The sequence below is a fragment of the Pagrus pagrus genome (genome assembly GCF_965226575.1).
Source record: "Pagrus pagrus genome assembly, chromosome: 7".
Lineage (NCBI taxonomy): Eukaryota > Metazoa > Chordata > Actinopteri > Spariformes > Sparidae > Pagrus > Pagrus pagrus.
In genome coordinates this window covers 22,842,603-22,913,601 of record NC_140191.1, presented here as the reverse complement: position 1 = coordinate 22,913,601, position 70,999 = coordinate 22,842,603, and the positions used below count along the sequence as shown (strand labels likewise).

General features: G+C 42.2%; 5 protein-coding genes across 5 annotated transcripts; all 5 read right to left on the bottom strand.

Moving 5' to 3' along the window:
* Positions 1-51: 51 nt before the first annotated feature.
* On the bottom strand, positions 52-7,412 carry fbxo32 (F-box protein 32). Its single transcript, XM_084356351.1, has 9 exons — positions 7,163-7,412; positions 6,426-6,547; positions 6,020-6,069; positions 5,798-5,890; positions 3,266-3,359; positions 2,422-2,606; positions 2,152-2,334; positions 1,503-1,646; positions 52-1,362 (listed from the first exon to the last, which is right to left on the bottom strand). Exons 1-9 carry the CDS (start codon positions 7,273-7,275, stop codon positions 1,273-1,275), a joined length of 1,074 nt encoding a protein of 357 aa, XP_084212477.1. The 5' UTR covers positions 7,276-7,412; the 3' UTR covers positions 52-1,272.
* Positions 7,413-13,507: 6,095 nt separating this feature from the next.
* LOC311259586 (kelch-like protein 38) lies at positions 13,508-15,591 on the bottom strand (the record flags this gene model as incomplete). Its single annotated transcript, XM_084356820.1, has 4 exons — positions 13,508-13,797; positions 13,923-14,028; positions 14,149-14,290; positions 14,378-15,591. 4 exons carry the CDS (start codon positions 15,589-15,591, stop codon positions 13,508-13,510), a joined length of 1,752 nt encoding a protein of 583 aa, XP_084212946.1.
* Positions 15,592-46,085: 30,494 nt separating this feature from the next.
* Positions 46,086-48,477, bottom strand: lratd2b (LRAT domain containing 2b). Its single transcript, XM_084356958.1, has 2 exons — positions 48,244-48,477; positions 46,086-47,952 (listed from the first exon to the last, which is right to left on the bottom strand). The coding sequence occupies exon 2, from the start codon at positions 47,761-47,763 to the stop codon at positions 46,936-46,938; it is 828 nt and encodes a 275-aa protein (XP_084213084.1). The 5' UTR covers positions 47,764-47,952; positions 48,244-48,477; the 3' UTR covers positions 46,086-46,935.
* Positions 48,478-52,275: 3,798 nt separating this feature from the next.
* Positions 52,276-56,095, bottom strand: nsmce2 (NSE2 (MMS21) homolog, SMC5-SMC6 complex SUMO ligase). Its single transcript, XM_084357163.1, has 6 exons — positions 55,688-56,095; positions 54,884-54,996; positions 54,494-54,647; positions 53,428-53,519; positions 53,084-53,190; positions 52,276-52,643 (listed from the first exon to the last, which is right to left on the bottom strand). Exons 1-6 carry the CDS (start codon positions 55,800-55,802, stop codon positions 52,532-52,534), a joined length of 693 nt encoding a protein of 230 aa, XP_084213289.1. The 5' UTR covers positions 55,803-56,095; the 3' UTR covers positions 52,276-52,531.
* A 77-nt stretch (positions 56,096-56,172) lies between these two features.
* On the bottom strand, positions 56,173-69,647 carry washc5 (WASH complex subunit 5). The gene is made up of 29 exons (XM_084357936.1): positions 69,547-69,647; positions 68,616-68,893; positions 67,443-67,588; positions 67,141-67,225; positions 66,909-67,009; positions 66,178-66,370; positions 65,878-66,030; positions 65,597-65,710; positions 64,995-65,166; positions 64,399-64,526; positions 63,961-64,090; positions 63,505-63,617; positions 62,425-62,591; positions 62,105-62,180; positions 61,871-61,981; positions 61,264-61,404; positions 60,638-60,718; positions 60,352-60,453; positions 59,971-60,150; positions 59,677-59,801; positions 59,370-59,532; positions 59,091-59,193; positions 58,911-58,990; positions 58,584-58,687; positions 58,031-58,160; positions 57,841-57,937; positions 57,209-57,362; positions 56,945-57,032; positions 56,173-56,691 (listed from the first exon to the last, which is right to left on the bottom strand). Exons 2-29 carry the CDS (start codon positions 68,799-68,801, stop codon positions 56,635-56,637), a joined length of 3,480 nt encoding a protein of 1,159 aa, XP_084214062.1. The 5' UTR covers positions 68,802-68,893; positions 69,547-69,647; the 3' UTR covers positions 56,173-56,634.
* Between the last annotated feature and the right edge of the window lie 1,352 nt (positions 69,648-70,999).

Below are 70,999 nucleotides of genomic sequence, written 5' to 3'. Positions count from 1 at the left end.
GTACAACATTTAACAATTAGAGAACCCAGAGAAGTAAAAGGCAGACAAAAGTTATTCTCTTTCATTTATTCCACAGAACATAAACAGAACGCATCGCATAGCATGTACATCAATCCTCACTGTCTGAGCAGTGACAACAGAAAGTCAGGGTCAAATTGCACCTTCATACCATTATTTGCATTCCTTCAAACCCAATAGAGCAAGCTGAGCCACTTGCTAGGATCTTAATAAATAAATAAGTAAACTCAATTAGATGTGTGTTTTAAAAAAATCATGCAGGAGGCTACAGAAAAATAACATCTCAACTTTGGTATCAGAGCTTCAAATCTTAACATCTGCTGATAATGCTAAAAAAAACAAACAAAACAAAAAAACAAAAAAAACAGCATCGGGATCTGAAAAGATTGCAAACAAGGATTAAGCTGTACCGGTTTCAAGTTTTATGATAAAAGGCACACACCATTGTTATATTATTGACTTTGATATCTTTGGTAATACTGCACTCAGGTGCTATAGCTATAGCAGCCACAGCAGGAACATGAACACACAACTCATTAAAAAAGTCATATCAAATCTTTATAAAAGTGAAAAACAACGAAGAAAAATAGAAAACATACTGTGGTGTGACAACATAATGAACAATTACTGACCCCGTTGCTTACATTCATTATCCCTTAGGTACCGCAGCAACTCAAGATTTACTCCTCTCAGTGCCAAACACAATATTACTGCAACTTTGCATCCCATCCCCCCACCCCACCCCACCCCCACCATGTGAGCAGGCCTTCTAATATATTAAACAAATCGCAATTTCAAACGTCAAACAAACAAGTTTGAATAATCTTCCTATTTCCTGTGTTGGAAAAACAAACAAAACGAAAAAATTAAATAAAACCACATTCTTCATATCAGGAAACACAAGTGTGCACATCAAAGGTCAGGTTTACTTTGAAGGTGTCATTTCACACAGCACGTTAAACTAAGACTAAACTCTGACAAGTGTTCCCTTTATCCACCTACAGGCCGACTGCTCCGACATCTCTCCTCCTCTCGGTCACATTCACTCACTTTCAACAGCGAACTCTCCCAGGAGAGTCTGTCCTCTTTCAAAAGAAACATGATTGCATAATTGTCCCGCTGCCTGAGCCCCCTCCAGTCTTACCTCAACTAAAATACACATCCAGGAATTGATAGTGCCGTTAAACGAAAAAACAATATGGTACACGTATATGTACAGTATGTACAGTCAGTTCATCTGGATTTGTTTTGGTATCAGAAGTTAAAAAGGTTGATAAAGTCTTGAGGGGAGAGGGACATGGTGCAACTTTCTGGGTTGTTGGCTGTGCAGGGATGGTTTGTGTCCTGTGAAAAAGAAAAGAAAGACACACACAACAATCAATATTACATTTTGCTTCCGTTTCATCTTCAAAGTGCAGCTTTACGAGCAGGTCTCACGTCCACTTTGATCAAGTGCAGAGTGAAAAGCGAGAAAAACACACTACCTTCCAGAAGAGGATGTGGCAGTGTGTGCAGAAGTGCAGGGTGTCACTGTACTCCTCTCTGTGAGGGTAGCAGCGGCTCAGCTTGAAGTACATCTTCTTCCACTCCAGGTGACCTTTATCTGACACCATCAGGCGCTTTCGAATCTGAAGGAGAAGAAGAGGAACACAGACTTTTAGACACAATCCGGGGAGAGAAAAATACTTTGAAATATCTACTTTAATCTTAGCTCTCATGAGAATGTCTTTCACACCTCAGTTCACTACCTCACACAAAGGTGGAGGTTTTACTAGCATTAGTGGAGAGAGTATTTTCTCCCAAACAGAAACTCAATGTAAACCTGTTGGGAAGCTATACTGTAACCTAATTTAACATAAAGCCTGAGACCTCCTCACTTGTTATCAAGTGCATGCTTTGGAGCCCGCGGCTGCTAGGTTACCACTCTGCGGCCTCCGCTTTCCAGCAGCAACTTGTTTATCAGAGATGCTTGACCTCTTTATGGAGTGATTTTAATGTTTGTCAAGAAGACTGCTCCGTTATCTCATTTTACCTGAGTATGTAACCTGGAGGTCATGTGGAGCAGTGATACAGTTTACAATGAGGAAAACAACTAGAGCATATTAAAGGGATCATCCACTGATTTCTACGTGCCTGTCTGTCTGTGAAGTGGTACTGGCAGAGTTTCTTCCACAGCAGCCGGTCCTCAGTGAGCGCCCCCAGGTCAGGGCACACCTGACCCAAGCTCACCAGGTCCCTGCCGTCTGACAGACGCTGCATGATGTTCAGCTGCAGACTGACAGGCAGCTCGGTCAGGGTCATGCCTGTAGATGTGGGCTGAAGGGAACAGGAAGCAGAAAAAGTTGTAAATATAACAGGAACTTGCATTTCTTGCAAGTCCTCAAATTCTCGTTTGGTCCTTACCCTGTTGATCTGGATGCTGTCCAGCTGCTGCTGCCACTGCATGATGTTCTCCATGCGATGCACCCAGATGTTGATGTTCCCCACCAGGACCGACTTGCCCATGTCTTGAACGAGACCACACAGCGAGATGTAGAGCGACTGCAGCAGCTCCTTGATGGGCCGGACGTTCTGCTGGTCATCGAGAACTGAGGAGGGGATCAGGAGAGATTCACTGAACTCAATTTATCGCTGTGATAATAACCTAGAAAGTGTTGTTTAAAAGCCTGGGTGTCACAGAGTGATTAGTATCCACCGGGCAAACGGCCAAACGCTGATTTATCGTGAGTCATCGAAAAAACACATTATTAAACCAAATGTTTTGGAGTGGCTGTACTCTTCTCCTCTGACGCTCATAATATTTTGCCAACAGGTTTCATAACTCCACCTAAACAACCTGAATCTCTGTTTAGCAGAGGGAACATTGAGTTTACACTGTGGCTTGCAGAGGAGTCTGGTGACTGTCAGTGTTTTTCACCGTGCCATTAAAGCACTAAATTTACTCCCAGGCCTCCTTCAGATGTGGTCAGGGCTCATTTCCTCACCTATTGGTGCAAACAACCGCGCAGGAAGGCTTAATCATCACTCTACTTTAATTATGTGCGTTTACGTCTTTGAGGAAGATGAGGAGTCTACTCCGTCTTTCTAACAATAAAGAAAATGAAATAGACTGAATGGGTCTGCATAGAAGAGGTACATGCGTGTATGTCTGAGACCATAGCAGAAAGATAAGAACCCCTGGAGGCATAAAAGAGAGAAACCGAGAGGCACACTAGTTGAGTGTCTCTTGGAGAGCGACGGGGCTCACCTTTCTGTACCACTCTCTCCAGAATATTCATGTAGTTCTTCTGCGCCACACCGCTGAGCGAGGGGAGCTGGGACTTGGCGATAAGCTCGAGGAGCTAGAGCAGAGAAAAGAGACAGAAAGAGAGAAACACAACATAAATTTCAACCCGTCAGCCGCAGAGACTCTCTGTTCCGTCGCCTCATTACTTAATGTTTGCTATGCTGCATTCTTACAAAGGCACTTGCAAGCATAACAATAAATGCTGCCTAGAACAAAATCTGGAGACATTCCACTCGGTCATTACTCTCAACTGATGCTGGACTCAACCTCCATATAACAGCATTCTTGGCTCTCGGTCTCTTCAGGGGGAAGAAGCTACTGGAAAGGTGCTGGACAGCAGCCCGGGCTGTCGACAACATCAGCCTCCACAAACAAGCTTTTAATCATTTGACTCCTGATCCTCCTGTCATGTGAATTAGCCGAATCATTTGACAGAGAGTGCGTGCACTTGTGTGTTCATGCCTGCTTGTGTATGTCTGCGAGGGTTGTTGCTTTTGGCTGGCGGACAAACAGCGGCTTCCAGGGTGGCATGTCTGGCATCTAACAGATGCCGTGACATCATGGAGAAACTCGAGTTCTCCCCCTTGCTCCATTCTGACCGGAGCATGTGACCTGGTTATCAGATCATTATATTACGGGGGTACATTCTGGTGAACTGGAGGGGATACTGAGGGCGATTGAAAAATGCAAGTTCATCACTAAAGATAGCACCGATGTCTGAAGCATTCAGACAAATCCTAAATCTGGGAGTCTTAATAACGCCCAGCTTTAGACTAAATTACTTCCCTCCTACATCCTCATCCTCTCCCTCAGTTTTGACCAATTTTAAGCTTCTTCGCTCCCTCCTGGCTCCCTTTTTTCATTCTTTCCACCTCCATTCCTAAAACCTAATCCCATGCCCCTCTTCTTTTAGCAGCTCATCAAGCGTTCCTCTCTTTGTAGAGCAGCCGGGCAGAACAATGTGCGTTTCCGTATCTACTTTTAGCCCCCGCTGTTCGCTAAACTGCACTTCATACCTTGGCGTGCGGCTCTCACTTTTCCACAGACACAGAAACAGTATCAAAAGTGCTGTATCTTCTTGTTTTGATAAAACGGCGCTGCTGAAATGTGTTCATTTTAGGTTTCTGTCTCCTTGAAGTAACCTCCATGAGAAAAGAGAGGCCGCTCGCTGTCTCTTTGTGGACGAACCTGATCCGTGTAACTGAGAGGGAGTTAAATGAACCCGCAAATGCCATCAGACACAACCAGTGAAGAGCAGTGACCTAGGACACCGTGTCCAGATGAGACGCTAGTGTTACACAGCCGTATTGTTCTTTGGGCTTACCACACTACACTGCACTTGTTAGCTGGGGCCTGCACTAAAAGGTCAATCCAAAACTTCAACAGAGACAGACACATATGGCCAACTCTCTGTGGAAAGTTAAGTTTGAAAGAGATTCGAGATAAACTTCGATTACTTGTGGAATAACAGAATATTTTGTATTCTGATGTCTCAGGGATATTATTATGCAGATACGTTATGCTTTAGATAAAAAACAACAAAACAGCCTTAAAACATGATCCTCGGCTGAAACAGGGAATAGCTTTGTCTCCCCCTAATCAATCTTGAATTGGTACATTCCACCGCATTTATCAGGACGGCTGTTAAACAGGAAAGATTCAGAGAAATCCAAGTGAAAATAGTGGCATGGGATGAGACAGAAATGAGAGCAGGAGACACACAAAGGGCGGCCTGAGTCTGGCAGAGACAAGCTTGTGTATGTGTGCTTGTGTTTGGGGGTCTGAATCACCTGACAACCACCGGGTCTGGTTTCATAAACCCCTGTCGGGTGGTCGCACCTCACCGCACAGCTGTCACCCCCCCAGCCTCCCCCCTCCCACCAGCGCAAGGAGAACACGACCACATGCAGCCCTCGGCTCACATGGGAGCACATGTGGGAGAGCTGGTGTTTGGTTCAGTCCGGTGACACTTTAATGGAGAAGACAAGCTCCAGATTATCTATGGATATCTTCTATTGATAAAGTTATAATGAATGTTGGCGATGTCACACGATCCCCCCTTTCACAGAGCCATTTGGCATCCCTAGTGAAAATACTGTGATAGTTATTAGATGTTTTAAAAGGTCCAACATTTTCAGGTGCATCAGTTTTACACTTCTTATATAAAATGTGAAGTGAACAAATACGAATTAATTTTAAATACAGCTAAATTTAGGGATGCCAAATGGCTCTAGAAATCCAATTACACCAAAATGTCATGCTATGACACACTCCTACCCTTACACACACACACACACAGAGACACACACACACACTCCCTGGGTTGGTATCATTGCCATTGAGAGACCCCGGTCTGCAGAGCATTGATAAGAGCCTGGCAAAAGCCTACACACCCTCTTAACCTTAACCCCTTCTCTGCCAAAAACAAAACATCTCCTATTAACAAAAAAGGGACAGAGGAAACTGGAAGAAAATAAAGAGATGAAGACTCACTCGGACGACGTAATTAAATCTCCTCGTGTCCTTGATGGCGCTGCAGAAATCTAAGCGGTTGAAGGCCTCTCCCAGTGTACAATATCCGTGGCGCTGGGGGAATTTAATTATCAGGGTATTAGATTGCGATCCTCGGCAGGAATATAGAGTTTTCTCAGCATGTTTACATTAGCAATGATGATATGAAAAGTTGATGTGAAACTAAATGAGTTGGTTTGTTACCTCCTTGGTGCTTCCTTTATGAACATAAATCCACTTTTCCCTGTGGAAATCTGGGAGAAAGCAGAATGTTTATGTTAGTGGCCTGCCCTCATTAAGCAGCTCATAAGCACTGTGACAAATGCACACGCACACATCACAAATGAGATACAATTTTCAGCACAGTTATTGAAATAGAGTTTATAAAATGATGGAAAATTAATCATAAACAATATTATTAGGGAAGAGTTCCCCTCACGCACGTTACATAACATCCTCAAGAGCCCCTCTGGTTCATATTTTTTGTCCTGAACCGAAGGTTGGTGTATTATTACGTGATTTATAACCCCACACATAAAAATAACAAAATGTTATCCTTTGCATATTTATACAATAAGCCAGCCTGTGTGGTTCTTTCATTGTGACTCACAGGGGACCTTGGTGTTGTTGTTCATTAGGTCTTTTTTCCTCTTCTTGGCAGCCATGTCGTAGCTGAGAGAGAGCAGCAGGTTCTCCTTGTTGAAACACTCCTCCTCCTCGGCTTTGCAGAAGCTGGAAAAACACAAGCACCCATATTTCATTAAAGGCAACATTTCACCATTTTATCTCAGCACACGGTCCAGGCCTTACATGCAGCACTCTTTTCAACGTTGTCTGTACAGAGACCACAATCCAGCATCAAAACAAAAGGGTTGAAACTCATTTCTAACTTCCGCTGTTGTGCATGTGCTTTATCTGTAACCTCAGGCCAAGGTAAAGGCTTTAGAAGTCAGTGTGATCATTCTGGAAAGTGGACAGCCTCAACAGACGTTTGTTAATCCACTCACTTGTTGTGAGGTTATTAATAGCTTAGTGATTAGCCTGGAAAAGGAACATGGGCCCAGCAAAACAAAGACAGTCAGGTTAATGAAATGGAAACAACATGAAGGTGCAGGCCTACTGTCTGCCTGTCTCTCCTTCTGTCTGTCTGTCTGTCTGTCTGTCACCCTGCCTTTGTTCATAATGCTGTTTTGGACTTCCTCAAAACACCTCCTCCCCCTCTTCCTCCCTCCATCCTTCTCTAACTACAAACAAAACAAAGTGATGGCGCACTTTAAGACTTGCGCAACTCCAACACTGTTGTGATGGGGACAGCGACATTTCCCAGCACTTGTTTTGCACACCAACCTCTCCACGGAGACATTGTTGTTTTTTTCGTCTGCCGTTGTCTTTTTCCATCCCTCCTCGGTTTTAACCCAACTCTGACCCGGTGACCTCCAGTCCTGTCCGAGGAAAGGCATCCCGCTTCGATGGAGACGAGTTGAATACACGTAAAAAATAAAAAAAAATGTTGGAAACAGTCCCTGCTTGAGATGTTAAGAGGTATCCCTTCTTGAAAGCGTTTTGTTCTGGTCTACTGTTGACATTGCGCAGCTCTTCTTATATCCTCAACTCAGAACCCGGAAATACATGAGCCCCGCCCACTTTGGAAACTTCCCTGCAACACGTGGCTTTGTTTATCAACTTGAGCGTTGCAAAACGTCTTGGAGAGAAGAGCAGAGGTAGCAAAAGTGTTCATGTCATGGAAACACAGGGACAGATGATATCCAGTATCTTCATTTCGATGGATTATAACATGATGCATGTTTTAGAAAAGCATTTTGTAAATGTTAAACAGCTCAGGAGACAATTATGTAACTGTCTCTGCTGTGAGCAGTAGGCTTAACTTCACTCTAATAATGGACTTATTTTAAAGATAGTATATCAAAAATAATGCTGCTTTGTGTGTCAACTTCACAACACTTTCAGGGAGAAATACTGTACTTCTTCCTTTACTACATGTACTGAACAGCCATAGTGCTGTACAGATTATCAGACAATGCCCCTGGGCACTGACATGTGAAAGTCCTCCCCCACCCATATGCTTCCTGCCTAAGACCAGCAAAGAGACACAAATAAACTACCAATGACAAAATTATATTATTGCTGTTTTGTTTTGTGTTTGTTTAGCATCTCTGTTCTCATTTTTCATGTCTTTGTAGTTTTTATCAAGTCTCTTTGTTGTAGTATTGCATCTCTTTGTAGTTGTTTTGATTCTCTTTGTAATTGTTATTCTTTATTCTTCATCATTTTTGTTGTTTTGCATCTCTTTGTAGTTGTTTTGAGTTTCTTTGTAGTTGTTTTACCTCTCTTTGAAATTGTCTCATGTCTTTTTATTGTTGTTTTGCATCTTTTTTTTTTTTTTTTTTTACTTTTGTTGTAGTATTGCATCTCTTTGTGTTGTTCCAGTCTTTTGATAGTTGTTTTGTGTCTCTTTGTGTCCACTTTATACTATATGTAACTATATATCGCCCAATATAACAATAATTGTCACACAACAGTTTTTAATGGTTAATGCATTGTTGATGATAAAGGTAATTACTGTTCAGGAAGTGGTTTGCTCAGGCTTATCACTGCTCGCTTTATGTGACTGTAAATATAAAGTGGAGAAAAAAAACATTTCATCCTCGCAGTAACATGGCTGTAAAGTCCCCTGATTCTTAGTCACTCACACTATTATAAATAGATCAAGTTGTCCTTCAGAGTATTGGGTTGCATTGTGGACTGCGTGGGAGTGTGTGTGTCTGAGGGGGTGGGGGTTACCATTGTATTTAAATGTTCCCAAAACAGCACTAACTGATCCTTGAAGACTGGATGAGGGTATTTTGTTTATTTTGGACTGTACCATTCAAGATAATGTATAACTAGGTCTGTCTAGGCCACTGGGTCAACTCTTATCAGCTCAATTAAACACATGACATCTTTCTGAGGCATTTGGGAATAAAGTTCAGTGTTTATATCTGTTTGTTTATGGCTATAATAGTCTTTCTCATGAGGCAATTACCATGAAGTCGATTCAAAATGTAAATGTTTCCATTGTTTTGGTGAAAGAGGTGTGGTGTTGTGTATTGGATTTGTCATCAGCAGGCAGAAGAATGATAACAAAGGCATCAATAAGGAAATGCTGTCAGTGTCTCACCTAAAACTAACCCAGGCCTGATCACCGATGTCGTGTGACTGCAGATGTAAAGGGCTTAAGTTCACTTCCTAAAACCCTGCAGCATGAGAAACACTTTGTGTTTTCATTCTCAGTACAAAGCTGTGTGTGTTTGTGTGTGTGCGTACATGTGTATCTCCATGTGAGTAAATGAGTTTATGCCTACATGTCTGCACAGAGGCAGTGAGAGGGGGGATTTTCAAGGTTCTCATAATTCATGACACACTATGCAATCTGCCAAAACATGTCAACAGCAGCAGCACATGGTGCACAACGAGTATGCGAGTGTGCAGTTCTTCCAGGAACCAGCAGGCCAGTGTTTCAGCACATGAAGTGCTTGTGTTGGGACACATCCTGTGCATGTAGCATGATCGAACTCGCTTGGCTGCTGTGGTTTTTGCTCTGCAGGCTTATTACTGTTGATTATAAATCACCCCCTGGTGCTATGAAGTTATTTAACATTTTTTGTTGATTGCTTTTCTTCTCATCCTCTGTTCAATAAGTTACCTTTTTGTGACATTCACAATGAATGAAGTATGGAAAGTGTTTTTTCACTCAGTTTTATTGAAATCACCGAATACATTTAAACATTAGCGCATCGTTCATAACAGATCTTTGATTGTTTATAACAGGTGCATCTGTGGCCTCATGTCTGAGGTTTTGATGTGTAACACCCTGATGCATGCAAAAGGTCAAAGAGCTCCACACACTCCGCATGTTAAAATCTGTCAACAAGACGTCACATGAGAATTGACCAATGCACACTATCAGATAGAGTCTAATGAGGTGTATTTATCATGACTTACAATTGCAGCTACTGCAGAAGTGAGCCGCACTGAAATAGATCAACAGTTCCCCATGTGGTTAACCACACAGAGCCAGAGCGGTGTTTGTAAAAAGTGGAACTTAAAAGCTGAAAACGAACTGCTGTGTGAACTACAGGGGTATACAGTAACGTGCATGAGGTAGTGAGTCCCCAAAGTCTAATTAAGTCTATTTTCAGAATAGGCCAAACTACAGGATGACATGGAAAGTCCCAGCAACTGCTGGGTCAGTCTGTGACTCACTGACCGACTGAGAAGAAAACTATGACCTAAAGCTTTAAAGAGTTTATTCAGTGGATCACAAACAATGATGAATCAGACATGCTCGTGTTAGTCCAGCTAGTAGGAAGATAAATTAGTTTATGCAGCTCCTATGCTAACAAACAAAGATAAAAGTCCTAGTTTTGAGTTAAGGCCGAAGATATACTTGTTTTTAGCAATGTTTTCAGGTACACATGAGGGCTGGCTCGGGCATCCACCACGTTGTTCCAGACTGTAATATATCACCAACTGCTGAATAGATTGCCATGAGATTTTGCACCAATATTCATGGTCCTCAGAGGATGAATCCTACTGACATTGGTGATCCCCTGATGAGGTTTATATATGTGTTGCACTACTGAGGTTCGCTTGTCATATAACATTACTTTGTTATGGTCGGCCAAGATTTGGCTTCATGCACTTGGAATGCTCGGAGGTCGGAAGTTTAAAATTTCAACTAGGAACTTCCAACCTCTGACTTTGACTTGAATGAACATAGTAGCATTAAACCTGCTAAACATTAGCAAGTCACCCATTGATTTGCGGCCCAAAGTGACCCTATTTGCCAAAGAGAGCGAATCTGGGGAGTTTACACATTGCTACGCCTCTAACCTCATTACATCTGACTGAGAACCAGAGGAAATGCTGTGGTAGCGACTTGTCAATCACAAGGTCACCGTGCCCTAAAGCATACACTGCTTTATTGTCTATTTTACTAAGAATGGGACCATCATTATTAAAAGGAACATCATACTGTGTTGAGGAAGAATTGAAACTAGCGAACGAGACCAGAAACTCAATAGGCAAATGTTTACTGAGGTGACAAATCTACTGATAAGGATGGTCATTTTCTCATAAGCTTACATACAGTCTTTTTTTTGCTACCAGTGGAATCACCCCTCTGCTGGCCGTTAGAAAGAATGTAAGTTTAAGACACTTCTGCATTGACTTCACTATTTATATGCACTTAAAGCTTGCTGACATTACAGTAGCATTCAGGACAACCACTGACTACCATGGCCATTGACTCTTAGTCCTGCTGTAATTTACTGCAGCCTACATGGCCTACTGTGTGTCAACAGTGTGTATTGTGTTTATCTTCTGTCTTAAGCAGAAACGTTAATTTCAAGTTGAAAGGTTTCCAAAATATAAATCCCTGCCATATTTATATCAGTGTTTGTAAGGCTCATGGCTGCGTGAGGAAATCAAATTATCTCAAAGCCTATTAGTGAATCATCTCTCTCCCTCCCTCTCCTCTGTCCATCATCCCTGTTTTTGTTGTGATGTTTTGACCAGATGGGACAGCTGGTCAGTCCTGCTTGACCCTCTGAAAACCTTAATCACAAACACACAGTCACTCACATATACACCTGTTGCTGCTCCTCTGGTTGAGTTTCATCACTCGGTCAGATTCTCTGTTGTGAAATCTCCCTCCCTCTAGCCGTCTCTCACATCTGCCAGCTTGCATGGCAACCAACAGGACCACATCCCTCACGTGGTGTAACACTCACCCCCTTGTTTGTTTCTCAAAATAACATCAGATCACCTATAGTTTCCAGTCACCCACCTTTTTCTCACACACTCCACCCCCTGTCCCCTGGACTCCATTCGCTGGCAGTGAGCGACTGAAACATTTGACCCGGTTACTTGGGATTTCAAAGAAATGTACTGGAGTCCTGTGTAACACCTCCTGGTCACATTATGTTTACGCCACATGACAAGGCTGACACTAGTCACTGAATGTCATTGATGAATTAAATGATGTAATCACTTTAGCTGTCTCTTTAGCTGCTAATCCTTACTTTAATGAATCATTTTAAAGGAGATTGTGTACAGAGATCTGAATTACCTGAATCTCTTCACTTTAACACTAACGTCATTTTTGATAAAAATCCCAGCCCTCTTAATTGTGCTCCCAGGAACATGTTACACAATCACTAGTGATTTTCTGTCTTGCTCGCTGGCTAAACAGGCAACTGTATTAACTGCATCTGTCCCTACATCTCCTACCCATCGTCAGGTGCTGTCTGCATGAGCAGAAACATAAAAAAAATCACGTTAGCCAGAAACTTCCTGGGGCACCCCTGGCTTTAGTTTCCCCTACAACAGGTGGAGCAAAACCATTTGAACGTGTGCCCTCTGGAAGATATTTAAGGCTCTTCTTTGTAAAAGGACACCTTTTCTATATTATCTTCTGTGTCATCACGTGTGTGTGTGTGTGTGTGTGTGTGTGTGTGTGGATAGCAGGAACTTGTCTGGGCTTGTAAACGTCCTGTGTGGACAGTGTGAGCAGGGTCAAACAGACACATGATGCCACTTAAAGGACACATTTGCTGCTCAGATTGCATTCGCTGTTGACTGACTGGGCACTGGTAAGACATACTGTACTGAGAGATGGAGAGAGAAGCTATGGATTGGATTTTTATTGTAAAAAAAACAACAAAGTGTTAAAACCAGAATCAAAGTGGTACAAAAACATTTTTTTTTAAAAACATTAAAAAAGGTAGACTTGAATACATATAGAATTTCAGGCTATTCTTTTCACCACAGGTTCAGATCTCAAAGTCAGTTATTATCTCAACATACAATAGATAAATATATAATGAACACTGCAGAACACAAAAAAACTACAAAAACTTAAAATTTAAGGTGCAATATTTAGGAATTGGCCACCTGGTGAATTTATAATCCAAACAGATAGGTGACAACAGAGCAACTGCTAACTGATGCTAACTGTAGCTGCTATTAGCTAGTAAGCTAAGTTAACCGCACAGCTAGCAGTCATATCAGCTGACTCTGCCTGGACTGGGAGCTCGGACCACCAGGGAAGTGTTGGTGTTGTTTACTATCGGACTATCACCTCTTGAGGTACAAACTGGCAATTGTTTCGTGTAAGTGTAGTCTAAAGCTACATTTAGCAAAAAATGAAATTGTATGAAACTGCATAAAATATTCAGTAACACTGTTATCACAATAATATCATCATTATTTTTGAACTGAAGCAACAAACCATGATCCAAAAGTTCACCCAAAACAGCAGCAGGTTCAGAGCCCACAGCTGAGCCTAACTTTGTCTTGCACCAAACAATACACAGCCCCAGGATTTAAATGTGACAAGTGAGATCTCATGATTTAGAGCCGGCCCAGAATAGCACTTTCACCATTTGTGAAGTCAAACCAGTTTAGATGGTGTTAGGGTTATAAATAAAAGAAGAAAAGACAGAGAATATTGCATGGAACATTTTCAGGTATCAAAATCCTTATAAATGTGAATATTTGAGGTATGCATGATTCTGTGGAATAAGTCCATCACTCATCAAACATTTATAGCGGAGATCACTGCTACAAAATGAAAGAACTGCATTTAAAATGAGTCATTGAGTCACACATTGGGATACTTGCAGACCTAAGCTAGGATTTAGCCCATGTCTGTGAGACATGCGTCAGAGTCAGGGAGCCATGGTCAAACAGTTTATACGGCAGAGTTCCCTTAGATGTCCAAGTGTCTGTCTTTGGGTCGTAGCACTCAAAATTGTCTGAGTCCTCGATCACGTCGTGGCCATTGATGGAGCGTCCGCCAGTGACGTAGAGTTTGTGATTGAGAACGGTGGCAGAGTGGTGCATCCTCCTCTCCTTCAGGTTGGCACACTTGATGAACCGGTTGGCCTTGGTGTCGTAAGCGATCACTCTCCTGGTGTATCCTGTGACGGGAGGCATTTATTTGAGAGGGGCGGCACGTGTGGCTCAAAAAGAATGCAGTAATGTAACTCTAAGACTTAGATTTTTTTTTTTGTCAGTATTAGTATTTATCACAGCTACTATCTACCTCCGATGATGTAGATTTTGTCATCCATAACGGCAGCAGGAGCAGACACATTCTTCACTGTTCTGTTCTCCATCTTGGACCACATGTTCCTGGCAATGTGATACACCTACAGGAGGGGAGGTGGAGCATGTGTGAGGGAAACCGATTGAGTGAATGACTGAACAAGAATGGATGGACGAAGAAAACACAAGCAGTGTCTGAGTGATTGAAGAACACAGTGTCTTACCTGTATCATTCTGACCGGGTTCTGCATGGCGTCCTCTCCTCCAAATACATAGATCCTCTGGTTGGTAGCAGCCACCGCAGGATGTAACACAGCCTCAGGCATGGGCGCCATCGACTCCCACTGGTTGAACATACTGTTGTACCTGATGGCATTATTGAGAGATCTGTTAGCATTTGTCATATTTGTGTTTTGTCTGTTGTATGTGTGGATGATTATGATTTGTCATCACCTCTCCACACTGTTTGTGAGTCGACTGTCAGGCCCGAGGCCTCCCAGGACAAAGATGAAGTGCAGGTAGGAGACACTCTGGTGGGCGAAGCGTGGCTCCAGCAGGGGCTCTGCTGTGCGCCACTGGTTGGTCTTGATGGAGAGGGTGTAGACGGTCCTACTGACTTGGCTGTACTTTGTGTTTGTGGTCAGGCCTCCGATAACATACAAGACACTGTGAAGGGCGACGTACGAGGCTTTATACAGACGAATGGGCAGCTTGGCGAGCCGCTGCCACTTTTCGCTCTTCTCATCAAAGACGAGGGCTTCCCTCGAGGTCTGCTCATTGTTCTTCCTCCCTCCTACCACCACCAACATGTCCTGGTAGGAGTAGCGCCTCGGTGCTACCCAGAGAGGTTTGAAGTCTGTGTTACCGATGAATTTGGTGCTAACAGCGAACATCAGGCGTCTCACGGATTCTATGAGCTCAGTGCACAGGGTGGAGGACTGGATCAGAGGGTCGTTGGCAATGAATTGGAAGAGGTAGGTGGGATGGATGTAGCGAAGGCGAACTTTCTTGAAAAGGTCACTGATGGCGCCGCGCCTCGATAAAGGATCATGGTGGATCCAAGCAACAAGCGTCTCAAACACCTGCTCCTCCTCAGCACAAAGACTGTCATCCTCAAGGTATCCCATGAGCTCTGGTAGGGAGAGCTCACACAGGTCCTCGGATGCTGACACGTCGGAGAAGCTCCTCATGGCCATCTCTTTTGCTTTGTCTCTCAAAGTGTTGCAACTCATGATCTCAGAGAGTCGTATCATGCTCAAACAGTTGTCAGGGCTCAGTTGCTTCTGAAGGAAGCTCGAGCAGGCCTCAAAAAGGCGGCCATATTGCAACATGGATGCCGCCTGCATCAGAGGGAGCACAATATCAATGCTGATACTGATGAGTCCTGTGTAAACGTAGTCAATGATACTGCTCAGAATGTTTGACGTGATGCCCTTCAAGTAAATCTTGGTCTGCTGTGTCTCCCTGAAGTTGTTGCAGAACATGGCTCTGAAGTAGGGGCTGCTGGAGACCAGGACGTTGCGATGACAGGGGATCTCTGTGTTGTCTGAACACAGCGACACATCTGTCAAGATGCTCTCCTGCCTCAGCCTGTTGAGCTGCAGGAGCAGGTTGGACGACTGCTCCTTGTCTTTGAAGTGGAAGACCTCGACTGCTAGTTGGTCCATGCTGAGGAGAGAGACCATTGTTACTGTCAAAACATTTGGTTTTCAGACTCGTTTTCATTTGATGTTTTTTATTATTTAAGCTTCGAACCTTCCAAATCAACTTGCACAAGCAGTCACATAATCAAAACAATATCTTATTCAAGCATTTTAGCTATATTGATGTGCAAATATAAGCCATTTGAGAGCTTGTGTAAATAATAATACAAATAGTAGCTCTGCTGTAAAGGGGCAGTGTGTAGTTTTGGAGAAGAAATTCAAAATAAATTGTAATATTTAAAAATATTAATGAGGTAATAATACAAACTCTGAAATATTTGTAACCATAACTGAATAAACAAGCTGTTCTCAGAAGAAATAATGTCCCCAGAACACTGTTTGAAACTAGAAAGGTGGCAGGGTCCGCCAAATATAAGGTAAAACAGTATGAATTTGTGTTTAGGCCACAACTTTCATTCAAAAGACATCTTACAATTGATAATTACCCATACTGATTAAACCCCCTAGATTTTAGAATGATCATATGGGTAGTGAGACAAACAAACATTCAAACACACTATCATACAGCCAGGCTGTTTCAATTCAACACAGTCCTGTGTCACGTATCTGAAATTCAGCCTGCGAATAGTCCTGGTAAGCTTTCCCCAAAAGCACAGCCTAACTGTTGAGTTTACAGATATACACGTAATTTAAAATCGGTTCAAATCAAAGCTATAAAACTAACTCTGCTTTAGATCATTGCCTTTCAGCACATGGGCCCACTTCAGCACTGCTGCACTCAGACATTTCAGGGCCCGCAACACATCTGCGTGATCATTTAGTTGTCTAAGCAGATTACTACTGGAACACCTGCGCGGCTGTTTCTGCAGCGGGATTGTCATTTATTGTCATGGAAGTGGTGCTTCTGTTGTTGTGTGATGGTGTTTTAATGCAGAGTCTCAAAAATTGCTCTGTTTTCATTTTGGCTTTAAACTGGGTGAATGTGACTGCAGCTCTTTCCCTTCATGTGCAGGCTTCAGTGTGCTAAATAACACAAAAACAGGTAGAAGTCTACATGTAAAGCAACAAGTCACAAAGTGTCAGCTTTAACAGATGATTGAACACACTTCAAAATGATACTTCACCATGTAATATAAGTATAAAAAAAGCTCATGTTTGATTAATATTTACATCAAATGACTTTAAAGCCATGCCAGCAGTATATACTGGATAAAGTCCAATGCTCCTGGCAGCTCATGAAGCTTTACTGGAATGCATCTCTTACCTGTTCCTCTTCTCTCTCTTTATATGCGTTCTGGGTCTCTCTCTCTCTCTCTCTCTCTCTCTATCCGAAGGAAGATCTCAGCAGAAAATCTGATGTCTTGACATTTTCCTGTACTTTGTTCCTCTTTTCTCTGGTGTAGATGCTGTGTGACTGTATGTTCCAGAGGGGGCCGTCTCTTTGTAGGAGCGTGTTGCGCACTGTTTGTTGTTATGGTCTCTTTCCACGAGGCCTCTGTGTACATTCCTCCCCTAAAAATAGAGCCTCTCTTTGGCAACACTGCCGCAGACTCACATGTGACATGTTAGAGCGCGTTCTCAGTAAATGTCTGACTCCCTCATGTTATCTCTTTCTTTTCTAATGTTCTTTCTTTCTTTCCCTCAGTATCATACTGACTTTAGTGCTTCCCTCGGGTCTGATCTCTTCTTTCTCCTCTATAGCTCGCATTCCTATTCACTCCATCATCTCCTTCTCTGTCTGGCACATGATTGTAGCAGTAAAAACAGCACTGATACTTGATAACACTCATTTTGTTGGCAGCTCCCGCTGCTGGCTGACTGGATGAAAACACAGAGATACAAAAACAGGATTAGGTTACTGTGGAAGCACACAGAGATACGATGAAGTCTGCATATGAGGGAATTGAGCAGTCACATGTAAAACATACTGACCATGAGTATCAACATTACAGAGTAAGTCTGGGTTCAGTGAATATGTTACAAAGAGGCTTGGGTTAAAGGTGCAGTATGTAGTTCTCAGGACAAAACTGAGTAAACAAACTGGCCTTAAAGGACAACACAGTTTCATACTGTTTTACTTTGTTTATATTTGGCGGACCCCGCCACCTTTCTAGCTTCAAACATCAAAATTCTTGTTTAAATTTCTTCTCTAAAGCTACATAGTGCCCCTTTAATGGAGAAAAATGAGAAGAGTTTCACTCTGGCAATGTGACGCACTGCTAAATGTTCTTGGCTTCACTTTTACAGACGATATTCATCCTTTAAGCATAAATAAATATCCCTAATTTAACTGTACATCAACAGCAGATGCTTGCATTTCCTATCTTTGCACTTCTTAAGCTCATTTCCATTTCATTTGTTCCATGCTGCCAGAGACAGATGAAGCTTATTCATTATAGTACCAGCTTTCACAAGGTGGCAATATGATATGTTTGCCTGTTCCTTATATTGCTGGAGGAGAATCAAAGAAACACAGCCTGCTGGTCTGTTTCATAAATGTGGGTGTATGAAAACAACAGGACTAGAATGCATTTTCAGTCGCCACAGACAGAGATGTGACATGTTTTTCTCGAGCTCAGGCTTGTTTACAGAGCACGGAGAATCAGACATAAATTGCTGCTCGAGCGACCACAGCCTCTAGAGTGCAGTTCAATTTGGATTGCACAAGAAAATCAGTAGCTTAGACCATGAACCAGTTGTGCTTAATAGCCATGAATGTGGACATTCCGTCATTTTGTTGTTTGCGGGCTACACGGCAACAAATGCAAGCAGAACAAACTGTCGGAAACATACACGAGGAGCACAGTTTTTACAAAAAGGGAACTACAGACTGAGGCAGACTGAAAATTCACATAAATGTGATGTTGAGAACTAAATGTCACCGTGAAACCAGGGCTGCTGAAAACTAAACAGCACCATCTAGTGTTGAAGTCTCCAAAAGGTCATTTTGACTACTGAGAAAACTGTTTCCTTTTGTAATTAACACCCTGGCACACTTGCCTGTGTGTGTGTGTGTGTGTGTGTGTGTGTGTGTGTGTGTGTGTGTGTGTGTGTGTGTGTGTGTGTGTGTGTGTGTGTGTTCAGTTTTTTTCTTCAAAGTAAAATACATAAAACACGCTGTTAGGTTATAAATTATCATCTGTAGCTGCAGGACAATCCTGACCGTATCAAACAACAAAATGTCAGAAATGAATATCTGCCCTTTTAGCATGAAACTGGCATTAAAATTATCTCATCGATCTGTATAGTCAAGGGTAAAAAGCTTAACTTGTTTGCCCAGAGGACCGCAGTGTCATATAACTCTCACTCTCATATTTAAGGCTGTGATTGCATCCTTTAAAGTGAAGCACGTTGTCTGCTATCTCTGTTCCTTCACCTTGACAAAAAGGACTCATTAATGTCTGCCTTTAGGCTACAACTCATATTAAAAGTTACGGCTTTGGTACACAGTTTGCAGCAGAGCATTTTCATGCAGCAGCAGCAGCATTACTGTTGCCACCCACCCGCCCAGTGCTGTGTCTTCATATCACCAAATGATTATCTTCTCATAAGCACATGGTCTAATAGAGCCTATACCCAGGGGATTTAGATCGCACTGATTAGTACTGTGTTTGTGTGTGTGCGTGTGTGAATGTGAATGTGTGTGAAGGGCAGACAGCTCTCCTTGGTCAAATAAAAGACAATTTGAAAGCAATATGGACTGAGTTCACGCTGAGTCTATTTTCTGTCCTGCACTTGTCTTCATTTGATGGCGCTCTACTCGGAGCAGGACTGCAGGTTATATTTTGTTTTGCATATGGAGTTATTTTTACCACTTATGACCCTGAAATGTGAACAGTATGGAAATGATTTAAAGGTTCAATGATATGCAAGCTAAAGCTAACAAAGAACACTGGGAAAGGGGGAGCACTCATCCCTATGCAAGCCCACATAATGATTCCCTTTCATCTGTGTTTGCTCAATAAAGGCCTTTTTTATTAAATCAATGTGACAGTGAATGAGACCCTTTGTATCAGTGCAGGTCAGCCCATCAGACAAGAGTGAAAAACCAATAATGTATGCTGCAGACAATAATGTTTTTTTTAGATTATTTTACTCATCAGTATTTTATCCTGCCATAAAACCACACAAAACTCTACTGTCTTTCCTGTTTGACTCAACGCGGTGATTGTTTCCGAGTCGTCCTAGATCTCTCTCTTGTTTTGTTTTTCAGTGATGAATCTGAAGTGTAGGTTTGTCACTTTTTCTCATGTCTGTTTAGATAACTTGCCCTGGAGCCAGGGCACTGACTTTGCGCCTGACTAAGCCTGCTGAGACTTACAGCATAAAAAATCCTCGCTTCCACAGCGGAGTCAATTAAACAAGCCAGGGCTTGTGATTTGTGCCACTGACTTTTTCATGAAAAACTATTATTAATGATTCTCACATTGCCAATGCAGATGGATTTTTATCTGAGCTATACAAGGTCAATGGAAATAACTTTATAAACACTTGGGGTTGAGCCATAAGTGTCCCCAGCAGGATTATTCTGGCAAGGCACTTCAAGTCTTTAATCCTCAAGGTGTGTTCTGGTTGATTTGGCAACACCTGTATTAACTGAGGTATCATTAAGAAAGACATAATACTGTAGCCTTAGAGTTCAGTTCGCAGTGACACATTGAGTCATCCCCAGTGCTGAGAGAAAACACAATTTAAACAGCTACTGTCAGAAATACAACAGAAGAAGATGAGTGTGGTCGTAGTTTCACCTGGACTGATGCAAACACAATGACCAGCTCTGGCTGTTCTCCTCCTCCAGATGTTGTCATTTCATGAGACATGTGCACGAATTACAGTACATGCAAAGTGTGCATGAACTGGGCAAATTTAGTCCAGCATGGAATTGCATCATTTCTTGTTAATCTCTTGTGCATTTCCATGCCATTTGAATGCAGTGCGGGAGTGGCAGACCCCGCCATTGCTGATGCAAACACTCTCATGGCTCTCATCATAGTAATTTTCAGACACACAAGGCAGCTATTTTCAGCAAAAAAGCTCTAAAAAAAAATTCTTAAAAACCAAACTGCACACTATTTGTCTTCCCGGAGTGGCAGAATCAGCTGCTGACAATGCCTCTTATGGATGAATAGTATCAAAAATTGGTTTGATCTGATGAAAATCTGAAGCATAACTTCAAGTTTACACTGCTGCATTGTTTCCTGTTGTAGATATTGATTTTTCACTGACAGTCATATGTATGTGGTGACTTTGAGTTGCTTTCTTACTCACAGAGCTGGTATGGCTCAGGCCCAAGGTGTTCAATACTATCTAAAACTGTTAAATTATCTGGATTATTGGTATTAGCATTTGTATCCTATTTGATAATTAAACATCAGTTTAAGTGAAACATTTAAAGTGTACATGTACAATTAAACTGCAATTTTATTTGAAAAAATTGTGAGTGCACAAACAGCTCTTCAAGAAAAAGTCAACTCTGATGTCACGCTGCAGCCTGATCAAGTGTGGGATTGTTGATATTAAGGAAGCAGATGGAGATGCTGATACCCCATTCAGACCACCATTACTGTATCCACTAGGTGTCAGGCCAACGTTATGCAAATTTCAGAGCGATAAAAAAAAAAGCTGACTTTGTCCCCTGTGACTTCCAAGAAGCTATCAAGGCTAAACTCACAGCCAGTGAGTAAACACAACAGATGCATAAACTGGTGAGATGAGAATTGTTTCCCTGTAATTTCAGCTATTTTTAGGCCGGCGCAACACAATATTTTCTATAAATACAAAAATGAGGCTATTTATCCACCCAGATATCTTCAAACTGGGTTTTACTGCTGCAAACCTGCACTTTGAAATGGCCATTTACTCAGACACCGATGGCCAAAACAATTGAAAGAGACAGCGAGAATCATGTGATAACCTCTTGAGTCAAACTGCCGTGGGGTATTACTCCCAGGCGCAAAGAGATCCACGCCAGGCAACTCTGAGAGCAGTAATCTAGCTTTGATGGAGAGACGTCCATGCGTAAATCAACAAAGAGCGAGGGGGAGAGAGGGAGGTTTGAGGAGCAGCCTACAGAGACAAAGAGGGAGAAAGAGAGAGTGGGGTAGGGCGGTTTGTGCTGGGAAGGTAAGTGTTTGCGTGTGTGTGTGTGTGTTTCTGTGCATACACACATGTTCACACAGGGATGAGGTCTTAAAGGGCTTACAGTTAGCTGCTTAAAATTCTTCTGATGTAACCAACACATGCAGGACATGTTATTTGGGAAGAAAGAAAGTGCTTTGTAGCAATAAAAAAAATATATGGATGCGGAGGATGAAATGCGCTGTGTTTACTCATTGTGCCCTCCCAAGGTTCCTCTCTTGTTGGTATGGCGGCCGTTCAGTCGTCGCCACTGTGCAACATGGCAGTTACAGCCTGTCTTCATGTCTGCTCTAATAGAGTCAGCAACACGGTGTGAGTTAGCGGGAGGTGTGTGGATGCAGGGAGGGTGTTTGTGGATCTGTGTGCCTTCGTGTGTTCTATATGTTGATACATGTGTGGGAGAGAGGAGTGAGTGTGTGTGTGTGTGCGTGCAGCAGATATTGATATTCCACTAGCAGCAGAAGCTGAAGCCAATGTCTTTAAAGTGTCAGCCCTCAGCAGCCAGCCAGGTGTACCCGAGGTACAGAAGAGAGAGGACGACTGAGGAAAAGGGAGTAAAGGGAGCGAGATATAGAGAGAAAAGAGATAGGCCATGAAAGACAGCAAAAATACAAAGCCAGAGGAGATGAAGAGACAGACACAGAGAGGGGAATGCACTACAGAGAGGGAGAGGAAGAGAGAAAAAATGTCGAGACGGGAGGGAGAGAAAGAGCACTTTGGCAGGTTTTCTGGTGGTGAAATTACTCAGATGTCTTTGAAGGCCTCTATGAGTGTCTTCGCCCTCTGTATCCTGGGCGTCAGGCAGACAGACAGAGAAACAGATGGACAAAAGGGAAGAGGGGGACGCAGGGCCAGGCGGTGGAAATGTCAGGAGCAAACGAGTGGCTTTAAAGGTGCATCGGGGTCAGCGAGTCCATCAATGCACAAGAATAATTCACAAAGACTGGAAACGACATTGTGTGCCATGAAATAGACCGCAATCAAAAGTGCTATAGCTCCTATAGGGGTTTGATTGTGACGCCGCACTGATCATACCTTATTCTCTGGTATTTTTTATTTTCTTTGGAGCAGGTAAACGTACTATTTTCAGCCAGTCTTTGTCTATTATTCTGAAAGGTAACCAAAAGGTGCTTGAAGAGAAGGAGCAAATAGTGGCCATCTCCACAAAGTTTCACATGGAAAAGAAAATGTCCCTTCCTTTTCAGTGTTTGAGGTATGACCAGGACTATTTGTTAAAGCTGTCCAATATATATTTTCATGTTGAAACTTGATGAAATGACTAATGAATAATGAGAAAGGGGTTAAGCTCGTAGTAATGAATCTACAAATAAGTATCACCCTACGCTGCAGTTGCCCTAGGATCACTAAATTCATTGTTTTGATTTTACAGCCTGCAGCATTACTGTTTGGCTTCACCACTGTGACTCTCATTATTGTCATTTCCAGCTGCACCAGACAGCTGTTAAAATCCACTGTAGTACGCCGTTTACTAAGTTTTCCTCAGTGTCAGGCAGGAAGGACGAAAAGAGAGCTTTATTAACATAGAGCTGAAATCCAAAGTCCAAAAGTCAAAATGCAAGAAACAAAAAGGCAGGCGGCAAAAAACACACGAGGAACAAAGGAGACTCTGACGTGGGGAAACAGAACAGACGGACAGAAAACTGAAGGACACAGGTGAACAAGAAAAAAGAGCGGGAAAAGGACAAAGGAAGTGAAAAGCAAAACACGACACATGAGGAGAGAACTACAAAATAAAACAAGAAATAAAGCAGTGTAAAGCAGGGCACAGCGTGGCCAAATGACGCCCCTGCGGACACGTACATTTAGCGAAGAACAAAAACACAGCTTGAATATTTGCCCATTGACCAGAGACACAAAAGTTTGAAGGTGATATTGTGTCAGTGTGTGTTTATAGCTTGCTTATGCTTCTACCAAGTAGCAAAAACATCAGTTAACCTTTATCTCTTTGCAGAAGTTTCACAGACAGACATGCTCTCCTTGTTTAGGAACATGTTGTTCTCACTCACAGATGAAACATTCACACCTGGAAGCTGTCCAGCACAGCCACATCTGATCTGTTGGCCACTGAGCAGTTTGGGGAGTCAGGGTCTTGCTCAATGGCCCCTCGGTGGGGGTAATGCAGCAAAGCATTACTTTCTGATGTAGAACTTTATTTTTGTTGAAAGAAAACCTCATAATGCTGAGCTCTCTCAGGCCGACCATTTCTGATCTCAATCTTATCATTTTGGACTCCTCCTCGTCCTCATACCACATCTTTTCCTTCAGGTTTTCAGGATGTTATCATTCTTGCCCTCACAGCACCCTACATCCCCCCCATCTTTTCCTGGAAACCTGTCACGCTGCTATTCTCCTCCCTTATTCCTCTCTCACTGCCCACTCATTCCTCTCCCTCCCTCGCATCTCTAAATACCGTCCACTTTAATGGAATGGACTTCAGCGGCGGATAATGCAGCTTGGGAAGATGATTGTTCTGACCTTGTCTAAGATGGCGGTGTTTTGTCAAACCAGCACCACTCGGTGTCTCTGTATGGATTCACTTAAAAGGAACATCAGAAGCTAATCTTCTGAACACTGATAAGACTATCTGGAACAAACACTCCAATGAACGAGGCACACCTCCTACTGAAGTACTGTTCAGCCCGAAATCTGTTTTGGACACATGTATCAATGGCTGCTTGGTGTTCCAGCAAACATTGGCTCAATTTCAGCTTGTCAATGCACATTCTTTACATTTGAGAACAGCAGGAACAGCATGTAGTAAAATAAAACGCAAGAGCAAAAATAAGTGTTACCGCTGGACTCACTGAAAGTCCACTGCCGCGTTCTTTTGTGTTCAGTATCAGCCTCCTTGGCCTCGGGATCTGTTGTTAAGTTTGTTTCCCTGACTGCAATCAGCTCAGTGAACCATCAGTGGACCTACTTTTGCAATTTTGTCTCATGTACTTTCCTCCTGACCTCTAAGTGTGTATTGGGTTACAAAGGAAAACAGCACAGATAATTGCTATGTATCTAGCTAAATTTGATCAGAATAACTGAGTGGCATCAGTGTCTGAGCTGAAGACTCTTGCTTTCCTCTGTTCCATCCTTATGTTGAGTTCGCTCTGACCATGACCCGCTGTGGGAAAGAAGCCATATGTTGACAAAGATATGGTTTACGTAACTAATGTATATGAGTTGCTGTTCAATAAAGCGGAACAAGACTACTTGATACAGGAGGAGCACTGTAAACATTTGTTCCTCAGAATCATGTAGAAGTTCTTGGAAGTTGAGATTTCTAGTTCAAAATGTTGTGTAATGTCACAAGTCTTTGCCTATGGATTACGCAGGACAAATACTGGAGGTGTTTTTCATCCTGTTATTATACGGAACAGCTTGCACAAGACTAAACCTCAAATATCAGCCCTGTCTCAAGAATTTGGCTGCAAATAAGCACATGTAGCAAACATATATACTGTATGATTAAAAAAAATGAATATTTATCAAGCATTTTCAAAAACAGAGGTTCACAAAGTGCTTGACAAAAGGAGGAAAAACAAAAAAAAGGTGAGACTAAAAGGTGTAAAGTGAGTTTTTAGACCAGATTTAGACATATTAATTAACCATTCAACATGAAACAGTCTGTTCCTGGGTTTAAAGCAGGCAGAACAATGACACTTAATGCTTGTTTAAAATAATGACTTGGCGGTGCTCCATAGCTCACCTGGTAGAGCATGCGCACCATTTACCAAGGCCAAGTCCTTACTGCAAGTGGACCAGCTGGTTCAGTTCTAGCCCAGGCTCTTTGCTGCATGTCATTCTCTCTCTCTCTCTCTCTCTCTCTCTCCCATTTCCATCATCATCATTCTTTGGGCAAAAGGCCTAAAAAAAATAATAATTTTAAAAAATGATTTGGCAAAGTATCCAGGGCTTGAGGAGATTTTCATGTGGTTAACCATGTCAATAAGTTTTATGAAACAGGTGGACACCACTGGGGTAGGTCAGTTGTCAACAGGGGGACAGGTAGATGCAGATTTCATCTTTCCCACAAAGGATTATACCAAACTTGTCACATTCCTTTGAGGAGACAGATGGAGCAGGAAACTGTATATCACACATTTTAAAGCCAGTGATTATGAGACCTGCAGGGAGCATAACAAACAGACATTGGAGTCTTCAATCAGCAGAACTGTTGGCTAACTATTTTACCGACCATCATGACCAGTGAGATCAGGGCAGTTTCATGGCAAAAACCTCTTTCCCATCTCACCAGTTGTTGGAAGTGGTGGAAGCGCCTCTGAACATGTTCTAACATAAAGCTGGGATTGGTAAATTATTCTAGATGCATTACATCAAGGTTCACGGTTCATTTGTAGAGAATCTCTAAACATCCCAACAGCAATCAATAAATCAAGTGCTCTGACAAATAAAAGAAACAATCTCGATCTCTGTGTGCTACAGGCCTCTAATAAGACCATGTGATCGATTCATTTGTCCCATACAAAAAGACTGGACAGGCTACCTACCCACCTGCCTTCCTGCACACCCTCCGCCCATGTGCACTGCACATGACTCTTCCACAAGGCAAGGCGGATGTATTGCTAAAGCTAATAGCAAGCTAGTCCCATAAGAATGGAAGAGAAAGTGGAGCCAAACTTTCCCAAATCTAACATGCTAGCTGAACAGCAGTTAGTACTAACTATAGCCATGTGTGTTGTTTACATTCATTATGATAACATTAGGTGTTTTCTTACATGAGAAATAAGGGAGTTGGATAAAGTTATGACAACGATTTGCTGTGCCCACAGTACACAGCTGTTGAGCTTTTTTTTTAGCAACTACCTGAGTAGCACAAAGCACACAGCCCCTGAGCCAAGTAACGAGTGAACCGCAGCAGCAGTGACAGACTGCCATTTAGCAGCTAACCTGGTAGCACAATACACACAGCCTCTGAGCCAGAGAACAGAACTGCTGCAGCAGCAACACACTCCTTCAGCTGGTAGCGTTAGCACAAAGCCAGCCAAGCTAACCCAGTTAGCACAACACACACCTAAAGCAGTAAGGAATAACTGCTTTGCAAGGTAGACTTTCTGACTGATGTTGTGTGCTTGTGTTTATATGATTGTGATATTTTACTGCTGAGTTGTTAATTCACTCAAGTGGAGTTTGTCACAAAGTCCTTCTGCCCAAGGCTGAAGACCAGTGCTGGGTGAAGTTGTACTGTAGTAGCACGTTCAGGGCCTAAAGTGTTATGTGCTAAAATATTTGACATATAAGCCTACATCACATACCATATTAATGAGAGTTTGTGAGACATCTTATATGTATTAAATATAATAAAATTTACAGTAAGCATGTGGCAGCATGCTCTGTACTTGTGGTTCTTCTCGCTGCATGGGTGAACACAAGTTCAGGTTTTGGCAACAGATGTTCATGAAAACAAATTATCTATCTAAATTATCTATTGGAGTCAATTTGTTCAAGATAATGGAAAGATCTGGATTTAGGTTGTATGTTAATACAAATCATAATATTCCATTTTAATCTCATGCTGAGTGTCACAACAAAAGAGACATTTCATACCAATGCACACAAATCCTATAGATTACATTTCATCAGCATTTCACTGCTGCGATACTTGGGCATTATCACTTGAGCAATCATTTAGGAAGAGAATAAGGAAGGCCTTCCCCTTGTTGCCACAAATAATGGCCATTGTCCTTACATCAGGTTAATAGAAAAACAGAGCAACGCTGGTCCACTCACATCTCCCTGGTTAAATATGAACAAATGTGAGCACAGGGGGGTGAGCATTATTAAAAACGATCAGTCAGTCAGATTGCAGCTCACACTCTTCCCGCACTGCTGCCAGCCTAAAGCTGTACGTGTCTCCACGGAGCCCCTGATATTGAATAAAGACATGCCACACTCACAGAAAATAGCTACGCTTTAATATGCAGCAACAGTAGAAACTTTTCTCTCCCCTGAAGGCATTAGATTTGAGTGTGCCATATCGTGTAGTTTGATGGCCTGGTCTACATGGAAACAGAGTCAAACAGAGATGTGAGGAGACTAATTACTGAATACGTTGGAAGGTTAGGTTGAGACAGACCTGTTCATGTGAACAGTTCAGGCATGTTTGTACATCTTCTGCTTTCCGACTACATGTGTCTTCAGTGACACCTAAACTGTGTTCTGTAAAGGTTCTAATGCAAATATTGGCACCTGTGAGCAATCTGATCTCACTGATCAGCCGGCTCACTATAACAGCATTTGGTGAAATAGTCACGAAATTTAATCTGTTGGATTTTTGGGACTATTTCACAAACTGATTTTTTAAATGAACATTTAACTGAAATCACAATAATTCCCAAATTTTAACCAAAGTGATTCCAGTTGATTAAATCTGATTGAGTATTTTAAGAACCGAAACTACCTTTGTTTGCCTAAACCTAACCACACACTGGATGTGAACCCCTCGAATCTAGTGTCACAGGACTGTACTTTGTACTGTGTAGGTAAGGTGCAGGTAAGACTACATAAGTGTATACCATAAGACTATTTCGTAAACTGCTGTGGTATTGTGTTGTAGCAGCAAACCTATAGAGCAACTAAGGAGAGTGTTGCCAGAAATAAAATAGTCCAATATGAGCCTGGAGTCAGACCAATCATCATAAAAATAGCCCAATTTTGGTTTTCATTTTGGAGAAGGGTTTTTTTTTTTTCATCCATATAATTTGATCTGGGATAGAGTCTCCCTGTTGTGTTATGTAGCTGGAAGACTGAAAATAAAGCATTGGATCCCAGGACTCAATTCCAGTCTTTTGCTTAATTAGTTTAGAATCTAAACTAATTAAGTTTATATAGAGGGTAGTTAGTGATTTTGGACAGATCCTCTAGGATCTGTCCAAAATCACTAACTACCCTCTATACAGTGGGTAGTTAGTATTTAAAGGTTAATGACCAATTGCTGGTGAATTTATTGTCTTTCATTTCATTATTTTTAAGAATCGTTAGGTGCAGCCCTGGACTACTTTATACCCACAGACATGTCTGTGCTGGTTATACCTAACAAGGCATGAGCTTATTTGAGTTGTAATGAATTCAGATGTTTTGATAACTGCCTGCTGTCTGTGTGGAGTGCACCACTGAAGTACACATGAGAGACTTCACCCACACAAGTATTATTTTTCGAAATGTTATTGGCTTTATTTATTCTGATTTTGTAAAGCTTATTATTCATTCATTCATTTGGAGCGGTGGTCACATGTCTTAATGGCCCCAGCCCGAGCTCTCTAAGAAGACGAGGAACAACTCCCAAAGATCTCAAACAGGAAATGGAGGAAACCTCGAGAGAAGCGATTCAAACAGAGATCCCCCTCCAGGGACGGCTGGGTGTCCAACTGTCTCCACTTGACTTGACTTTATTATCAAGTGGGTTTAATTCTGCAGATTGTTATTGTTATTTTTTTCAGCTAATGAATGCTAGTGGGTGAAGCGGAGCACCTGTTGAAAACCCGTACAGAAACCTGGAGATCACTCCACTCAGGTGACCCAGTTCATTTTCCTTTTGAACCACCGAGTGAATCTTTTCCATATGATGATGATATTTTTTGTTCTGATGAATCTAGTTGACACTCTGCTGCAGCGCGCCTGCGTTTCTCTTGTAGACCTCCAAACCTAATTATTTGGTCTCCAAAATCACAGCTTCTTCTTCTTCTAGTTCTGCAAGCCTCTAACAGAATGCACTTTTAACTATTTCTCTGCTTTGTTGATTCGTTTTTACAACTGAAAGCGAAATATTGTACAAAGTAAAGGAAAAAAACAATACGCCTTTTTTTTATATTTAGTTAAACAGGTTGTCAGTTTGATTCTCATTAATACCCCCCGTTGCTTCCTGTTTGCTCTGAGCATAAATTCGACAGCTGAACAATTCTTTCACATTGCAGACACACAGCATTGACGGAGTAACTTGAGTCTAGTTCTAATGAACTGAAATGACGTTTGGTTTGACGGCCATCAGTTATCAGTCGAAGCATGTCGAGCTATCCTTCTGGACTCATGGCCCTTTCACTCAATTCATATGGATACAATATGGTGCTTCACAATAGGATGACTGGGTGAAACTGCATAAAGCTGCATATGCCCAGTGAGAAAAACATCCTCACTGACAGCCTATTTAAACCACTGTCTGGTCCACAATCTCAGCCCACGGAGCACTGATGGTTTTCTTTCCAACCGGCCAGTTAATTGCATTCACATTGTGTCACCAGTCTAAAACAGTCCTTCATTAGTCGGCCCAAATGAAAACCCAGCAGGACCAGGATAGAAGACCACCGATCCAAACACTGACTGCCTCTCCCTCTCTTCATCTCTCCCTCACTCTGCCTTCTCCCAACCTGTAATCCAGCGATCAGTTGTCCAGGCAACAGCACTGGCTACCGTTCTGCCACGTGCACACCGCTGCCGGGTCAGGATGAAAGTGCCTGGAGGGGGGCGATGCAAATCACCCACTGCACCCCACTGGAGAGCCCCATTGAAATCCTGGGCATAAGCCTGCCCCAAGGTTTTTCTCCCAGCGATGGTGTAACACCTCTGTGTGTTATTAGCGCTCCGGTGTGAAAGATCTCTGTCATTCACATAAATAAATTAAAGTAATCACAGAGCCGATGTTTGTTTAACTTAAAACAGATCTCAGTGGTGTGTTTACAAGCAGAGTGTATGCGTTTCGATCTTATTTGCTGCTTTGCCAAATTAATATTTTATCAGTACAATTATTTTACTCTAAGGCTTAATCCACAAATCAAAACTTTCCAAGTCACATTGTTACTGTTTTGAAGTCAACATATTCATGCTATTCAGACTTGCACGATGTTGCTGTGTATCAGCTGCTGGAATGATAAACAGAGAACAGGAATGTGGAAAGTTGATTCAGTGGGAAACTACATAGTAAAGTTAACAGACAGAATAAATACATGTACAAGTGCACATAATGCTGTACAATCATATGCTTCATGAACGCAAATACATGCACATATCACACATCAAGAACCCTCATTGGGCTCACTGTTGTTGAGGAATTAGCTCATAACCTTGTGCACCACGGCTCCCAGGCTCCTCCATAATCTCTCCCGCAAACTTTGTGTGAACTCTGGTGCACATAATACCTTCATTCAGGAGTCAATGGCATGTGGAACAATAGCACAAAGCAGAGTTTCTGAAATGTTTTTGTGGCAGAAACTACCAAATAAACGTTCAATATCTGGAAGATTTTCTTTCCATCTATGAATATCTGATACTGTGGCAGGGGAGTAGCCTCTCTGCGCGTGGACTATCTCAAGACAGGTGTATGAACTATGTATGAACAAACTGTAAGTGTGATAATAAAGTGTACCACTTTAACACAACTCAAAATGTCAAAGTTGTGTCTGATTTGACATTAAGATGGAATTACATTACACTTGCTTTTAAACACAATTCCCGATAGGAAGGAGTTTGAACTTTAAATGTATTGTTATTCATGGAAAGAGTTATGGTTGTTATAACACACAGGATTGGGAGGGTTAGGCGACTTTAAAAATGAATTCTGATACAGTTACTAACTAGACTGGCATTCAGTAGAGAGCATACCTCTGCCAGCACTCGCTTCTAATTCACTCAAGCCTAACCCAATATCAAATGAAATCCACTAGATTCAGATTGTTAATTGGGTCTGCATCAAAATGTTACCCACTCATAGATAGCAGACACCTCAATGTGTCTTATTCCTATCATCAGGATCCCTTTAGTATTCACTAGGAAATTAATGAAAAAGCTGAAAAATGCCCTGCAGTGTTAAAGAGAAAAGATTTCCTGAATCCGTCCCTTTATCCAGATCTGCACCAAAAGTCAATATGGTCTTTTCTGGGCCAAGACCCATCCTCCGTCTAGGCTTCATGGGAATCCATTCAGTAGTTTTTGTGTAACCACCATCACTAACTACAGTCAATTTAACCTCAGCAAATGTAATAATATAATAATTCTAATTATGAATAAATACAGCTGAATCAACATGACAGGGTAGCGTCAGATTGGTCAATGCTCTCCACTGGCGATGGCAGCAACTTTCCTACTGAGAAAGACATTCGATGGGAAACCAAAGTCTTCTTTTCTTACAGGGTCTTTACTGTGTCAGTTTCTTTCCCCAGTCATTTTTCTTTCATTCTCAGCCTGTCAGCCTCTCCCCATAGTGTCTGTCTGTGTAAAGCATTCTGCTCCTCTATCAGAGTCCTGTGATCACAAGGACTGCTGCTTTTGGTTGTCAAACATAAACAGATGCATGCTGCCTGATAGAACTTACACACTATAGTCAACAAACAGCGAGTACGATCCATTCTCCACTCGGGGGTGTTTGGAGTTCATTTCCTTCCAACGAAGTGGTAGAGAAAAAAAAACACAAAATCTGTCAGAGGATGATGGCTGAAATTACAGTCGTGCGGTTTAATGAGAAGTGGAGACATAATTCGGCAATTTACTATTCAATGAGCTGGTTTCACAGACGAGTAACGTAAGTGTTTTTATCTGCTTATGCACAGGAATACAACGTGGTGCTTGTGTATCAGCTGTACAAGAAGGTAGAGTGAGCATTTGGAGTTTAACGGTGCGTCTGTGCAGCCTACAGTACACACAAATGAACTTAATCCTTTAGTGACTCTACTCTACGCTCATGTAATTCGAATAGTTTCAACAATACAGGATTGAAAACAAACTTAATGTCACTCTGAAATGAACTTTGTTCCCTCAGCTCCCTCGGTGTCTCCTCCCTGGCGACGGTCTTTTCAGCAGAGTGGGCTCTGGCCACCGTATCAGGGTTCACACTCTCTGCAAACACTGCTCACATGGATTTGATTAGTGTCACTTTAGGAAGACTTCTCTCTCCCCACTGTTCTGTCACTGCGCACCAGACCTGTAAATGCTCATCCTGACCTCCAATGGCCCGGCAGCCGTCCGAGATAATCCCGCAGCCTCACACAAGAGCGAGGAAACTGTGTAGCGAAATCCGCTGGGAGAGAGTGACTGTTGGAAAATTCTCACTGACTTCTTCTTATTTATCTTTATGACAGTGGGTCGGGAGAAGGGGATGACAGAGAGAAAAGAGAGAGGGTGGTGTGGCGTGCTGGCCCTGCGTGTTAGGGAGAGGCTGTGATCATAACTGGCAGTGGAGAGACAGCAGTGAAGGAAAGGGACAGTGGGGCTAGAGACAAGAGTTGCGATGGTAATGCATGTCACATCGATGAGGCCACACCAAGAGAAGTTGGGAATGGGGTCAGCTCCACATCCTGCCTCCCAGTATCTCTGCTTGGGGCTCTAAGTCCAATTTTCACTGCTATCATTTGTTTGGTCTCTGTATTCTTCTTTCCTCTTCTTATAATCTGCCTCTGCTTCACTGTGACTATTCATCCCTCGACTTCTCCACTCTTTATACAATGGAACACTATTCATCTGTCACCTCTGCCTGAGTCTCTCTCTTCTCTCAGTCTCTCCAAACTCTTTGCAATTCACGACCACGTTCTAGACTCTAAACTTTTTCATGTAAAGGAAATGAAACCAGGATTAAACAAGGCCTCTTTAAAGGGGAACTACCGTTTTTTACAACCTGGACCTTATTTCTAGTATAAAATATGATCATTTACTCACCCAGATAACTTTGGTGTCATTTGGAGTCATTCGGACGAAATTAGATCCAGTGGAGCGCCGCGTATATCCATATAATGCGAGTGACGGGGCATCGACACACAGCCTCTATATAACGCATTATCTGCCACGAAACTAGTTCATTTCACCAATATTTTGTTACGATATGCTAGTGCTATTCTCCTCTGAGTCCGGGCTCGTCTGTTATCAACATCCGGGGTCAAACTAGCAGTAGCAGCTACAGGTAAACAAGCCGGCTGTCGCGGGTGCGCTCGCAGCTCAGAGACGACATCTTCCAGGTCAGAGGTAGTAGATCAACCTACAGACCCCGGATGTTGATAACAGACGAGCCTGGACTCAGAGGGGAATAGCACTAGTGTATCGTAACAAAATATTGGTGAAATGAACTAGTTTCGTGGCAGATAATGCTCATAGAGGCTGTGTGTCGATGCCCGGATCACTCGCATTATATGGATATATCGGCGCTACACTGGATCTAATTTCGTCTGAACGACACCAAATGACACCAAAGTTATCTGGGTGAGTAAAGCATCGTATTTTATGCTAGAATTGAGGTCCAGGTTGTAAAAAACGGTAGTTCCCCTTTAAAGCCTGTTTTTGCTGCACGTGATAGGATGGTATGGGGCTGTCACATTTTATAGAATATATTTGTAAAGTGATCATCAGATACATGTGTTCAAATGTTCAGTGTAACAGCACTACAGCCTGTGACTTCTGGTCAGCGTCAGGTGTCCTTTAACTGCCTTACAGTGATGTTGTCAGAGCTGAGGCACCGTAAATGAACAGAACAAGAACAAGTCCTAAATCCTGGAAATAAACTGGCATGTTTGCACTTCTGGTTCCCTAGTCTCAAAGTCAATGGGTTTTTTGAATAGGTTTTCTGTTCAATTCCTTAAATAAGGTCTGTGGTTTACACAAGCTAAAGCTAAAATATTTTCATGTTTTGGGTTTACAGCATAAAGAAGAATTACCACCTTGTATGCGTTTGTGCATCAGTCAAGCTGCTGTTCCTGAGCTATGACATTGAATAATGGCCAGAAATTTTTTTTGATGAATATTATGATCACAGTGATGTTGACCTTTGACCTTTTGAATATAAAATAAAAACCAGATTTCATAATCATCATAAGAATTGTTGAGCAACGGCTGAAAATGTGTTTCATGCAGTCACAGTGACCTTGACCTGAAGCTCATCACAGCGTCCGAGTGGACCCTGTTGAAATATCGTGTTCACAAGAATGGGACAAACAGACGGACAACATTCAGTCATGGCTGACGCCGTCGCAGAGGCATAAATCTGTCAGTAAATCCACACATTTTTATTTTCAAATTGAGAAATAATAAAGCGTTTACGTTTAAGAAAGGCGGTTGCTAACAAGTGGCTGAATGAGACAACAGTTGGGGACATTGAACACTGATCAGCCTCATCTACTTACTAGTGAGTTTTTAAAAGTTTATCAGCAAATTATTTTAACTCTAACTTTACAGCTCATAGATTGATCAGCTTATAGTAAAGTGTGGTAAAATGCTTAATGAACTTGAAGTCATGCGACCGCAGTAAGGTTAGTTTTTTAGCCAAACATTAGTTTTTTTGGGGAGATTTACTTTTACCCTGTAGAAATCATAAAAGTGAGGTTCATTCATCTGTGAGGATTATCATGCTGAACGAAACATGTAGCCTCTCATCAACTTGTGTCTGCCACAGAGTTAATTTTCCTGTAATAATCCAAAATCCAGTAGAAAATTCCCAAAGGCTTTTTGACGATGTAGTCAGTTTGAATTCATTCGAACAAATCGTGAGTTCATGTGTTTCAGCGTCACAGCCTTAGTTAGCTATACAGCAATACGATGATCAAAAATGCATAAAGTAACAAAGTACTAGACTAGGCTGGCTTTCCATTTGTGAATCACAAATTATCTTGTTTGTTTGACAAAAGCAGAGATGTAAAAAAAAAAAAACTTTGGGTTTTAGGGGAGTTATGCTGCCACTATTTCCTGGCAAACAGTTTAGCATTTTCCCCAGAGCCTTGTCATCACATTAAGGTTGCCAGACAACCAACATTACTAGCTGTTGCCATCTCTCCCACCTCCCAGGGTGGTATTTTCTCATCTCACTCTTGGAGAGAAAGCAAAAAAGTGCATCTCCCAAAATGTTGAACTATTCATCAAATCATCTGTAACAGTACTACAATAATATCATACACCACCATTACAGGGTCAGATCTGTGTAGAGAGAGCTGTGCTGCTGATGCATAATATCATCTTACAAAAAACCTTTTGCAGAATGCAGGATTTTTACTTGCAACAGAGTTTTGTCTCATGATATTTCTCCTCTAACTTAAGAATCTGAGCACATCTCTCACACCACTGATGGTACTGTATAGCTGCCTTGTTTCTCTGCATGCACACTCCCATACCCACAGTGTGCCAGGCGGGTGGCATTAGTCTGGGTGGGCGACACCGAGGTGTCCAAAATCTCTCTGCAGCCCACTGCTCCATTGAGCTGCACAGAGGAGCTTAGGAGAAAGAAAACAGTGGCTAATCATTACCCACACCCTCACCCACCGCCCTTCCCTTTCCTCTTTGCTCCTTCCCACCTCCTTCCTCTCATTAAAAAAAGTCTGAGAGAGCTGGCCTGCATACTGATGCATTGTTAAGCGCTCTTAATTGAACTTGAGGATTCTTAATGTGCCATCCTTCAAATGCTTAGTCTGTGTGCTCTCGGCTGCTTAGTCCGAATTGCCCTCTGTGCTGCATTTATCTCCACCTCCTCCGCTGCACGTCCATTCAGCTTTTGGTGGAAGGGAGGAAGGGCTCTGTGGCAGATTTGTAATGTGCGGGCACGGAGGAAAAGGACATTGACTCTTTATACAACAGAGGGAACAAAAGCGTTCACTTGGTGCCAGCTGGGAGTTTCATCATGAGCCAGGAGAGAGACGGAGGGCAAAGTGAGAAAGCGAGAGAGAAAGGAAGCAGTGGGAACGAGCAAAAGAGTAAAAAAAAAAAAAAAGTTATTGGACTGGATGGGGCAGGGTGACATCAATAGCATCCCAAGCAGGGCCACAAATTAGCCGGGCGAGAAGCGGCGCAGCATGGGAGCCGACAGCTGGGGCCCTGCGCGCAATGCCACCAGGGGATTAGCTGGGTTTCAGGATCTGACACAGAGGGGATGAGCGTCATGGGCAGAATAAAGAGCAACGCGGGGATTAGAGAGCTTCCCGACACTCCACCAACACTCATGAAGGGCTTAAAGGACTATAGATATCATTAATGAATGGACAGAGAGAGAGAGAGAGCAAGAGAGAAAGAGAGAGAGAAAATTAAGGGGAGCTGTCTCTTTGCTTTTATTCCGCCTGACCCCCCTACATCGCCACTCAGGTTTTTAATGATCATACATTCCACGTACATACATTAAAAGTCAATGAGAGGCAGGCCAAAGAGGCAAACTGCCCATGTGTTGATCATTCAACACACAGTGAGCCAGACAGAGATGGCGGCTGCTGATTGGTGTATGTTCAATTCATGCCACTCTCTGAATTTAGGCCTGAATTATTCATCTGATGGTCGTGGTGAAAATGCCAAACATACATTTGAATATTTGTACGCTTTTGTGTGAGTACACTGGAACAAGACGATGGTATTCGTTGGGGTGTGCACGTGGGCGTGCTGCTGGGATACATGTAGGTATTGAATTTGGCATTCAGATGCCGCATGGTATGGGGTGATTTGAGGGGCCACAAAGCTGCGTCTTGTTTTACAAAAAGGAAATTGCTGAATTCTCTCTCATAAACAGACCGTGCCTTCAGATAGGCACAGCCCCACCAGCCTGTCTTCACAACCTCTGCAGGGATTTGGCACCGAGATAACCTCTGCTCACGTACTGTAGCTCGCAGCTCACCAAAGACGAGACAAGCTCATGAAGCTAATGTGATTTCGTAGCGTGCCGCGCTGGACTCAAAGTGTGCAGAACATCAGCACAATCTGTGAACTAAAAAAAATACCTCCGTGCAGCCTTTTCCATGACACGGCCGCTGAGCCAACTGGGAGATCCTGGACAGGAAGGCACGGGGAGATAAAGTCTGCCGGTTGTTTAGGAACTCGGAGTTATCATCCTCCCCCTCCTCTTCCTCCTCCTCGCCAGAGCTCTGTGTGCATGTAGGCACTAATGGAGTCTTTATCGTGAAAGAGTTAACTACTTATCACTGGTTCGCTGCCACAGATCAAGAGCACAACTGGATTCGCTGAAGGGGCAGAATGGTCTTTGATGAACTTCAGTCAAATTTAATGAAAGCAAATCTGCGTCCAGGGTAAGGCCTCGCAGCTCGCTCCTTCAGCTGTATATCACTCTGTGGGTACAGGATAGGTGTTTGGGGATGGAGGGGTTGTCTGCTTGTTTGTGTGTGTGTGTGTGTGTGTGTGTGTGTGTGTGTGTGTGTGTGTGTGTGTGTGTGTGTGTGTGTGTGTGTGTGTGTGTGTGTGTGTGAATCCATCAGAAACAGATGGAGAGGGTGAACAACTTTGTCACTTCTCAGCACAGAGCAGAAATATCCTGCGACCTGGAGCCTTTATGCCTTATTTTCTTCTTCTTCTTCTCCTTCAAAGCCTGGATTTCCCTTCCGTGCGCTCAGTATGCCCAGACGACTCACATCGAGGTTGTTTTGGAAAATGAATCTTCTGGTGCACGACCTCCCACTGTGTGCAAACACATAAGAGGCCCGAGTCCCGCTGTGTCAGAGGAGCCACACCTTGTCCTTTTGTACAGTGTCCCACCATTGTCCTTTGTGATCCCCTGAGATCCCCAGGAAGTGTGTATGTGCGTGTGTGTGTCCCTTTCTCTCTCTCCCCTCTGAGTGAACAAAGAGTGTGTGACTTGCTGTAATATGCCCGAGGAACAAAGAATATAACACTCTGTATGTGAAGTGGTATTAATTTACTGTACTTGTATCCTGATTGATGTTACACAGAAGAGCCTTGTTGCAATTATTGTGCTTCTGTGCTGTGGTCGCGGCCGCAGCGCACGTCGCAGTTCTCCCAGTGACAGGTGACTCGGCGAGAACGTAATTTACAAGAAATAACTCTCACGAGTGAAACATTGCTATTCCAATGAAATCGTTTTTTCTGTAATTGCAATGACGATGGCGTGGGCAGATTTTTCGGCGAAGTTTTGATTCGAAGGCCACAATAAGAAGGTGAAGAAATTTGAACGCAGCTTAATTGCTTCTTTGTTGTCAACACACTTTGTTAAAAAATGAAATCAGGAGCTTTGTTGGTGATAAAACTCAAACTCGGATCCTAAAGTGTAGCATTAGAATGGCTTCAGAGCAAACACTGCGGCTCGGGAAGGCAGCGGTGTAGTCATTACTGCCTCCCATTTTCACATTGAGATTTTAATCATCGGCTACAGTATTTCTGATTGATGTGTGTGCACGAGTTTGTGTGTGTGTGTGTGTGTGTGTGTGTGTGCCAGTGTGTGAGAGTTGTGTGTACACACATATAGCCCTGCACAGGGGGGGTTGTAATACATCTTCGTAATTAGTCTCATAATTATAAGGCAATAAACTGCAGCACACATGGGAGACTGATCCATCTCTGGGATACTGCAATTACCCTGCTAAGATGTGTTGCTGTGACAAATCTCCAGGAGCAAAGTGGAGCTCTGCACTGTTCTGCTCCAAACCACAGGCTTCACTCACGTTTGTGCTAACAACTGCGTGTAGGATGTATCAGTGAGTCAAAACAAAGTGTTTGAATAGTTAATTTGGTGTGGACATGCTGTTGGAACCAATAATTCCCCTGATTTGATTTTAAATTCCAGTCCTGTTGCCACCTCTTCCTCTGTGCACTTTTTCTCCTCAGGGCTGTCTAGACTGTCCAATCCCAAATCTTCAAATGCTGATGCACAACAGCTCGTCTTCGAGTCCTCGTCAATCTGGTCGATGTGGTGATATCACACGGCCGCTGAGTGAGTCTAAATTGGCTTTGCCTCCATTAGCTCCAACAGCGCCTCATTATCAGCAGCAAACATCTAGCCTGCAGGGCCAGGCCGCTGCTACTCTGCCACCCACTAGCTCCATATCACACACGCACAGGTATGCACGACCTCACACACACACACACACACATACGCTGTAATACTTCCATTTCCATATCTTTGATTAAGCCAGCAGGATGTGCAGGTTGTTACTGAGCACACCTGCTTTCAGAGCGGACACCCACAAAGGATGATGGTATGCTCATCTGCTGGAGATGGAATAGGAAATCGCAGCCTTTCCCACTGGTGGGCAGCAGGGAGAGCGTGTGTGTGGCGGGGTTTCGCGACGACAACGTGACAGTGCAAATAGCAGTGATTTAATATGAATGAACGTGAGCGTCAGACCCCCCCCCTCCCTCCCTCCCTCCCTTTTCTATTTGCTCAGCGGTGAAACATAAACAAGCTAATTAAACACTCACAGTACATGTGCACGGAGCAAAGGTTAGGTTTGCTTAAATTACACACACACAACTGCACACGGGAAATGTCGCTTGGAGTGTAACCTTTCCTAAACAACGTGCAGACCTTTTTTCATTCAGCATCGGTGGTCACGGTCTGAGCGTGGACGTCATGCCTGCAAGTCACAAACCTGCCGAATAATGGATCAATGATTCATGCCTGAGTCTATTCTTTCAGCTTTCTTTGGTTCATACTTTAAAATCGATGTCAGAACTGGTCGTGTTTTAGTTCACCATCAGGCTCTTTCTTTAAATCCTATAGGCTGCCTATAAAAGACAATTTGTTTGAGTTGTTTAACACTGATGGACTGTGGATTTTTTTGTGAAGGACTCTCGACAGTCCAAAGGAAGTGACTTAATGCCGTTCCTGAGTGCCTCGCCTCAGCGCCTCTAACAGAGAGCAACAGTAACTAAAGACCAGCTCTTAACACAACACAGAAGTTGCACTTTTGAGAAATGATGACCATTCGCTCACTTGAGTTAGAGGAATTTGAGATTTTGAGATTGACGCCACTCTCATTTAGTCAATATACGACTAGAGCCAGTTGCCGGTTAGCTTAGCTTAGCATAAAGACACTAACAGGAGGAAACTGATGGCCTGGCTCTGTCCGAACATAACAAAAACCAGCCTACTCACTACCATCGATACAAAAACGGTTTCCACCGCTCTCAGTTTTTATGCTAAGCTAAGCTAATTGTCTGATGGCTCTAGCTTCATAATTAATGTGTGGATGTGAGAATGGTCTTGAACTTCTCATCGAACTCTCTGCAAGAAAACAAATAAGCATTTTTTCCAAAACATCAAACTATTACTTTAAGGCTGTTGTAAAACATGGCTGTGAGTGCAAGGACAAGTCTCGTGTGGACTCGACACTTGATAATGATCATGACTGTAGCTGGTCGGGTGTTACACATCAGCATTTACTTCTCAGTCAGCTTCTTTTTGTGTGTGGCGTGCAGCAGGGGCAGCACTTCTCGAAACCACCTCCAGTCATCTCAAATCTGCAAGTCATAAGGAAGAATGAAAAAGCAAAAAGAACAAAAAAAAAAGCAGATGTGAACAAGTCTGAGTCACCGTGTGTCAGCTGAAAGTGCTCAAAATAAGAGCAGCAGAAGACTAAGCAAGAAGGAACAAATAAAAAAAAAGTTATCAAGGAAAGAAGGAGGTGAGGATGGAAGAGAGGACAGACGAAGGGTACATTTTGAATGTGAAGGGCATTAGCTCTGTCCCTGACAATTAAACTAACGGTGCACAGGAGCAGCAACGTGGAATTAAAATTAAAGAAGAGCAAGAAGGTTGATAAGCGCTAATTTGAGTCCCTGGGATCTGGAGGAAGGTTTGAAAAGACAGCCGCAAGGGTGGGCTCTATTAATTGTCAAAAAGAGGCTCTCAGGGGATTATGACTCCTGCTGCCAGGTGAAGCACACTCCACACTGACACTTTCACACAACTGTGTGGCTCCGCTGCTAGTGTTTTTATGAGTGCAATATGGTTGTATATTGTGAGGCATGCGAGGGTTAAGGATTATAAAAGTCTGTCCTCAAACCTGTAGATATAAAGGTTGTTAATGTAACGCACTAGTTCTCTTGTACAATAGCCAAATAATAAGAGGCTGAGCAGAAAAACAGAGAAGGAACAAAATTGAGAGTGGAAAAAAACAATAGATTTTTTTTTTTTTTTTTTTTTGAAGGCCTACAAGTGTATAATTATACTAATTGGACAAGCTGAAATGATAATTTTTTGCAATGTCTAACCTCTGGTTACCCACACAGTGCTAAATGCAGGGCAGGATTTTCAGTGATGTCTCAGGATAAGATGAATGTTGATAGCTATTGAATCAGCCTGCCATAAATAATTGAAGTGACAAACAGGTCAGAGTGCTCCAAGGCAACAATCCCCAGTCACATCTCAGTTCAAGTATGAGGCTTTAATAACCACTGTGATTTCTGTTCCCCCTCTCTCCGGTCCCAACTCTGGCCGTCTATCCCTCTCATCCCTCTCTTTCTTTTATTCATTCGCTCATCCATCACCATCACAAAGAAACAGGGTCAGTTTGTTGAAGTTTTCCTCGGGCCCTTTCCTGTTGTCTGGCTCTGCTTATGTAAACCGAACAGCCCCGGCTGACCGGACACGACTAGAATAGGGCCCAATTCCACTCTGATGAGCTCCTCATCAGCGGCTGTTGTCAAAGAATTTAAACTCTTCCTCTCGACACGACAATCAAATCAAAGATATTTTTACATCTTCTTACAAAGCTATCCTTACACGTGGTGTCTTGTCGCCTCACCCAGTCTGACTTGCAACATTGGTGTTCTTGTTTCTTTGTTATTTCCTTTGAACCGTCATGATGTCTTTGAACTGATCATTTCTGAGCACAGCAATTCCCCAGTTCTGCCTTTTAAGAGCGGCTTTACCTCCACAGCCTACTGCTCAGTCCTACGAAACCACATTTGTCGGTGAAAGTGAAAGAAAGCACAAAGGAAGGAAGGGAACATCGGTTGCCTGCCTGCATGTGTGGTAGCATACAAACTAAATTGAATAGTTGTGAAAGTAGCAGGAGAAGCACAAACAGAGTGAAACTAGGCTATGGGAATGTTGCTTTGAGAAAGGAGAGCAGCCACAGAACGGGGAGGGAGTGGACTTTGCCGTTGAGCGTCTGAAAAAACAAACGGTCATCCCACGTCGGGACAAGAAAGAATCACAGAACAGCGCCAGGCTGAAGCGAACAGTAAACACAGTCCAGTCCAAGTCCAACTGGTGGGAGTCCAGTATAAATTATTAACCCAGTGCAAGTAAGCGATGCCCGAAGCTTCAGTGAAGTTGGGTGAGCTGCAGTACTGTGGATCGATACCTGTTAATGAATGCAGTGTAGCTAATTTTAGAGGTACATTGTGGAGCTTCATTATGCTCTCCAAACACAAGCATAAACACGATTCAGGCGAGTGGGCAGTGAAAATGGCCTGACAAACAAACACTTGGCCCCTGCCTATAGCAGATGTTTTTGGAAGTGAGGAAACAAATTAATCTCGTTTTTTTTTTTTTTTTACAGTTTTCTGTTAACACGACCTGAGACGGGCCCGGTTCTCAAATCGCATCAGTGCTGGCAAACTTTAATTTAAAACTTTTCCAAAACAAATTGAAAAACATTCAACATGGCACCACTAATCAAAGGCTGGTGTAATCTCAGTCATCTGCTTTCCTATCTTATCTTCCAAGCGCACTCTCTTCCCCACCAGCCATTCATAAATCCCATTCTTTACTGGTTAAAGAGAAATCCTATCTATTGGCAAAAAGCTCGGCAGCTCAGAGATGTTGTCTGAGCAGCTGAAAGTAGCATAAAACTGGAATTCTAATAAAAAACCCCTGAGGTGAGATTCATGTTTTAAATAGTCAAGCACATAACCTGAAATTGTCAAACGTCCTCGAACTATCCGTCTTCAAGCTACACGGTGTTTGTCCCATATGGATAACATCTCGCGGTGGCTCGAGGCCACGTCTAAAATACACTCCCACTTCCTGCAGGCCTGTCAGATACAATCTCCTCATGAGCACGCTCATCTGAAGTTCAGACATGTTTGTGTGTGGGAGGAAGTTTTCGCAGATAATGACATTTTGTAAACACGGGGTTGGTTTGATTTGAGCTCTGGCTTGTCCCCAACTTCTGTAATGTCGCCAGTTTTGCTGGAGGGGTGTGGGCTTTCCTCCAGTCCTCCAAAGGAAACGTGACAGACTGAGTGGCCAAAAGGCTGAGATGAACGAGGCAATATGTCAAACCGAAAGCTTCCCCCGGTTTCACACATTTAGCATCTTGTTAAGAGATGGTTTTGAAACAGGTCATTCTCACTAGTCACATCTAATTGGTTATAGATCACACTGGAGGCCTTTTACTGAAGTCATTTGAGCTTCATTAGGGATTCACAATGGCTCAGCTTTCTTGTGCTATTGGACTGAATGTAAAATCGATGTATTTTCTGTGTAGAAAAGCTAAATTAAAGATACTCGGAGTGTTTGTTTCCTACCATTAGGAGCACTATGGAGCACTGTTTTTGAGTGACTCATTTGTTGACACCATGCATGCAGCCAGTTTCACACTATTCTGCTGATTGAGAACTGATGCCGATAATGTGCAAAGAAGCACCGCATTGTGTCAATAAAGGCGGTGAAGAAGAAGACTATGAGCTGGCAAACATGGATATAAATAATGCAGAAACTTAAAAGGTGCAATATGTAAGAATTGGCCACCTGTTGAATTCAAACGCAAAATTAATAGGGGGCAGAGCATCACCAGAGTAGTGGAGGAGGACTGGGAGCTCAGAGGACCAGGGGAGTGTTACACCACTAGCACAGCAACTCTGGATCAGGAATGGCCAGGGTTAGCTGGTTAGCATGCTAACTTCAACAAACATCCCTGCAACGCAACACATGAATGTCCTGAGATCAAAACTGTTACTCCTTCACATTCTGTTGATAATTTTAGGCAATTTTTGAATGTTTTCAACTAAAATTCTAACATATTACACCTTGAAATAATCTCATAATCTTTAATTAGGGAAGACAATACGTTTAACATGTTTGCTGGATGTATTTTGGTGAATAAATTAAAAGGTAAAGACATTAAAGCTTTAAAACAACAAGCTGCATAATAAAACAATATTCAAATTCAGACTAATTCTGCTGATGGCTGTTTGTCTCCACAGTGCATGGTACACTGTATGTACACAGATCACAGGAAACCCACACACTTGTACAGAGGAAAGCAAACTGACTGTGACATCGTGATGCAAGTATAATTCTGTTTCAGCTTTGTCACACATGATGACAAATGTGAGCTAATATCACAATTACACAACTCTACTGACAGCTGCTTTAACATTGTGTGTTTCTCCCAGCTCTGAATCCTGTTGGCGCCACAAAAATATGACTGATCATCATAAATATGCATCACACAAACACACACACACACACCACACACACACACACACACACACACACACACACACACACACACACACACACACACACACAAACACACAATTTATATTTCATCATTGTGGTCGGCCACAGAGGATTGAAGAAATGCTAATATGTCCGGCAGCTTTCCTATTTGGTGCCGGTGCTGATGATGATCCTGCTTTGGGTCCAGTGGGACCTTACCTGCAGCAAAATGACTACAGCATTATCTTCATGCAAATATTACCAGAGGAAAACAAACAGGCGAGGTAACTCATCTTCTGACTGGCTATGGGGGAGTCATCAGCTTCCTCTGAAACGCAGACGGAAAAAAAACACAAGATGTCTAGCAGTTCAAAACAACCTCAGAGTCGGTTGTAATTTCCGCTGCAGCCTCAGTATGTGAACGTACTGTAAAGTGACTCACAGGCTTTTATTGTTTAGACACTGGCATTTAAAAGTGTCACAGGTTTCTCAGCTTTTGGATCCATTTCCTGTTCTGATCTTATTTATAGTTGACTTTTGCGGCCCGTTCCTCCACCACAATTTCAGTCTCATCAAATCACATCAGCTCTACTTTTATCCCATACACGTTGTTATCACGTCTCACAGTGTCTTTATAGAAGCTACATGGGAATGAGACTCAAATTGAGCCTGTTTGTGGGTGCGCACAAACAAAACGGCACCTTTGGCTAAAATTTAATGTATGTTGTAATTCCAAATGTGAGAGAAGAACATTCTTAGCCCGCGGCAAAATCTTTCAAGAGTGACTTATCTTCAGTCGGCAGAGGTGTAAACAAAGCAAAAATGTCCAGCACGGTTGGAGCACCACTTAACACAGCTGATGTTTAAGTAGTTTCAGGAGAGCTGCGGCTGCTCTGAGGCGAATATTGAGATCAAAACTGGCAGCATTAGCAGCTTTAACGGTAGGGCAGCCAACACTTTTCATCAGACAACAAACAAAAAGCTGGGATCTCGTAGTGGAACAGGTAGAGCCGTGGCTCCTCCGGGCTGTGAACTGGGATTGTAGCTGCTTTCAAACAGTATGCGCAGCAAAACAATGCTGCTGTTCCTGGTGTTAAGAATGCAGAGGTTTGGTGAGAACAGAGAACAACCTCTCATACTTTTCCTGAGATTTTGAAGTTATTGATTAGCACTGTACCAACACAACTATAAATCATTTAAAGGTCAGTCAAGATTCTTCACTAATAAGGAAAAAAAATAACCCTTTACTGTTCAAATATATATTTATTTCCTTAATCCTTCATACAAACATCTTTTTTTTATTTCCAAAAAAATAAACTGTTTAAACGGATGAATCAATACAAGTGCACTGCCATAGCCGTGAACAAGGTAGTCAGAGAGTGGGCAAAGCTTTGTGGTGATTGGATATAGAGCAACAGAAAGGGGGGGGGGGTCGTCAAGGTTGGCACACAATAACAGCAACAAGTTGTCTCTCTTCCACTCTGTATTGATCCCCAGCACCTGAGTTGTACAAGGAGCGGGCGCTTTCAGCACTCTCGTCAGGTACAAGTACATTGGAGAGGTTTTGCTCCTCTGTGCAAAAGATTCATTGGATTAGAAAAGATAATTATGGGCAATTAAATTCTGACTTCATCCCCAAATGATTAGACTGCAGGTGCAGCTCCGATGCAAATGTATCCGTCAAAACAAGTCACTTCATCTCAGGTCGGTTGTGTGACAACTCATTTTTCTTAGAAAGAGGGAGGAAATCATCCAGTGTGCAATTTTCACTTCATTCTGAGGCAAATCAACTGGTGGTAATTTTGTTTGAACCCTTGTGAGCTGCTTTGCTAATTCACTTGAGAGACAGGAGTGTCGCCCCAGATGTCAGGGCTCTCCCTCTCATTTTGGAGGAGGAAAAAAAAGGATTTTTATAGGGTGAATTTTAACTCCCTCTGAAGATACACTTTTGTTTGCAGAGCTCACAGCTAAGCTCTTACAGGAGGGATAAACTCTGCCTCATCAACACGCGTGCTTTGTTCTTCAGCAAGACAAAGTGGCCATTTTCCATTGAACATCTCCTTTTCTGTGCCAGACGACCAGAGAATCCACAATCAGTTGACAAAATGATCCTCTTTGATTTCGTGTGTTGCGTTCAGGTGGTTGGCCAGCTCTTGCATCACAGCATCTTTGCCAATCTGATCGTTCCTCCTCTTTTCCATGATCACATCCTCCAGGCTCTGAAACTCCAGGACGTGACTCTTCTTCTCCGAGAAGAGTAATTTTAACCTGTACGGCTGCTTTCCTATCCGGATCTCCCCTCCGATTTTAAACTCCCGCCTGCCAAAGCGGCACCAAGCGGCAAAACACTCCGAGTTCCTCCAGTACAGCTCTCTGTCTCTCGACCCGACATGGTCCAGGGCGTTGCGCACAATCACCTCCGGCGGGAGCGCACGGTACCTGTAGAGGCTGTTCACTATCCTGCCTTTTTTGCCCTGGCTCACGTCGGTGAGAAAGTTGTTCTTTATCTCAGCCCTGTGCAGGTGCACCACCTGGAAGTCCCCGACGTACACAGCCCAGTGCGGGTACTGTCCTGTGGCCACAAACTCCAGCAGGTCTCCGGGTCGGCACTTGTTCAGGAGACTCTCCGCGGACTGAGTGGCGGCTCCGGTGCTCCTCTCGTACACGCACTCCTCTCGGTAGTGGATCGCGCACTCCAGCTCGTCCTGCGGGTCGAAGGGCTTCTCCTCATGATTCACCGGGTGGTTGACAGATGAGAAGTGGCCCGAATTCTCGTCCTGGTCGTCGTCGCCGTCGTCGTTGGAGAAAATGTAAGACACGCCGATCCGGGGTCCGTCGTCGTCCGGGTCGAACCCATTTGGATCCGACGTTGGCACCTCTGCGTAATTTAAATGCGTTAGTTTCTCCACCTGGTTCCCCATAAAGGTGAAAGGTGGCTGGAGGATCAGGCTGAGCACACAAACAGGATCCACCTGTTCTTGGCGCACTCGCTTCACCGGGAGGAGGCGCAGGGCTGTGCGGTGTCTTAACTAGATCCAAAGCGGTGAAGACGGGCACCAATAATCCATGTCCAGCTGTATGTCCGCCAAATGAACACCACCTGCGCCGACCTGTGCGGAGATAAGCAGAGACAGCGGCTTAAACAACGAAGTCAGGAGGCGATCTGCAAGTCAAACTATTACGCGTAGTTTACATTCCCAACAGGTGTGTCAGGTTGCACCTGTTGGCTCAGTTTGCTCTTAATAAAAACCTGTTATCTCCACTTTTTAGACCACCTCAGTCCTCTAACGTGTCACCTACACTTGTTTTGTCCTGTTAGTCTCACCCAGCTGTTCTCCAGAATAGCCCATTTTCTTCAGGTTAATCCACAATAAAACTCCGAGGAGAGCAGACGGACTCACCTGCGGTTCAGCTCCTGACAGCAGCTCTCTCTCTCTCCCTCACACACACACACAAAAACACACACACACATACATTCACACACACACTCCTGTTGTCACATCAGTAAAAACAAACAGGAGTGTTGGGCACGTTGCTGCTCCTTCCTGTAGGTGAGCTGTGTGTCGGGTGGCTCTGCTCCACAGACAGTCTGTAGTGTGAGCCACAGTGGCTGTTGCAGCGAAACTCAGCCAGGATCCAGTGAGCGGGGAGGTGTTGTCTTTTAAAGAGACAGTGCGCCTCTTTTGTCTCCCTCACACATCCCGTCTCCACTTCACTTCAAATAAGTAGAAAAAAACAAACATGGGCGGGATGTTTCAGCGTGAGATTATTTTAAGGGGCTTGTTAAAGTAAAATACTGCAATTCATTGTTTTTTATCAATACAGTTTAGCAGGGCCGGATTCAATGTTTTGAGAGCACTGGGCAGACTGATTTTTTTTTGGGGGGGGGGCCCTGAACAGACATTTTGGTATTTGGTAAACAAATAAATTGACTAAAATGTTACATGATTATTATTATGTCCACTCATTTAGTTAGTTCTATTTTATAGCTCATATGTTCATATTTTATCAATCGTATCCAACTAGTTTGTTTTGTATTTACAGTACAAGTATAGCTTATGATGTTATGTTTAAAAAAAAATGTGTAAATACATTTTGAAATACATTTTTTGATTTGAGATTCATTTAGATTATTCTAGAGTGGTGTAGCGATGATGTGTTTTTTGTAGGCTAACCTGGAGGTTAGCATCACCCTGGTTCCCTGAACAAAAATCTTACGGGATTTTTTAATCAGATTTTGAATTATTTCAGAAAATAATCTCTGTGGCAAAGACAAGTCTTACTACGTCATTACTATACACTTTTCTGTAAACTGATCAATCTACAAGTTGTAATGTTAAAGTTCAAAGAGTTTGCAACTGAGGTCTGCCTGTAAAGGCGAACTAGTGAATACATGAGCCTTTGTGTTTGTCCTGTGACAACTTCTCTCATCTCATTTAGCCACTTGTTAGCACCCGTGGTTTTTAAGACACCTTATCATTACATTGTGGGACTTTTAGTGGTGTGTAAATGTCTCAACCCTGAAAACCAATTAAAAACCTCATCGACTTTGAGACGAGGGAGCCGGGTGTGTAAAAATGCTAACCAATTTCCGGGTTTTAGGACTACAAACTACACCAATCTATTTTTTAAATATTTGAAAAGGTACATTAAATATTAATGTAAGCAGCTGATGTTTCTTTTCTCCTTTGTCTGCACCCCCTAGCGGTAAGGAGGCTCATGTCCTGCCCAGATGTTTGGTATACTATGGGCTTCAAATAAATGATATATTGTTTTCATTGTAGCCCATAATATGGATATGTGGAATGTTATACAGAAACATATATTTATTTTAAAAATTAAAAATATACTACATTTAAACATAAGGTCACAATAAACCAAGCTCTTAGTACCACACAGACACACTGATAATGACTTTTCAAAGGGGGAGAATGATCCCAAAAGGTCAAAAACATGCAGCATAGAGCATAAAGTATTTCTGCTTTATTCATCCATGAACAAAAGCAGCTTCATGCAATTCTACAAAAGAGGAGTGAGCCCATTAAAGTCAAAGTCAAAGAGACATTACAAAAACATCAAAACTTTCATGAACAGAGAGCAGCAGACACGTCCTGTATACAGAAAAGAAACAGGCGAGTACCTGCGGGTGAAGAGAAATACATCCCTGAACAGGTATAATTAGTTTAAAATAAAAATATGTGTAGAGTCCTGACTTTGGTTTACATTTACATTAGGGTATGTGACCATAACCAAATGTGTGTTGCTCAGTGTACCTGTCAATTATTTCATTATTTCCATATGCTCAGAAAGTTGGGTGTCATGACGAAATGAGGTTTAAAAGTAAAATCAGCTTATTAAGTAAAATCTTACATTATCCCTGTTCTGTATGTACAGGAACTCATGATGTAATCTGAGGATTAGGATCATAAAGACTTGAAAAATACGACCTTGTAAGACCAAATGCTATTTACTAGTTTTCTTCATCCTCACAAACACAAACCCTCCCACCACAATTAGTTTATTCCATTAAATCAAATGTTCTGCAAAACCGCAGGCAGTGTCCCACTGAACTGGAGGTTAAACAACCAGACGTTACTTAATACAATCAAATCAAAGCTGACTTCAGTCAAAGAAAGATTGGCTCTTTCTGTATGTTAACTGTGCACTGGATTTTACCTCCAAACCTCTTGAGCTATAAAGATCTACACAATTAATTTGCACGTCCTTTTTGTATTGTGGCATGTAAAAATATGAGTGGAAGACGCCTGTGTCATGTTACAATTTTTGGCGGGGAACACAGGAATCCTAACGCAGGATGATCATGCACGTAGTAAAGTTACATCAAGTACGGCAGTGTTGAACAATTTCTTGTTCCTGCACTGCTCACTGTGCTGTTCTGGCATCACTTCCTGTCTTTTACAATGTACCTCTAAACAGCTGTGGAAAGTAACTAAGTACATTTAGTCAAGTACTGTACTCAAGCACAATTTTGAGGTACCCTACATTTGCTTAACAACTTGAGTTAGCCTTTTAAGTCACCTCGCAGTATGTGGTACTGCTACTTTTACTTAAGTAGATGATCTGAATCCGTCGTCCACCTCTGACACTACAGGAAGTAGTTTATTGAGGTCGTGCGGGCGGCCTCACGGTGAATACAATCTTCTTGACAACTCTACAGAAGTGTGTCAACAGCACAAGGAACCAGAGTCTTTTTTTGATGGGAGTGTCAAACTGAGTTTAGCCCACAAAAGCAGCGGGTGAGAGGCATGACACCTGGATCAATTTAGAATTGCAGAGTGCCAGTCTCATCTGTTCTCCTCCCTCTCCATCCAGCTCTGGCACCGCCCCAGCCGATCCTCCTGCGCCAGGAAGTGAGACTGTGTTCACTTTGAGCCAAAGGTAAAATCCTCCTTGCGCAAGCCAGATATTGAGGCTTACGGTGTCTCAGGCAGCCATTACACCTCCTTCTTGGAGCTTTTCAACAGATGAATGTGAATTCCAGATCAAACATAACCAAAAGAAAGCGAACATATTTGGGGAATTGATTAGATTTTTTCCTCCACGATACCGTGATTGAATTTCTGAGGATGTTTACGGCTCTGCACCCATCCAAAGAAAACAGCTTAAATGCCTGCCTGTGATATCGTGAATGCAATTCTTGTGTGTGCACTTTCCACAAATTGAACTGTTGTTGTGAAATTACCTGTGACTTAACATGTTGTGCAGTAAACAGGATTAGATTTGCTGAATGGTTATTCAAACTGAGGCAGAGTGGAGAATGAATGAGTCAACATTGCCGAGATCGTTTGTTGCCACTTAATATCTTCATAGGTGAAATGCTCTTAGTGCTGTGTGACGCACTGTTTGGAGGGAAAGAGCAATTAGAGATTTTTTAAAAATGCCTGATGCAAGGTTATTAAAAGATTAGCTTCACCTAGCTTCATCTCAATGCTGCCTTTGTTTGTTTCTCTTTGGAACAAAGACCCTTCACAGGGAGTGAGAGCAGGCAGGAAGGGAGAGATTTAATCACATAAGTGCATTCCCGCTGATGTTCATGAATGGGGTGTTAATGGTTCATTGACAGTACTAAAATCTGAGAAAGTTCTTTGGCATCTCAAGTATCCTACTTCAATTATGTCTTATTTTTTAAAAAGGAGGATTATAATTCACTAAAGATTTCAACATTTCCAATATCTATTTAAGTACACATGCTCACTAACACGTAGAAAAACTAAAATGAGCACTTCCTGTATGTAAGTTGCCAATAGTAGGCACTTTACTTTTTCAAAAATCCAAGCAACAATGTATAAATCCACTGATGAAAAGTTAATTTCTTCCATTTCTGGCTTTGCAGACTATTATCCTGTGACCTCCTGCAGACACTGCTCTCTTGTGGTTCTGTCAACTTACTGCAACACTCCAAATTACAAGTCTGGTGGTAATTATTTGTGAGAAAGTATGCACATTTTATTTATATTAAACAAGACTGGAGTACATAAAAATCACTTCTTCAATTCTCATTTAACTGGAAATCAGAGTTTCCATGAGGTACAAAACTCTGGAAAAAACATTCAGAAAACAACTTGAGTACTGATAAAAACAACAGTCTCAAACAAAAATTTCTCTCTTAATATACAGATAATTACCAAGGCACAGGTTTTAGGATCAACAGTTCAGTGCATAAAAGTACTACGTCCGGTTGCCCTGTCTCTTTTGGCTCTGGATTTTCCTCCTCAGCACCTGGTCAGGAATCAGATCTGCCTCTTTCACATCTGTGTTTCCACAACCCACCACAGGACAGCTAGAGGACAGACAGAGACAGAGACAGAGAGAGAGAGGGGAAATTAACATGTTTAAAGAGCAACAAAACATACAAATATACAATAGAAATTAACACAAATATGAGCAAGCGTGAGTTCAAAAAGCACACCTAATCAGAGTGAGGAAAGCCCTCATTGAGTGTTGCTGTTATAATTGTTACGTGCAAGGTGTGCACAGCGACCACAGACAGGACTCAAGACAAAAGGCAAGGTCCTCTGACAACAACATGGACCTGTGCTGGGATTTTATCAGTGTTCCTCCAGGACCAGCCACATTTAATTTTACTCCAACATCAAAGCAGTGCAATAAAGAAAATGTGAATTAAGGCAGACTGCTGGTCCCAGGCCAGCCAGCCAACTTGTTTACCGTTGTAAAACCTGACTCGACTTTCTAACAGCCCTCTGAGGGAGAGTGTCTTACCGGCATTTCTTTTTCTGGCTGTGTTTTGTTTTGATCAGGTTCAGTATGGCTCCTTCATCATAGTTGTGGTTACACTTCTTATTCTTCACTGGGTTCACCATTGCCACCTTGAATACAGATTCACAGCAGTGTGTTACAGAATGAAATACAGAGATCAAAAAGACAACATAGCTGCTAGAACATCAAATCAAAGTACTATTCTTCATTTTGCTCATATGTAGTTGTCAGAAAATAGGTCGAGACGTAATAAGATGGGAATGTTTTGAATTTAAAAAAAGCATTCAATGTGATCACATGAATTGCTGTGAAGTTAAATAAGCTGTCAGCAAGCTGGAGCAGTCTACCTGTGTGAGTGGGCAGGTGAAGTTGTCTTGGGTCTGAGTAACAGCGATGTCCTCATCGAGCTCCTCCATGTTCTCCGCTGTCTCTTGGTTGGCTAAAAACACAACATACATACAGGGTGCTTTCAAATCTCCAATCACAGCAATACATGATGAACTGGGGCGATGACAAGATGGCAGGAGAATATCAAGCAACCAAGGACATGGACTTGGCAGAAACATGTCTCACTTAGGTGTTTATATGTTCAGAGCTAATCCTGCATGTCATTAAATGCGAAAAAAATAAGCCATGAAGCCACTTCACAAACTCTCACTTTAGCATAAGACACACACACACACACACACACACACACACACACACACACACACACACACGCATTTATAGTAGCACACATAGCCTCAAGCCTCAAGAGCAGATGCACAGTCAGTTACCAACATGCATACACAAAACTCTCACCCACCCACAAATAAACTGAAATCTCCCCTTTTTAAGCCCACGTACAAAGTTTACAATATCTACCACGGATGTCCTAGCACAGCTACAACAATCAAATAGTCCAAGGCCATCTGTGCTTAGGGTATTAAAAGGCTTCATATCGCAAAATTTACAATATATGGTGATCTCATATAATCACTTCAGCTTCACACCTTAAAATATGTTTCCTCACACCGTGCGGTTTGGGACCGAGCCAGACTGGGACAATTAAATTGGTGCAGCAGCAGTTTCACTCAAAATGTCTTCAGAGAACTGAAAAATATGGTGTCGTCTGTGTGCGGCCACCTTTCTAATTTAGGGGTGTAATAAGGACAACAATTAAAAAGCAGCAAATAACAGCTACAGGGTGGCCGACAAACACAATTATCCAACAGTAAACAATGTCGACTCTGGTGCGCTTGTTTGAAATTAAGCTAATTATCTTGAATAAGGACACATCCCGAGATTACTCCCTCTCCCTGGCCGAGAGGCTCCCCTGCACGCACAGCTATTATAAGTTGTGAATACATTGAACGGAGTCCAGCAGTACATCAATACAGACTGTTTTTCCTGTCTTTTCTCTGCTCGCCTTACCTTGGCTGAGAGGGTTCTTGATGCTTTCCTTGAAGGCGACGACTTTCTGGTGATTCTGAAGCTCTGCATCAGAGAGCCGGGCTATTCTCTCTGTGAACTGCTCCTTCACTCTGGCAGACAGGCTGAACATGGCCTCCGGCTGCTGTGAATTAACCTACAGAAATTGAATGGAGGTGAGGCTTATTCCACTGCCTTTACAATTAGAGTCATTTTCAGTTGTTTCCCTGATATTTCAAACTTACACCTTCACATTAGGACTTAACACTCCAGAAAAACTGGGTGTACACAGCAGGAGCCACCGTGAGCCCTTTTGAGTCTGACCTGTTTGTGTAGTATAAGGGGAAAGGATGTCAGCACTTAATGTGATTAGATGGTGCCGGTTGCCCTCACCTCTGATGTGACTTGTTGCACCACGTCAACAAAGTAGTTAATCTCCCTGTCCAGCTTGGCACACTCCAGAATCATGGCCTCCATCTCTTTGATGCCAGGATTCATATTGTTATCTGTAACATGACAGCACACACAGTGAATTAAAAAGTATTGAGATCATTTAATTGAGTAAAAGTGGCAATGCCACACTATTTACAGTGTATATGAATATATGTTTTATAAAATATTCCATTTGAGGTAACCGTCTTGCATTACTAGCCCGAATCAAAAGTACAAGTACTCATTATGCAGATTGATCCCTGCAGGTATAATATTGACCCTTGTCATTCATGTATTAACATGTACACAGTAACAGTTGGTCAAATGTATTAATTAGTGTTGTAGTTGGTCGAAGTGGAGCTTATTTCAACTACTTTTTATAATTCTGGCTGGTTTGATCTATGCTAATGCATTCATTGTATACAACTGTCATGGAGTTGGTATGTTAAGACATTTTAAGTAACTAGTAGCTTCATATGTACTGAAGTAAAAAGCAGAATTATTCCCTTTCAAGTCGCATGAAATGGAGTTACCCAAGTAACGTTAATGTGTTATTAACTTGTGTGCCTCAGCATTGTACTGCACATGAGTAGATATAGCTTCCCATGTATTAAATCATCAGCACCACCAGCAGCAGGAGTTCTGGGATCATCTCCGTTTGTTGTGGCGTTAAATTTGACCCAACAATTAAATAGTGATGCACAATACAGCAGCAAAGCAAATGAGCGCGACAGGCAAGTTACTGGGAGTGCTTGTTATATTTACCCTGAGCTTCCGCCAGGTCCATAGCCACATCTGTCACTATATCCATTCCCGTCCCGATGTCCACCTGACATGACTTCAGGCTCGATAGTGTCCCGTGAACCGCGCTGAGAGACATTACGATGTGTATCTGTTATCCTCCGAGACCATAAACACAACACGCATCACCTAAAGTGAAGCTAGCTGATGATACGTTAGCCTAGCTTGCTAACGTTACCCGCTTGTTAGCTTATCTAGCCAACTGTCGAGCTACTGTAAAAATGCGAAGTAGCAATGGTTTAATCTGTCAGTTGTTTCTAAACGCTGTGTTGACAACAGCCAAAGGTAAAACACATGAAAATAGACACAGCAGACGCAAAACGCGCGAAAAAGTGACTACAACACAAACAGTATCTATGGCTAAGCTCTGACTTCCGGGTTTGTTTTTTCAAAGTAAAAGCCTTGACCAAACGAGATAATTGTATCAAGTGATGTGAAACAAAACAACATTGTATTAACAATCGTTTTTTATTAATGAACTTCATTTGGAAATGGCACAAAATGACAGTATACAAAGTTGGCAAGGTAAGTAATATGCAATTTAAATTTTCTATTTTTGTACAATCTATTATTAGTGCATTAAGACATTAATGGTCAATGAAATGCGCAAGTTAACAATTCAATAGGCTTTTTTCATGGAAGACATTGAAGCACTGTTTCTAATAATAAAATAAATGGAGGCTGAACTCCAGTTAGCTGCTTCACTTTCAGAGTTCTGGTTATGTGCATCCTGGGTCACTGTCACACTGACATGGCTCACTGAGCTGCTGGGATAGAACAAAGCAATCCTTCTTGTTATCAGTTACCAACACCTGCGCCTCTCCTAATATGACAAGTCTGAAATGTCTGCAGTGAAAAAAGCCTATGCCAACAGAAGCATCGTTTTCTGATGAAATGCATCACCCAGATCTTCATAGTATTGTTCTGAACTCGTCAAAAATGAAACTCGGCACATGGGCTTCTGCCACCTTGAGAATACAAAGAAAAAAAAAAGAGAAATACACATTACTACCCAACAGTACATAGTTAAAGTTCAAGACATAGTGCTTAAAATATTGTTAAATAAGGGACATTAACCATTTCTACACATATTACATCTTACTGCATAACAATACAGCTGCTAAACATCAGGCTCAGGCTTCTCTACCACCAAGTAAATGTTGTAATTCACCACATTTTTACAACTTTACCAGCAGCATGCTAAGGTCAGAGGTGTCCTACCTTGCGTGACAGTTTTGTGTACTTCACATAGTCTTCCAGGAACATCAGCGCTCCCACCACATCTGAGGGCATGTCAGGGATCTTTTGACTGTGATGGGGTCAAATGGAAACACAAACATGAGGTCACAGAGCCATTACAGGACACATTTCTAGAAAGCACTCTGATTAAGCAAACTAAAAGAGAAACAATATCTTTAATTCAAAACTACACCAAATGACGTTTAAATTAATTTCAATTTGAAGTTTTCAAGTCTCTTTTGTTACCTTGTGCACTGCTCCATGATAGAGCGGATGAACTGACCAATGAGAGCCATGAACTGATGTGTGTATCTGGAGTGAAACTGCTTGAGCAGGGTGAGCAGGCCGAGGACTAGCGGAGGCCAGTCGACTGGGTCTGTGGCTTTCCTGCACGTCATTCCTGGAAACACGCAACACATCATTTGCATGTGGATGGAGCCTTACATACCAGTAAGTCTGGCATATTGACGGGACAATACACCAGATAATGTATCACTATTATACGCAGAATGTAGGATTCCTGGTACAAGTAATGACTTCCTTCATTTCCCAGAATAATGCTCTATGTGTGCTAAGTACAGTATGTAGTCTACATGTACTACATGAAGTAAGACATGGAGCAGCCAATAATGGGTCTTATACCATGTAAGATGTAGGCATCCAGCTGAAAGTGACACCTACCCTCACATCTATAACAAACATGGACCGGAAACTGTGTAAAAAACACTTCTGATGACGTGATCGATACACAGAACTAGAAAATTAATATTCTCTAAAACATTAGCCATCATAGCACTGTTGCACTCACAATTTTACAACTTAATTCATCAAAAACAGTATGAAAATAGCTGTGCCACAGCGAGCTGAAAAAAACTTGCCTTGGTTTTTGCTGTACTGAAGTTTAGGCAGCTGAGCGATAATAAACAGGAAGTTGATGATCGGGAAGTAAGGTAGGCGCTTTGTGGTGATGTAGATCTGTGACAAAAATAAACGAAAGAAAAATGTTCAGTCTCTAGCCGCAAAACAGAAAGTAGACAGATTGTGTCTGAAAACCAATTATTATTAGACCTTGTTGAGTGGGTTGTGAATGCCGGCAGCCTCCAGGTGGGCAGTGATGTCATACAGGAGAGTGTTATCCTCTTTAGGGTAGGGCAGGGACGGATCCTGGTAGTGAGCTTCAATGTCAGCCAGCAGAGACCTGGCAAGGTCACAATAACAGACAACATACAGAAGATGAAGAAAGGAGCTTGAAGAAAAAATGAGTGAGTACTGTGAGAATGAGTACTTGTGCATCACATATTTTCTGTGCTGTTTGATTATTTTCAAATCAAATAGCACAAGCTTTGACATTAAGTAATTTACATACTACTTGGACTTGCCAAAATAAGTTGTAATAGTAGAAAATAACAAGCATTTATATGTTTCATTAAATAGAAGTAGCATGAGTCTACATGCCATAAATATAAGTATCATTTTGGAGCAACACAGAGCACCTATTAGTATCTCATGATACTGAAACAGAGCAAGACTTTCCCCTCAACTCCAATGATAATAATTAATTTGTAAGTCAATTACAGAGCTATGAGAGAAGAGGTACTGTAAGCTCTTTGACAGGACTGACTTGTTGAGGTTTTCCAGGGCAGCAGCCAGGTGTTTGGAGTCAAACTTGCAGGAGTAGTTCAGCTCATTCGCAATCTGCTGTCTCAAAATCTGCATCTGACCCACCTACAATACAACAACATTATTTTGATATCCTCATGTCTTAATTGGCATTGACAGATGGCCGACAAAAAAGAGTGGCATCAACATACAGGAGAGAGGAAAGTGGGTCATTAAAGGTGACACAAACTGAATTTAACTGAATTCAACTTTAAAGAATGAGCCATGAGAATAAATGATCAATAACCATTTTCTATTCACAACATTAGCAAACATAATGGAGCACTACCTTCATGATGGCCTCAAGGTATGCACCCCAGATCTTCTGGGTTTTGGCCACAGCACTTGCATACACTTTGCTGGCATTAGCTGTTACAGAAAAACAACAAAACAAAAAAAATGAATAGTTTCTTCTCAGGGAATAAAAAAGATCCTGGCAGGTTGTAGGATTTCCTAAATAAGTACCTACCCACAATGCCCTGGACTGGGTTGACAGCACCCAGCATGGCTTTAAAAACATCCACCACAGCTTTGTCCCTCAGAATAGTCTTCTGCAGCATTGTCAGGAAGTTCTGACGAGAGAAAACAGGTTGCTTATAATACAAATATATCCAGGTCAGCACTAGAGAAACAATAACAGCCCTGGTAAACCTCAAGGAGGCATTTGTCACCCCCGTTTGCTTGAATAAGAGCCAGGTTGCAGCTTTTATCACACAGCCTCAGACCTTTCTTTTTGTACGGCAATTACCTGAAGCTCCTTTACTATCATGAAGCAGAGCAGGCGGTCCAATCCGTTGAGGCCAAATGTCCCCAGGGTGTTCTGGATCTCAGAGAACAGCCTGTTGTTGGTTACCTCCTGGTGGCTCTTCAGGTCATACCAGGTGTTCATCTGGTCTATGTAGCAAGTTATCCTGTAGAAATAACCAATGTTTGTCATGGAAACTTCTGATCTACAGATATGACCAAAGCCTGTATCTCTATGTGAGAAAAAGAAACACTTCGTAGGATTTCAATAACTCCTCTTATTTAATTTCACTGTATATGAGGAGACATACTTGGGGTCAGTGATTCTGAGGATCTCTCTGCAGAGACGACCGATGAAGGTGGCAGACTCATCCACAGAGGGGAACTTGGGGATGGGGATGTGGGTGGACTGGTGTACACTCTGCCAGTCCTGGATCTGATCGGAAGCAAATAAAGAACCAAGCAATCAACTCCCATCACTGACAGATAGACAAACAACCAGAGCATTGATTAGTATTGATTACAGATGGATGAACTGGTGTTGGTGCACTACACAGGGATGTGATCAGAAACAGTAAAAAGCATGCCAATGAGTTGAGCCTGACCTTGGCCCTCAGGAAGCTGTTACACTCCTGTTCCACATTGTAGTTGATGATGCGGGACACTTCCTCCTGCCAGATTTTAAGGCCATAAATGCTGACGTAGTCCTGGATGTACTCAAATGACCTGTAGAACCCGTCCATGGTGGCCGCCATCTCCTTCAGCTTGGGCATCAGCTCACTCGGCTAAGAGAGTGGAAGATTCTTGTTTAGACTCATCTGCTCACTGCTGTCACAGACTCTTACAGGGCAATAGGACATGGACATTACAGTGAGCCAGTAAAAAGATGTTATGTGTAAATTGTTAATTGTTTTTGTTCTTAGAAAACATACAAATATTCTTATAAACATATAAATATGCAGTGATTGACAGATAGCAGAATCGACCTTAGCCTTGGGGTTGAAGATCAATCCCTTGTGCAGAGCGTAAGCTACCCTCTTCACCAGCTCCTTCCTGATGCCATCCTCCAAAAGCTGCTTAGGATCCACCTAAAGCATCACAGTGTGTTAGCAAAGTAAAATCCACTGAAGTAACTTATTCTTGAACTGCACTGTGGCTGACGTCAACGCCAAATCCTTGCTTACATGTTGGGAAAAAGGCAAAGATGTTTAAATGTTTAAAGTACAGGTAGGAAACTTTTTAACCCTGAATAACTCATATTATATAATCTACCTTAATGATCCCAACTAGAGTGGTCTTCATCATCAGGATCCCCTCAGTGAAAATGGAGATGTCATGTGTGAGTTTAGCCACCTGTAATCACATGAAGAAGAAGGATGTTTAGGCATAGAAACAACAGATAGAATCAAGGGAACCTCAAATTAAATCAGTCCAATGTCAAAGTGCCAGCAGATATTGTATTGAACAGCATAAATACAATTTGCCAAGCTGTTTTGTTTTTAACTTAAAAGTAGAACTTCAAGTCGAAAGTTAAACTTTATCAAAAAAATGTCAAGTTCAGAGCATCTGACTTCATTTCAAAATATGCCATTTCAATATCAGCCTGACAAATTCTAATTAATGCAGTTCAAGTAAGTCTCTGCCGGCACAATCTGTTTTCATATCGAGACTTCTTTTCCAATTTGTATTTCACATCAAAAGCTGCGAGTGAGATTGAAGAATTTTCAGAAATGCCAGCTTGTATGATTGCTACACTCTCGCATTCGGTAGATGAGACGACATCAAAACAGAAAAACTGTCTGCTTTTGATTTCTCATAATATTTTTCTTTCATCCTGAACAACACCCCAAGAGCTACATGCACATTGTAAAGTGTTGAAAACACTACAGTTGTTTTACTTCATAGCGAGCCCCGAGCTGGGAGTAGTCCTTCAGCTTGTCCTTATCTAGCCGTGTGGGCACCTCCATGATGTCGTGGATCTGCAGCTTGATGATCTTGGCCAAAGAGGTGAACATGCTCTCTGGGATGATCTGCAGCACCTGGAAAAAAGAAGATAAAATACACAAAATTGAGCTCTGACTTGAATCAAACGTATGTTTGAGGGTTTTTTAAGACAGAAAAGTCCAGATTAGTCTTCAGAAGCAGATGGTGCACTATGCTGAAGATGAAGAATCTTGTGTACAGCTAGGAGAAGCAAATCCTCTGGCATAAAGTAACACGGCATGTGGCTGATGAAACCAGAAGGTATTAGCATCTTAAGGTACACAACCAGTAAGGAGCTGTTTTGGGGTAAATTTGCCAAACAGATGGTTGTAGAAACATTAATCATGACCGCAGCTGTTGCTGAACAACAATTTACAGCATGCAGAGCTCATTTGTTAAAGTTGTGAAACCATTTGAAAAACCATGTTCATTTATGAGTGCCAGAGGAAGTTTAATAGAGTGTATCCTCTCTGCGAAAACCCTTTAGATCACAGGTGAAAACACAACTTTAATGTAATGTACCTTTCTGACGTAAGCCACCAACTCTCCAGAATAAAACTGTGAGACACTCAGCAGATCAGCACTGTTGGCCTGGTTGATACGCAGCAACGGAAGGTCCAATGCAGATGCCAGCTGGTCACAAACACACACACACACACACACACATATGAATTATTATCACAGGCAGCAATTCTCCAAATCAATTATTAATGTTTAAAAGTTATTAATCTTTTGTTGGGCACAAACAATCCTCACCTTCAGAAACGTAGCTCTCAGTTTGGTAACCATGGATGGGTTGACTCTGATGCTCTCCTGCATAATTGATGTGAAGCTGCAGAATAAAACATAAGGTGGATAAAACAGAAATGAAATGAAATCTGCTCTGCAGACAAAACCTAAAAAAAAGGAGTAAAATTGAAAAGTCAAAACAACTACAGCACTGTGGACCTCTTGATGGTTTGAATGAAAATTTAAGGAGATGAATCATGACCATGACCTGGATGACTGAGAACCTTCATCAACATTTAAGGAGATGGTAACTAAGTTGGCTTTGATATTTATCAGTGAGTAAGCACCTGTCGATTATCTGCCATGCATAGGACAGGTCTCCAACTATCTGCATTGTAATGAGGACTTCCTCTTTGATATTGATGGTGCGGATCATTTGGTGCAGGAACTTCCTGGTGTCAGCCAGAAACTGACAGACCTGCAGGTTAGACTCCAACTGATGGAACTCCTGGACCTGGAGACAAAGGGGAAGATGTTTTTATAGACAGACAAACAAACAAACAAACAAACAAACAGTACAGGAAACAGTAAACAACACTGAAAACTAGGGTTGTTCCAATACCAGTATCGAATGAAATGAAATGCCACTGATACTATCTTAAAATGCTAGAATCATTATCGGCGAGTACACAAGCCTATGCACTGCTCCAGAACCATATATTTCATTTATTAGAAACAGGAGCATAACAGCCATACAGGGTTTGTAGTAAAATATAAATGTATATTCTATATTATACTATAATATAGATATGGTATTTTATGGCACGGTATCACAAAGTTCAGGTATCTGTAGGAAGAAATGGTATCAGACCATCTCTACTGCAAACACATATCTGTATCCAAGGACTGGAGGCACTTGCCTGGCAGTCCTATTTTCTTGTTTTAAAAAACAGTTCTCCAGTGGTACTCATTTAATTTCTGGCTCATGGGGATAATTTGGTGCTGGCACGGACGACTGTACCCATGGACTGTCTAATTGTGTAAACAGTTATCAATGTTTACATAAATAAACATAACCCAGTTTTTGTGAAAATCATATTTGTTCCATTTCTTGTTTTACAAAAGAGAAATGGAAAGCATTACAATCCACTGAGCCAACAGGACATCGCTATTGTGTATTCTGATGTTTCTCTATTGATATGAATCTCATAGCCGTTAATCTTGTCTGTTTATTTTGCTACCATTTGCATACATTGTTCTGCTGGGGCAATCTGGAAATGTAGAGTAGTATAAAAGGATACAAATTAGGTTATCAAACTCAAATTCAAAAGGTCAAAAGACTCCAACAAAATCACATCGTTATGATCAGCACATTGAGTTTAATGTGAAATTGTAAAGCCAGCGTGAGCTACGATTATCTTGCTCACCTCAACAAGAGCCTGTATGAGCTGAACTGTCTTCCTCCCAGCGGCGGTGGAGTCCTCATAGTTCAAAGACTCAATCTGCTTTGAGATTTCTCTGAACCAGGCCTGTAAGTTCTCTGTGAGGAGTGGATGAGGTGTTTAGTACAAGTGGAGGGAGAATGTTATCGGAGTATTTTTCACAAGTGGTGGTTAGAAAAGAAAAACGAGTCTGTCTGCTAACGCTCAAGTTGCAATAACAGAGTTAAGAATGATCATGTAAATTTAATGCCTCTCCCTGCATGTTCGTCCTTGATGCGTTTTTTCCACGATGTTTCCCTGCCTCAACATTTTTGTCTGAACAGCTTCAAGCTTAAACTCAAAAGCATTTAACGCTGCATGTCTGAGGTTCCTTTCAGTCAGAGCCACTTCTTCGCTGTGCGTGTAATCCTTCACCTTATCCACCCTAACAGTGTAACTCACCATTTTTCTCCACCCTGGTAAGAGGTTTGACGCCAGAGAAGACTTCGGCCAGCTCAGTCATTCTCTCTGATCCCTCCTTCTTATAGCTCTCCCACTTGATCTGCTTCTCTGACAACATCTGCTTGAACATCTGGAAGAGGGACAGCACAGACGCTGAGTCGATGAGGAAGGATTAGCCAGATGAGATGGGTAATGAGAACATTAAATTTGTGTCCTCTCCTAGTGATAGACTGGCTTGACATATGCTGTCTCACTGTGTGCTAATAGACCACAGAGGGGACACACCTAACGAGAAACGCAATTGGCTGGATCGCTTTGGCATCATGCTGGTATTAATTTCAGTCTGTCTACAGAAGAGAGAAGCGCAGTGTGATCCTTGTTTTACCAGGTTTTCCCAGTCATCATTCACATTATCGAGTATTGAAGAGAGCGTCTCACCTCTTTGAGTGTGAACTCGAACTGGGCCGTGTCTAGCAGGATCTGGAACAGGATCTTGGGGTTGTACTTGGAATCGTTGAGCACTTGTTCTTTCATCTGACGCAGTCTCTTGTTGTTTGGGTCATAGGCTGTAAGAAATGACTAATTGAGTAAACTGTGCATTGAAAACCTTTATCACTATCATCATATTTCCACAGTTTGGAGTGACGTACTGTGTGAACTTTTCAGCTCATGCTCATATTTTCATTTTTGATTAATCTGTCACTCATTCTCTCGATAACTCAATTAGCTGTTTGGTCCAAAAATGTCAGAAAATGGTGAAAAATGCTGATTACATTTTTCCTAAGTTATATCTTCACTTTAACAAAGATATTTACTGTCATAGATGACTATAGAAACCAGAAAATATTCACATTTGAGAAGCTGAAATCAGAATTTGAATTTTTGGCCATTTTTCACAAATGTTTAATAATGACAATAAACACGGGTTTCAGCCCCATTTCTTAAAGCAAATAAAACATCACAAGAACGACGTTATCTGTTCTTCTCAAACCCACATTGTGGTCTAAAAAGAAAAATCTGTCCAGTATCCTCACCTGACTCTGCAGAGTGCAGCATCAGCCAGCGGATAGCTACATTGCAGTCCCTCAGACAGTTAAGTAGTTTGGGAATGTTGTCCAGGATGATCTCCTCCCTGAGGAAACCCTCCTTCAGCAGCTGCTGCACCTGAGGCCTCAGGCTTTCCATGCTAGCTGCATATCGAGTGGCCTAAACGCACAGTGATGGTGTTGGTTGGGAGGAATATGGTCAAAAATATCTTTCATCTTAAATGATAAATTATTAATCAAGTCACTGCCAAATGCAGCAATTAAGAAGAATGTCTCCTCCTGCTGTGGGTGCAGAATACTTCATGACTATGACTCAGTGCATCTGTTAGAGCCCATAATTCAATTTGAGCTCATGTATATTCACCATCAAACTTTTTCAAGACAAGTTTAAAAATGTCTTTCAAAGTCACAGATTTGATTAATACCCCGACTTTCAATTTAAATTCCACAAAGTCTCATTGCATGACTTACAAATTCTGTCGACACAGTTATCACTACCTGCATACGATAGCGGGCCACATTGAAGGACTGCAAATTGACAAAGCTGAGGCGTGTGTGACATTGAAGCCTCTCCAAATGTCCTTTAATACCTGCTCTTTGATGTTAGCAGAGTCTAAGGTGTAGTTGAGAGCAGTTTTGGCAGCTTTGTATGGTTCCCAGGCCTCCACCAGGTTCACTGTGATCCCCATGTAGATACTGATAACCTGCACACAGACAACACAAACACTTCAGCTTTCACAATGAAAAACTGTCACCAAGCAAGATAAAGAAACTCTTTTATATTCATTTCTAATCTACCAACATGACACTATCGGTGCATATTATTCCTACAGGACATCCAGTGAACAATCCTATAAAACAAATGTCTCACCCAGTTGTCAGGGAAGTATTTGTCCACTATCTCCCTCATCTTTGCCTGCTGGGTGTGCAGTATGGAGGGGCTGAAGTAGAGGCACACATACAGCATGGCTGCCTGGTTAGCCAGCGCTGTGCTTCGATGCTCTGGTAGAGGGTATGCAGACACCTGATGGACAGGAGGAGAAATGTAATTTTAGGTGCATTTAACTAATAATATCTGTAACAAAAGAAAACTTAACTTATCAGAAGTGACAACAATTTTCATTTCAGTCTATTTAAAGTTCAGAATGATGTTCGACCACATGTTTCTCACTTGGTTGTATATGTCGTCCGAGCGCAGCCTCCCTATGACCATGCTAATAAAAGTATTACTGATGGGAACTCTGTGGAAGTAGCTCTCGGGGTAGTTGGATGGCCGTTTGGCTCCAGGCTGGCTGGAGTAGCCGGTGCTGCGCAGGAGCTTGCAGATGTCATCCAGGTTGGAATCGCCTGATGAGCGGGCAGCACTGAACAACAAGTGAAACAATAAATTAATGGGAGACGTTTAAAATTTGAGGCAAGTGAGGACAAAAGTTGTGTGTCATTTGCATCTCTGTCACTCTGTGCAATATTTTAAAAGGGCCAGTGTGTAGGATTTAGTGGCATTCAGCAGTGTGGTAGTAGACTGCAACTAACTGAACACCCCTCATCTTACTCCCCTCTTTGATGGCCACTCAAAGGCATAAAATGTGAAATCATGATGGGCTACTGTAGAAACATGGCAGACAGAGGAAGAGGCCCTGCACCGTCAGTAGATATAAAAGGCTCATTCTTAGGTAATGAAAACACCTTAGTTTCAGATGATTATACACTAATGAAAAAATATGAATATTATATTCTATGTCTCCACCTAAATCCTACACACTGGACCTTTATGTAAATGCATAATGAGTCAACTACAGTGACTCATGATGTATTAGCGAGCTAACAAGTGAATTGAGCACTAAGAGCGTGGAAGTCAGTGTGAGAATGTCGCATGCGTGGGTGTGTGAGTCACAAGCGCACCTGTATCTATAGTAGGAAACCAGCATCCTCTCTCTGACCTCCCCTTCAATTTTCTGGTCAATAACCAGCAACATGACTCCATAAAGGTAGAGAGCCTCACACTGGGTGGAGGAAAAACACACACAATCAACTAATGCAGTTATAATATGAGATTTTAAGGGCTAAGCATGGAAAGCAACGGTGTTCTTGTAATGTTACAATATTAAGCCTGATTTGCATTTGTGCTACTCACTAAAAGCTGTTTCCCATCCTCATTTAGAAGCACCGTCTCCAGGGTCTGCTGAATATAAACCCCCTCATGTAGGTCATCCAAATATCTAAAGTAAAGAGAAAATAACACAATAACATCATGTTGTGCCTTAGAAAGAAGAATAAGATGAAGGGAGCATGAATCAAGGTCAGTGAGTGGGTTTTTATTATCCATTTCAAAAGACAGCTCAAAACATGTTTTCGTATTCTCAAGAACTATTTCTCTAAAATGAATAAACTGAAAGTAAACAGAAGTAAACCCTCAAAGGCCCAGTCATGTCTTACCTGTTAAGGTCCACAATATATTTGTGGACGCTCTCAAAAGCCAGATAGAACCTCGACAGAATCTCAATGTTGTTCTCCCTGAACTCTTCATCCAGATCCTGAAGCTCGGGTTTGGCTTCCAGCTTCCCATCATAATACTCCGGACCCTGGTGAAGAAGCAACACCTTGAAACAAGTCCAATCAATACTCACATATGTCTACGTGAAAATAAACACAAAGCTACAAACAAATGGGACGAGGTAGAAGAGCTGTTCCAACAGGACGGTTATTATTTTCATATATCATACACAGTTTATTTATGTCCTCAACCTAAAGCACTGAATATTGACCGCATCACAATGGGCATGCATCACGTGCTTGTTTCATAATTTACATGTAATTGGGTTAGTTGCTGTAGTGTTGATTTCTTTATGAAGGACTCGAGTCGGATTTTCCGCAACAGTCCAAAGGATGTGACTTTCTGCACGTTCTCAAGTGCCTCGTTCCCTAATCAGTTACCAAATTACTGTTGTTTGGTCCTGTAACGTTGCTTTGTGGGTAGAAGTGTGGGTCATTTCCCTTTTATTTGATGAGTGAAGGATCTGTTTAGCTGTCAGAATGTGAACACCATCAGACCGACACACGCCGACTAGCCTCTGATCTGCCTACCTAAGGAGGCAGATCAGAGCCGCAGCGAAACTGTCCCCCCTCTCCACATCTGAAACTTTCACACTGACACCGATGCAAATAATCGGCGCATTATTCCCGCACTAACATAGTCCACGACCGGCTTCCACCGCAACACAGAAGTTATACAGAGTCCCTTCAAGACAAATTTGAGGTACTTGTACTTCTCATGCCACTTTATACTTCAACACCAATACAGTTCAGATGGAAATGCTATACTATTATTCAACAACAGATCTATAATGAACATAAACAGTAGTTCTCTATAGCTCCATAGCTCCACCTCCGACTACAACAGTTAAATCCTGTATTTACATTAATGCATGAGTAATATTAATCTAATGATATGATACATGGGACATTTTTCTGCATTGAGTACTTTAAGTACATTTTCCTGATTATACTTTTACTTGTCATGGCGTATTCTAACAATGTGGTATTCAAACTTTTACTGCAGTAAAGGATCTGAATACTTCCTCCGCCACTGTGCCCTGATGAAATCCTCACCTTAAAGTAGCTGAAGTCACAGATGATGTCTCCGTATTTCTGCTGGTCACTCTTGTCCTTGAGCCTGAACACTGAAGGGATGAAGTCAGAGAGGCGCAGGAGCTCAGCAATGATGGCGTTTCCTCTAGAGACTATCCTGAGGATGGCCTGGCCACACAGGTTGTTCTCCGCCAGGAAGTCCACCATGGCGGCTGGAGGAAGAAGAGTCGGAGGAGGATGAAAACAGCCACACCTTCACTGTGTGGTTGTGCAGCAGACTGACTGCTTGAATACTCCAGCTGAAAAAAGAAAGAAGGGTAACAGTCAGCTGAATTCAATACTTTTTCATGTTGTGTTTTTGTATTTTTTTTTTTTTTAAGTTTAATCCATCCTGCTGAAGTGTCTCTGAGCAAGACATTGAACGCCTGCCATCACCCAGACTGCTCCAGAGTTCAGACAGTGACTGTAATGATGTAATTAACCACTAATTACATTATTATTATCTTTACTAGCAACTTTATAATATTAAAAGAGTACTTTGCATGAGGATGGACCTGTGAGATGTATCTCAACGGAAATACAGCATGTCAAGCACTTTTAATACTTAATACACAACAATTTGACCGTTAGTAACATGTTAACACCTCCAGGTTTCATGAAACAAAAACACAAGTGAAAGCACTTGCTCAGCTTTTAATAGTCTTGTTGTCTGGTTTCTGAATATTTTAATATGAGGACTGTCATTATACTGTCATGTATTAGCTAACTGTTAGCTTTTCTATTACCACCAAGCTAACGTTAGCATATAGCCTGCCAGCTACTTTTATCAGCCTCGACGCTGCAGACGACAACACATGAAAAGATGCAAACATATCGTCGTATACTAGCCTTTTGACTTCTTAATGCTTTTGTTTAAATAGCCACAGTTTTAAAGACCAGAAGAAACGCTTGCCTCTTTGGCTCCTCTCTTCCCTGTTTACTTCCTCATGACCAGCCACATGACTCGCACACTCGGTGTGTTTGATTCTGGTCATTCAGCGCGCCGGAGAGGGGCGGTAACAAGTATGTTCCCATGCTTTCACTTCCAGTACCAACATATATTACATTTGAATTAGATATTTTTAAATGTTTACATCTTGGTAACGCCTATCATCAACGATATTTCCACCAGCTTGAATAAGTACCTCCATGGTGCGTTCAAGTCCTTAAAACTCAGGTGTACACGTTTCTGTAGATGGCGACAGAGATCCACCACTATACCCTCAGTTTTTTCCGTCTCACTGCTGCTCCACACAGTCTGTGAGTGCAGATTTCTGGCTCCACGAGGATGCAGTGATAGAGCGGAAAAGAAAAAAAAAAGCCTGAACTGAAATTAAACCAACCTTCTGTGAAAAGTCTGAGATAAATCCTGGGGGGAGAAATATAACAACCAACAGCCTTCAGGCAACAAATATCTTCCTAAAATATATTTTCCTGGAGGCCTCTGAAGGGACTCCTCTCATGTTAACAGCCAACCACTCATTAATTCTCATCTATGAAATACAAATCAAATTGTCTGGAGAAACAATGAACCTTGCTTGAAAACATAGTGGTCCACTACACACTTAGTGTGACATGGCTGACAAATCTGCATGACCAACATGTGGTCATCATGGGTGACTGAGCAGAAGCCCTCGTGTTTCCTTCAAATACTGATTGAATTGGACTTTTATTGCCAATAATTCTGACACGCTGGCAGCCCCTTCCTTTAAAGCAGTGTGAGCCAGAGGTTAATAACAGTCATACGGAGAGAACTGTTTGTTCGACCTGTCACCTTTCTGTGTGGCAGAGCGAGGTTTCATCACAATCCTGAAACAGTTGCTGTCTCCGTCCGCATCACTCAACCTTCAAATGATGAAACTACGGCAAACCTTTTGATACAACACCACTGCTTCACTTTAATTGCATTTTTCTTTGCTTCAGGGTATTTTTTTTAGAGATTATCTTCATTTTACTTCCTTCATTAGTGCGATGGTGATTGACAGGGAATTGGGAGACAGAAGGTGTGACATATGGCAAGGTGAGCTGCGTTTTAACGTCCTGAACAACGTGCTTCTGTTCTGATCTCACCGAGCCACTGGAGCACCATTATTTTAATGCATTTTATAGTGGGGACAAGGGAGAAAGACAGACAGGTGCAATTTAGATTCATAGCTCGCCTCCTCACTGACCCGGCTGTCCACAAACTACACAACTGTGTCCCTGCGGCCACTGGATTTATTACCCGTTTACCATCACACCAAGGTCACATTCTCAGCGGCACCTGGGTCAGCTATATGGGCTTCCTGGGAAGCATCATGAAAGGTTTTCACTAATGAGGTCTCTCACTACACATCGTCTTTATTAACCTTCTGGTGCCTCAAGGG

Excerpts from the sequence above, each read along its gene's own strand:
- fbxo32 (XM_084356351.1), bottom strand. The coding sequence starts at position 7,275 with ATGCCTTTCCTCGGACAGGACTGGAGGTCACCGGGTCAGAGTTGGGTT. Across the intron at positions 6,070-6,425 it reads CAACAACACCAAGGTCCCCT|ATTTCCACAGGGAAAAGTGG; the intron begins GTGAGTCACAAT and ends GCTTTCTCCCAG. Across the intron at positions 5,891-6,019 it reads ATAAAGGAAGCACCAAGGAG|CGCCACGGATATTGTACACT; the intron begins GTAACAAACCAA and ends AAATTCCCCCAG.
- lratd2b (XM_084356958.1), bottom strand. The coding sequence starts at position 47,763 with ATGGGGAACCAGGTGGAGAAACTAACGCATTTAAATTACGCAGAGGTG.
- nsmce2 (XM_084357163.1), bottom strand. The coding sequence starts at position 55,802 with ATGTCTCTCAGCGCGGTTCACGGGACACTATCGAGCCTGAAGTCATGT. Across the intron at positions 54,648-54,883 it reads TGCAACAAGTCACATCAGAG|GTTAATTCACAGCAGCCGGA; the intron begins GTGAGGGCAACC and ends CAATTTCTGTAG. Across the intron at positions 52,644-53,083 it reads AGCCAGAAAAAGAAATGCCG|CTGTCCTGTGGTGGGTTGTG; the intron begins GTAAGACACTCT and ends TCTGTCCTCTAG.
- washc5 (XM_084357936.1), bottom strand. The coding sequence starts at position 68,801 with ATGGTGGACTTCCTGGCGGAGAACAACCTGTGTGGCCAGGCCATCCTC. Across the intron at positions 67,589-68,615 it reads GTGACTTCAGCTACTTTAAG|GGTCCGGAGTATTATGATGG; the intron begins GTGAGGATTTCA and ends CTTCTTCACCAG. Across the intron at positions 62,181-62,424 it reads GCATGGCAGATAATCGACAG|CTTCACATCAATTATGCAGG; the intron begins GTGCTTACTCAC and ends TTTATTCTGCAG.